The sequence below is a fragment of the Odontesthes bonariensis genome, chromosome 1, assembly GCF_027942865.1.
Source record: "Odontesthes bonariensis isolate fOdoBon6 chromosome 1, fOdoBon6.hap1, whole genome shotgun sequence".
Lineage (NCBI taxonomy): Eukaryota > Metazoa > Chordata > Actinopteri > Atheriniformes > Atherinopsidae > Odontesthes > Odontesthes bonariensis.
This window is the reverse complement of record NC_134506.1, coordinates 1,260,001-1,329,065: the sequence shown is the minus strand read 5'-3', so window position 1 is coordinate 1,329,065 and position 69,065 is coordinate 1,260,001. Positions and strand designations below refer to the sequence as shown.

General features: G+C 42.5%; 2 protein-coding genes across 2 annotated transcripts in view; one reads left to right on the top strand and one right to left on the bottom strand.

Moving 5' to 3' along the window:
- Positions 1–29,253: 29,253 nt before the first annotated feature.
- mthfs (5,10-methenyltetrahydrofolate synthetase (5-formyltetrahydrofolate cyclo-ligase)) lies at positions 29,254–48,431 on the bottom strand. The gene is made up of 3 exons (XM_075456501.1): positions 47,969–48,431; positions 41,307–41,571; positions 29,254–32,050 (listed from the first exon to the last, which is right to left on the bottom strand). Exons 1-3 carry the CDS (start codon positions 48,077–48,079, stop codon positions 31,824–31,826), a joined length of 603 nt encoding a protein of 200 aa, XP_075312616.1. The 5' UTR covers positions 48,080–48,431; the 3' UTR covers positions 29,254–31,823.
- A 20,558-nt stretch (positions 48,432–68,989) lies between these two features.
- The window catches only part of fah (fumarylacetoacetate hydrolase (fumarylacetoacetase)), a 26,519-nt gene continuing 26,443 nt past the window's right edge, over positions 68,990–69,065 (top strand). Inside the window, exon 1 of the mRNA XM_075469919.1 lies at positions 68,990–69,065. This exon is cut by the window's right edge and continues 53 nt beyond it. Coding sequence (XP_075326034.1) covers positions 68,996–69,065 — 70 coding nt within the window. The 5' untranslated portion in view covers positions 68,990–68,995.

Sequence of the window (69,065 nt, the reverse complement as noted above, 5' to 3'; positions counted from 1 at the left end):
ATTTGATACCACCAATTCCGACACTTTGATACCACCATTCCGACACTTTGATACCACCATACCGACACTTTGATACCACCATTCCGACACTTTGATACCACCATACCGACACTTTGATACCACCATTCCGACACTTTGATACCACCATTCCGACACTTTGATACCACCATACCGACACTTTGATACCACCATTCCGACACTTTGATACCACCATACCGACACTTTGATACCACCATTCCGACACTTTGATACCACCATACCGACACTTTGATACCACCATTCCGACACTTTGATACCACCATTCCGACACTTTGATACCACCATACCGACACTTTGATACCACCATTCCGACACTTTGATACCACCATACCGACACTTTGATACCACCATTCCGACACTTTGATACCACCATACCGACACTTTGATACCACCATTCCGACACTTTGATACCACCATACCGACACTTTGATACCACCATTCCGACACTTTGATACCACCATACCGACACTTTGATACCACCATTCCGACACTTTGATACCACCATTCCGACACTTTGATACCACCATACCGACACTTTGATACCACCATTCCGACACTTTGATACCACCATTCCGACACTTTGATACCACCATTCCGACACTTTGATACCACCATTCCGACACTTTGATACCACCATTCCGACACTTTGATACCACCATACCGACACTTTGATACCACCATTCCGACACTTTGATACCACCATTCCGACACTTTGATACCACCATTCCGACACTTTGATACCACCATACCGACACTTTGATACCACCATTCCGACACTTTGATACCACCATTCCGACACTTTGATACCACCATACCGACACTTTGATACCACCATTCGAAACTTTGATACCACCATACCGACACTTTGATACCACCATACCGACACTTTGATACCACCATTCCGACACTTAGATACCACCATTCCGACACTTTGATACCACCATTCCGACACTTTGATACCACCATACCGACACTTTGATACCACCATTCCGAAACTTTGATACCACCATACCGACACTTTGATACCACCATTCCGAAACTTTGATACCACCATTCCGACACTTTGATACCACAATACCGACACTTTGATACCACCATTCCGACACTTTGATACCACCATTCCGACACTTTGATACCACCATACCGACACTTTGATACCACCATACCGACACTTTGATACCACCATTCCGACACTTTGATACCACCATACCGACACTTTGATACCACCATTCCGACACTTTGATACCACCATACCGACACTTTGATACCACCATACCGACACTTTGATACCACCATACCGACACTTTGATACCACCATACCGACACTTTGATACCACCATTCCGACACTTTGATACCACCATTCCGAAACTTTGATACCACCATTCCGACACTTTGATACCACCATTCCGACACTTTGATACCACCATACCGACACTTTGATACCACCATTCCGACACTTTGATACCACCATTCCGAAACTTTGATACCACCATACCGACACTTTGATACCACCATTCCGACACTTTGATACCACCATTCCGACACTTTGATACCACCATTCCGACACTTTGATACCACCATTCCGACACTTTGATACCACCATTCTGACACTTTGATACCACCATACACAACTTTGATACCACCATTCCGACACTTTGATACCACCATACCGACACTTTGATACCACCATTCCGACACTTTGATACCACCATTCCGACACTTTGATACCACCATTCGACATTTTGATACCACCATTCCGACACTTTGATACCACCATACCGACACTTTGATACCACCATTCCGACACTTTGATACCACCATTCCGACATTTTGATACCACCATTCCGACACTTTGATACCACCATTCCGACACTTGATACCACCATACCGACACTTTGATACCACCATTCCGACACTTTGATACCACCATACCGACACTTTGATACCACCATTCCGATACTTTGATACCACCATTCCGACACTTTGATACCACCATTCCGACACTTTGATACCACCATTCCGACACTTTGATACCACCATTCCGACACTTTGATGCCACCATACCGACACTTTGATACCACCATTCCGACACTTTGATACCACCATTCCGACATTTTGATACCACCATTCCGACACTTTGATACCACCATTCTGACACTTAGATACCACCATACCGACACTTTGATACCACCATTCCGACACTTTGATACCACCATACCGACACTTTGATACCACCATACCGACACTTTGATACCACCATTCCGACACTTTGATACCACCATTCCGACACTTTGATACCACCATTCCGACACTTTGATACCACCATTCCGACACTTTGATACCACCATTCCGACACTTTGATACCACCATTCCGACACTTTGATACCACCATACCGACACTTTGATACCACCATTCCGACACTTTGATACCACCATTCCGACACTTTGATACCACCATACACAACTTTGATACCACCATTCCGACACTTTGATACCACCATACCGACACTTTGATACCACCATTCCGACACTTTGATACCACCATTCCGACACTTTGATACCACCATTCCGACACTTTGATACCACCATTCCGACACTTTGATACCACCATACCGACACTTAGATACCACCATTCCGACACTTTGATACCACCATTCCGACACTTTGATACCACCATTCCGACACTTTGATACCACCATTCCGACACTTTGATACCACCATTCCGACACTTTGATACCACCATACCGACACTTTGATACCACCATACCGACACTTGTTGGGAGCTGTCAGGGGTCGGACGGAATGGAGAACTCTCACTCTCACTTCTCAACTTAAAGCGCGTGAACAGACACACATGTTCCAGGTTCAGGTAGGCCTAGGTCTCTCTCTCTCTCTCTCTCTCTCTCTCGGGCGTTTCCAGCTGGTGGCCTATTATTTGACGCACGACGAGCTGTCCACGCATGTGGTTGTGAAATCACGGTGCGGCTGAAGTTTATCTGCCGGTGAACCCAAGTGTCCATTGTCCTGATAAAGATCTAGCCTACCAGCTGTTGTGAGGCTTCACTTTGACAGCATTCTCAGTGGTTTAAGGTAAAATAAATTGAGGCAATTGTCACAAAAACAAATAGCATCCGTTTTACACTGCCAAATGAAATATTGGCTACACAACAAGGCCCTCGTCAGCCCTCATCATCAGTAAATTTCTGAGTGGGTGCGATCAGTCTTGCTTGACTTGCGTGTTGGAATGTCTCTCTCTCGGGCATTTGTAGCTGGTGCAGCCCTATTATTGCATGGCGAGCTGTCCACGTGTGTGGTGCTGAAATCGCGTGTCGGAATGGTGGTATGTTGAAAAGAAAAAATCATACCGCCATTCCGACAAAAGAAAAAATGAAATTCGGAATGACGGGACGTTTCATTTCTTAAAAAATGTCACCATTCCGACAATTGAACGTCAATGTCGGAATGTCGGTATGGCAGCATGTACCCGTGAGGGAGCACAAGCTAGGTTGGTTAGCTAGCTTAGCCGTGGAATCGGAGTCAGCCGTATCTTTAGTCTTCTGTCTCGTTTCTGGCATATTACCAGACTCTCAAGTCTCTTCCAACTTTGGGGTAAATAAAACTTGGTAAAAGTTTGCATGCCACAAATAAAATGTGTTTCAGCAGGAGCTGCGAGGAGACCGTCTAGCACGCTCGCATGCTTACCGGAAGTCTCCGAAAGGAGTTTTCTGTCTTGTTTTCAGCTACTGTTTATTGAAGTACAAATCAAAATGTTTTGATTAAATGTGATATGTAGATGAGGCAGTATCTTTTTAGGCCGCTCTTCTCCTCCCCGGCCTGTACAGTAGGCATGCTTGGTAGGTTCAGAAGAGGCTGAATGGATGAGAAAGAATGTCCATAAACTTGCTACCATGCCCTGACAACTCACACACTAATCCCACCAGAGTACTCTGTTGCAGCAGCTGCAATCTGCCCTGATTCAATGTGCCTCCAATTTCTCCCAGTCCTTGCTTACATGTCAGTCAGCAAGGAATTAATTTTCTGGACAGTTGCTCCTTTTTTTATAGAGAGGTTTATGGTTCATGTGTTTCTTCAGAGTTCCAGTTTACATTTATTAGTAAATACAGAACATTTGTGGTAAGGCCCAGACCTCAATCAAACCTATCACACAATGCTTGTTGAAGGGGTTGTTTTAAAAATCAAATTGTTGTGAGAAGTGAAAAGACTAAACTCAGTCATAAACACACCTTGAGTAACAATGCAACTATCTGTTCTGAAATGAAAGAGGAATGAAAGGGTCTTGAACAAGCACCAGAATGGTCATCTCCATTTCTGGTAGAAAAAAATGTGTTGCCCTTTATATCTCAATGACTCTTTTCTTCCCTTTCACACTTAATAAAATGCAGTTAATCTTTACCAGCATGTTCCAGCGGACCAGGAAAATTATAGAATAGACTAGAAAAATACTTTATTCATACCCCAGTGGGGGAAATTAAAAAATGAGTAGAATTTATGACATATTTTATACCATAAATATTGTGACATATTTCATAACTTATTTGCTCAGTATATTTTAATACGCCCCATTTAGGTTAAACATGTCACTTTTTGGTACCCCCCACTGCTGATAGCCTAGATACAGATGCATAAAGTAGGCCATTGAGACCACTGAGAGAGAGTGAGAAGCCCAGTATTTGAGAGCTGTGAAAAATATGCCGTCTGTGGCATTTGCATAATAATTAGATAAATCAAGGCTATTAACATAAAACCTGAATAGGGAAACATGAAAGGAAATGATAGAACAGTAATTATTGTAATATAGTCCCACATGGATAAAAAAGATTTAAACATAGTCTGTTTTTAAATATGTATAAAAGGCTTCTAGGCAAGGCAATTTTATTTATAGAGCACAATTCATTCACAGGGCAATTCAAAGTGCTTCACAGCTACATAAAATCACAAGAAGGCAATAAAATCATTAAAAAGAAAAAATAATAATAATAATAAAAAAAAATTAAAAAATTAAAAAACCCATTAAAAATAATCATTAATTAATTAATTAAAAAGTGAAGAGTGCAGATAAAATACTTTCAGGTGTCATATGCACAGCTAAATAGAACTGTTTTCAGCCTGGATTTAAACATTGTCAGAGTTGAGGCCTGTCTCACATCTTCTGGAAGACTGTTCCAGATTTTAGGGGCATAAAACTGAAACGCAGCCTCACCTTGTTTAGTCCTGACTCTGGGCCCCAGCAGGAGACCCCTCCCTGAGGCAGGAGACCCCTCCCTGAGGTTCTCAGAGCCCGAGTTGGTTCATATGGCTCTAACATGTCAGAGATGTACTTTGGCGCTTGACCATGAAGAGACTTGTACACGAGCAGAGCTGTTTTAAAGTCTATTCTCTGAGCGACAGGAAGCCAGTGCAGAGACCTGAGCACTGGACTAATATGGTCGTATTTCCTGGTTCTAGTCAGGACTCGAGCAGCAGCGTTCTGGATGTACTGCAGCTGTCTTACAGCCCGTTTAGAGCCCAGTGAGCAGGCCGTTACAGCAGTCTAACCTGCTGGAGACAAACGCATGGATCAGTCTTTCTAAGTCTGGTTTAGACATTATTCCTTTGATTCTGGCAATGTTTTTTAGATGGTAAAAAGCTGCTGATTCTACAGCTGCCAGGAAAATTATAGTTATCATTAAAGAGAAACATTCATCATGCATTGCGGTTTAACTGACAGAACTTTTTAACCTTAAATAAACTAGGGCTGGGCGAGTTAACTCGTTATTATCGCGTTAACTCATTAATTATTTAACGCCGACAAATATTTTGTCGCGCAGGTTTTATTATTCATTTTATCCTGTAAAAGTCTGTTGCTGTCTGCTGCGGAACAGGAAAAGAAAGTAATCCGCAGATCCACCAAACATGGAGAAGGGTACGGAACTTTTACTCGGCCATTTTCCTTTTAAAGTTCTTCAGACGGCGGAGTCGACAGAACCAAAGTCATCTGTAAACACTGCCAAGTTGAATTGTCTTCTCAGCGTAGTAGTTCCAGTCTAAAATATCACTTAAAGGCAAAACAACTGATAGCAGCAAGTCATTCAAGGAAACAGACAGTGGAGCGAGGCCTCAGCAGACTGCGTTAGATGCAGCGTGTGGGAGAACAAGGATAGCGCTAGATAAACGAAGGCAAGAGAAGCTCACAAATGCCATTGCGAGTGGATATCAGATTGCAGGCCGATTAGTATTGTGGAAGACGTCCGTCTGACTAAAGGCTGGTTTATGGTCGCTTAAGGAGAGCCCTCTCCGTCGTCGGAGACCCTCCCGGAGACGCTCTCCGTAGCTTGCGTGCGTCGGACAAAATTCCTATCTATTCAATTCAATTAATTTTTATTTATATAGAACAAATACAACAAATGTCATCTCAAGGCACTTAGATAATAAAGTCCAATTCAAGCCAATTGGAATTCATCCATCCATCCATCCATCATCTTCCGCTTCTCCGGGAATCGGGTCGCGGGGGCAGCAGCTTGAGCAGAGAGACCCAGACGTCCCTGTCCCCGGCCACTTCCTCCAGCTCTTCTGGGGGGACCCCGAGGCGTTCCCAGGCCAGCCGAGAAACATAGTCTCTCCAACGTGTCCTGGGTCTTCCCCGGGGCCTCCTCCCAGTGGGACGGGCCCGGAACACCTCACCAGGGAGGCGTCCAGGAGGCATCCTAACCAGATGCCCGAGCCACCTCATCTGACTCCTCTCGATGCGGAGGAGCAGCGGTTCTACTCCGAGCCCCTCCCGGATGACCGAGCTTCTCACCCTATCTCTAAGGGAGAGCCCAGACACCCTGCGGAGGAAACTCATTTCGGCCGCTTGTATTCGCGATCTCGTTCTTTCGGTCACTACCCACAGCTCGTGACCATAGGTGAGGATAGGAACATAGATTGACCGGTAAATCGAGAGCTTCGCCTTCTGGCTCAGCTCCTTCTTCACCACGACGGGCCGGTGCAGAGCCCGCATCACTGCAGACGCCGCACCGATCCGTCTGTCAATCTCCTGCTCCATTCGTCCCTCACTCGTGAACAAGACCCAGAGATACTTGAACTCCTCCACTTGAGGAAGCATCTCATTCCCGACCCGGAGAGGGCATTCCACCCTTTTCCGGCCGAAGACCATGGTCTCAGATTTGGAGGTGCTGATGGTCATCCCAGCCGCTTCACACTCGGTTGCGAACCGCTCCAGTGAGAGCTGAAGGTCACGGCCTGAGGACGCCAACAGAACCAAATCGTCCGCAAAAAGCAGAGACCCGATTCTGAGGTCGCCAAAACGGACCCCCTCAACGCCCTGGCTGCACCTAGAAATTCTGTCCATAAAAATTATTAACAGAATCGGTGACAACCCTCACAGGAAACATGTCCGACTTACTGCCGGCAATGCGGACCAAACTCTGACACCGGTCATACAGAGACCGAACAGCCCATATCAAGGGGTCCGGCACTCCATACTCCCGGAGCACCCACCACAAGAGTCCCCGAGGGACACGGTCGAACGCCTTCTCCAAGTCCACAAAACACATGTAGACCGGTTGGGCGAACTCCCATGCTCCCTCCAGGATCCTGCCGAGGGTATAGAGCTGGTCCACTGTTCCACGGCCAGGACGAAAACCACACTGCACCTCCTGAATCCGAGATTCGACTATCCGGCGGATCCTCCTCTCCAGTACCCCCGAAAAGACCTTACCAAGGAGGCTGAGGAGTGTGATCCCCCTATAGTTGGAACACACCCTCCGGTCCCCCTTTTTAAAGAGGGGGACCACCACCCCGATCTGCCAGTCCAGAGGCACTGCCCCCGATGTCCACGCGATGCTGCAGAGGCGTGTCAACCAAGACAGCCCTACAACATCCAGAGCCTTGAGGAACTCAGGACGGACCTCATCCACCCCCGGGGCCCTGCCACCGAGGAGTTTTTTGACCACCTCGGCAACATCAGCCCCAGAAATGGGAGGCCCCAAGTCCGAGCCCCCCAACTCTGCTTCCTCATCGGAAGGCGTGTCGGTAGGATTGAGGAGGCCCTCGAAGTATTCCCCCCACCGACTCACGACGTCCCTTGTTGAAGTCAGCAGAGCCCCGCCCTCACCATACACGGTGTTGACGGTGCACCGCTTTCCCCCCCTTGAGCCGCCGGATGGTGGACCAGAATCTCCTCGAGGCCGTCCGGAAGTCGTTCTCCATGGCCTCCCCAAACTCCTCCCAAGCCCGAGTTTTTGCCTCAGCAACCGCCGAGGCCGCGTTCCGCTTGGCCTGTCGGTACCCATCAGCTGCTTCCAGAGTCCCACTGGCCAAAAAGGCCCGATAGGACTCTTTCTTCAGCTTGACGGCCTCCCTCACCACTGGGGTCCACCAGCGGGTTTGGGGATTGCCGCCACGACAGGCACCAACCACCTTGCGGCCACAGCTCCGGTCGGCCGCCTCAACAATGGAGGCACGGAACATGGCCCATTCGGGCTCAATGTCCCCCACCTCCCCCGGGACATGGCTGAAGCTCTGCCGGAGGTGGGAGTTGAAACTCCTCCTTACAGGGGATTCCGCCAGCCGTTCCCAACAGACCCTCACAATACGTTTGGGCCTGCCAGGTCTGACCGGCTTCCTACCCCACCAGCGGAGCCAACTCACCACCAGGTGGTGATCGGTTGACAGCTCCGCCCCTCTCTTCACCCGAGTGTCCAGGACATACGGCCGCAAGTCCGACGATACGACCACAAAGTCGATCATCGAGCTGCGGCCTTGGGTGTCCTGGTGCCAAGTGCACATATGGACACCCTTATGCCTGAACATGGTGTTCGTTATGGACAGTCCGTGACGAGCACAGAAGTCCAATAACAAAACACCACTCTGATTCAGATCGGGGGGGCCGTTCCTCCCAATCACGCCCCTCCAGGTCTCACTGTCATTGCCCACGTGAGCATTGAAGTCCCCCAGCAGGACGAGGGAGTCTCCCGAAGGAGCACTCTCCAGTGCCTCCTCCAGGGACTCCAAAAAGGGTGGGTACTCTGAACTGCTGTTCGGTGCATAAGCACAAACAACAGTCAGGACCCGTCCCACGTCCCAAGAGCCAGCTTCAGTAGCCGAGGATCAGACCGCCAAGGTCCCCGCCTTCGGCTGCCGCCCAGCTCACACTGCACCCGACCCCCATGGCCCCTCCCACGGGTGGTGAGCCTGTCAGAAGGAGGACCCGTGTAGTTTCTTCGGGCTGTGCCCGACCGAGCCCCACGGGCACAGACCCGGCCACCAGGCGCTCGCCGGCAGGCCCCACCCCTGGGCCTGGCTCCAGGTGGAGGCCCCGGTGACCCACAAGGGAACACGTGTCCAATTGGAATTCAATTAATTTTAATCATAATTATTCATAAAATAATCCAATTCGTTCATATAGAGCCAATTCAAAAACAATTTCCTAGCTAAGGAAACCAACAGATTGCACTGAAAACTTTTTGTTTTTCGGTCCAATCTCCCGGCCTGAGCGTGCCTGAGGCGACTGTGGAGAGAAACGACTCCCTTTTAACAGGAAGAAACCTCTGGCAGAACCAGACTCAGGAAGGGTGGCCATCCGCCTCCACCAGCTGGGGTTTGAGAAGACAGAAAGGGAGGGCTGCGGCACTGTAACACCATTCAAAGGATATCTGTTGGAACAGGGAAACACGAGTTAATGACCACAATAATGTCACATTTACATAAAGAGAGTAAAGTGAGGAAAGGTGTGACAGATGAGGCCCCCCAGCAGTCTGGGCCTATAGCAGCTTAACTATGGGATGTTTCAGGATCACCTGAGCCATCCCTAACTATAAGCTTTATCAAAAAGGAAAGTTTTAAGCCTGGTCTTAAAAGTGGAAAGGGTGTCTGCTTCCCGGAAATTTACTAGAAGCTCATTCCACAAGAGAGGGGCCTGATAACTGAAGGCTCTGCCTCCCAAACTGGCCGCTGGTTCCACAGAGAGGGGCCTGATAACTGAAGGCTCTGCCTCCCAAACTGGCAGCAGGTTCCTCAGAGAGGAGCCTGATAACTGAAGGCTCTGCCTCCCAAACTGGCAGCTTATTACACAGAGAGGGGCCTGATAACTGAAGGCTCTGCCTCCCAAACTGGCAGCTGGTTCCACAGAGAGGGGCCTGATAACTGAAGGCTCTGCCTCCCAAACTGGCAGCAGGTTCCACAGAGAGGGGTCTGATAACTGAAGGCTCTGCCTCCTAAACTGGCAGCTGGTTCCACAGAGAGGGGCCTGATAACTGAAGGCTCTGCCTCCCATTCTACTTTTAGAAACTCTGGGAACCTCAAGTAAACCTGCAGTTTGGGAACGAAGTGCTCTGTTAGGAAAATATCTTACAATGAGATCTTTAAGATATGATGGAGCTCGGTCATTAAGAGCTTTATATGTAAGGAGAAGAATCTTAAATTCTATTCTGAATTTAACAGGGAGCCAATGAAGAGAAGCTAAAACTGGAGAAATATGATCTCTGCTGTTAGTTCTCATCAAAACTCTGGCTGCAGCATTTTGGATCAGCTGGAGGCTTTTCAGAGAATATGTGGGACAGCCCAATAATAAAGAATTACAGTAATCCAATCCTGAAGTAACAAATGCATGTGTGGCAGGAAATGCCCATGAGTTTCTGGCTTGTTGAGATTATTGGCCAATCAGGTCTCACCATCCTGGTTATAAACGCTAGATGGTGATTCATGTTTTACGATTGAACTCTGGTGTTGAGTGCCATCCGCCCATGTACTGTTGTCACTCGGACAGATCGTCTCCCTCTGTGACCTCCTGTGTGTCTGGAACGTTCCCAGTAAGTTTGATTCTCACCTGTCATCAGTCTTGGTTGGATGTATATTAAGCAGGTGGTTTTGCCTTAGGTAGATGCGCTCGTTTCCAAAAGTGGATAAGCCTCACGCTGCCGCTTGCTTGGATCACCTGCCTCATCGGTATGTAACATCCGCATCCCAGAACGTCCAATTACTGCAATCGCTTAGTAACACGTTTTATTTATGCCCAGGATTCTAGGCTGGCTCCAAATTCGGAGTAATTGGGACATACTACTGCTTGCCTGACTGCCGCTGTGGCCTAAACTGCAGGAACGCTGCTGCTTTGCCTATAAGTTTCATTTCTGTGACCTGGATTTTACGCAGCCACTGGTTGCGCGGCACACATGGTGCCGATCGATTCGTATCATTGTTTGATAACAGAGGACGCCGCTGATGCTTAAGGGATTCATTGTTTATTTTATGTCTTGTGTTAAAACTGTAAATATATTGTTTAAATTTCCTTTTTTACATAAACTTCTTTTCTTAATTAATTCTTATTACAGGCGCTGGAGAGCTTCCAGCGGTGGGGATCAGGGTCCTTCTGGTGGCGGAGTCTCCCTAGTGTGGTTGCATGTGTCGCGCATTTGGGTTTGGGCTGCACCACCGCGTGATTGTGAGTGTGACGTGTGCTGTGGGGTGATTTTTGAGATGTCTTCCTCCTAACCTGCCTCCCCCACTGGTAAGCCTGAGCATTATTATTACAGCCATTTCCTCATTGTTTTTAACTTGTTTTAAAACCATATCTGTTTTAATAAAATATTTTTCATATTGGAACACGTCTACTGCTTTGGGTAAAACGGACCTGAGTGTCTTTGAGTTTGGGGTGAGTCTGGGTGAAATTCCCAGGGTGGCGTTGTCGGGTTTTAACTGTCAGCTTATATACCCATTGAGCTCGGCTCGCCACACATACATGGACTAGTTTTTCTGCATCACTCTGAGACGAGATGTTCCTGATTTTAACAATATTACGAAGATGAAAGAAGGCAGTCCTAGAAACCTGTTTTATATGCGAGTCAAATGATAAATTCTTGTCAAAAATAACTCCAAGGTTCCTCACTGTAGAACTAGAAGCCAAGGAAATGCCATCTAGAGTAACTATATAGCTAGACAGTTTCTCCCTGAAACGCTCAGGTCCAAAGATAACGACTTCAGTTTTGTCTGAATTTGGAAGCAGACAGTTCTGAGTCATCCAGGTCTTTATGTCTTTAAGACATGCTTGTAGTCTGACCAACCTATTGGGTTCATCTGGTTTTATAGATAAGTACAGCTGAGTATCATCAGCATCCATCCATCCATCCATTATCTATACCGCTGAATCCGTCGATCGGGTCGCGGGCGGGCTGGAGCCTATCCCAGCAGTCAATGGGCGAGAGGCGGGGTACACCCTGGACAGGCCGCCAGTCCATCGCAGGGCCACATAGAGACAAACGAGACAAACAACCATGCACGCTCACACTCACTCCTAAGGACAATTTAGAGATGCCAATCAACCTAACATGCATGATTTTTTGGACAGTGGGAGGAAGCCGGAGTACCCGGAGAGAACCCACGCATACACGGGGAGAACATGCAAACTCCACACAGAAAGGCCCCAGCTGGGTGTTGAACCTGGAACCTTCTTGCTGTGAGGCGACGGTGCTAACCACCACACCACCGTGCAGCCCTATCATCAGCATAACAATGGAAATTTATGCCATGCTGTCTAATAATGTTACCTAATGGAAGCATGTATAAAGTGAAAAGAATCGGTCCAAGCACAGAACCCTGAGGAACTCCATGACTTACTCTGGTGTGTGAGGAAGATTCTTCATTTACAAGAACAAACTGAAATCTATCAGATAAATATGACTTAAACCAGCCTAATGCAGTTCCTTTAATCCCAATAACATGTTCAAGTCTCTGTTATAAGATACTGTGATCGACCGTATCAAATGCAGCACTGAGATCCAACAGGACAAGCACAGACACAAGTCCGCTATCAGAGGCTAAGAGGAGATCATTGGTAACTTTCAGCAATGAAATTGCTATTGCTGTCGTTAGATCAGAGAGATCAACTGGGCAGAAGCCGTCTAAATATAAATCAGGTTCTAAAGATACTTCTAAAGCTGCTGTACTTGATGATACATCACTGATAATAGTGGGAAGGACTCCATCAATCTTCTCTCTGATAGAAACAATTTTATTAATAAAGAAGCTCATGAAATCATCACTGCTGAGAGTTAAAGGAATAACTGACTCAGCAGAGCTCGGACTCTTAGTCAGACTGGCTACAGTGCTGAAGAGAAACCTGGGATTATTCTTATTCTCTTCTATCAATGATGAATAATAAGCAGTTCTAGCTTTACGAAGGGCTTTCTTATACGTTATTAAACCATCTTTCCAGACTAATTGAGACTCTTCTAAATTAGAGGAACGCCACTGTCTCTCCAGCTTTCTTGCAGTCTGCTTTAAAGCACGCAGCTGTGAATTATACCAAGGAGCCAACCTCTTCTGACTGATTACCTTCCTTTTCAGAGGGGCAACAAATGACGACAGGTTTGAGATGCCCTCAAGACGCACCATCACACGGAGAGTACACGAGTTGTGTGAAAAGGAGAGTACTGCAAAAGCGACAACTTTACATCGTGCACCCGCTGTTGCTCTAACTGGGGACTACTGGACATCACTCGGTAACCACAGTTACCTCGGAGTTACAGTGTTACAGGATTTTGTGTCCAGTTTCCTTCTTTTACTTTTTCATAACGAACAGGATAACATTGATGCAGTGGCAATGAGCTCTAAATTTGTATTTGCTTTGATAACATTGTTTAAGTTGAGATTTACACTAAATTTTTTATTTAAATGCTAAATGTTGATGTTAAAAGTGTGTTTGCACAACAAACTTTCATTCAGATTGCAGTACCTTTAAAATAAAACTAAATGCTAAAAGCTATACAATAATTTTGAATTAATTTTTGGATTTTGCGTACAAATGCGATTAATCGTGATTAAAAAAAATCTATTTACTGTATGATCTACCTTTGCGGTATTTCTGTTGCATCCTTTTACTTGTTTTTTCATTCATAGGGGAGGTATATTATAGTATATATACATGAATATTTTGATGTGGAATTTGATGTGTGGAAAAATAAAAATATCAAAAAAAGTTTAAAAAAAACAAAAACCTTTGTTTACACTGGCAAGTCCACTGTAATTCCAAGGTAAGAAAAAATATGACTCTCTTAAGTACACTGGATAGCTAATTTATACTTTTTCTTATCTGGCCACTTTCAGGTTGAACTTTCTCACAAGGAATGATTATTTGGCCTGTTTTGATATAATCAGTGAGACTGGGGATCTTTTCCTGAGAGACCACCTCATACAGCTGCTTCAGGTGTGTTCAGCACAGCTTACATGTCATCTTGTAGAAATTTGTGTGGGATCTCATAAATTTCATAATCCTGAGGAAACCACTGGTGATCAAAATTTCAGTGGAAAACCCAGTTGTTGCCACCTGCAGCCATTTATCAGTCCAAACAGTTCAGTGGCCACATTCCGACATTGCCTTACCCTTCTCTCTTTTTGCTATTCCATTTATGTTGATCGTAGTTTTCAATTTGAATGCATTGTGCTGTGTGCACTACAAGCATTTCTATTCCAGTTCTTGTGGTGGTAGCCAGCAGATGACAATCCTCCATCTTTATTCATCTGTCCGCCCATTTGTTGACCCTCCTACAGCACTGCCACCCACACTCTCCTGTGACTGCTCCTCTCATTGCCTGGTCTGTGTCTGAATCAAAGGATTGTGACCTTTTCAGATAATTAAAATGTCTTGTGAGCCTGTTCCTGTGGCTGAGCAGTGTGATAAACAGATCAGTTTCCCTTCATACAATGGTTATGTTGCCATCTGGAGGTCCTTTTTAATACTGTACAATAAAAATGATATATCTATGAGAGTCTGCTTTCTGCTTTTTTCCTCCAGAGTTAATTAAAGCAGGATGCTGATATTAAAATTGTCAGAGTTGCTTTATTAAGGCTCTTCACTTGTAACCATTAAATAATTCTAATACCAAAGCAGTAAATATGTTTTATAATCTGTTAATGGGTTCCAGTTGTATGGCACTCTTTCATCTTCTAAGTTTACACATGATCTTACAGTTTTTCGTCTTTCGACTCTTTGACTTTTTTTCCATTTAATGCTCCCAACTTGCTGTGAGAGAAGGTGATTACGTCATTACAGGCAGAGCCATTGCAGTAAGCTTTGCACATGGCGCCCCCTCCCAGATTTTCTCTGGCTTTGTTGATGACCGAGAAGCCAGTTTTATGACATAAATTTAAGATGATAATCTATTTTCTGTTGTAGAACATGATGTGGCCCATGTGCATTTGTCTCTAAAAAATAAATGATGGCATCTTCAAATTTGATGTCTATTTTATTTATTGCAAGCTCACAGATTGCTAATCACTTGAAGATCTGCGGGCAACAATTTAAGGAAAGTTACAGAATGCTACTATTGGCTGCCTAAGACCACTGCTGAGTTTGGAAGACAAGAATTAGCTTGAAGATGATATTCTAATGTTCCAGATGATGCACAGATTGCAAGGGTCTTTTGTAAACAGTTATCAGTTTTTTTTCATCTTTACTGAATAAGTGAATCCCATTGAGACTGTCTTACAGTGGAAACGCTCAGCTACAAGTAGAAATCCCTCTAAAGAAACTGGTCTGAAGTGAAAGCACAAAATTATTAGCTGGAAAATGTTTTTAAGCCACGAGTTTAAATCATTTAAAAAAAAAATTAAATGTTTTACTTTATCTGTAATCGAGCTGACTTTTTCTGAATTATAGTTTTTGGATGATTTGAATGTCAAGTATGTGGGAAATATATACATGCACAATATAACTTGCCACGTGTGACAGGTTGGCCCCTTCCTGCCCACCTGCTGCACTGTCCTAACTTGATGTACACCCTAATTAAGGGGTGGTGCAGGTACCTGTGCCTATATATATATATATTCAATTCAATTCAATTAAATTCAATTCATTTTTATTTATAACGCGCCAAATACAACAAATGTCATCTCAATACACTTAGATAATAAAGTCCAATTCAAGCCATTTGGAATTCAATTCATTGTAATCATAATTATTTATAAAATAATCCAGTTCATTCATATAGAGCCAATTCAAAAACAATTTCCTAGCTAAGAAAACCAACAGATTGCACTGAAACTTTTTTCTTTTTCGGTCCAATGTCCCGTCCTGAGCGTGCCTGAGGCGACTGTAAAGATAAAAAAAGACTCCCTTTGAACAGGAAGAAACCTCTGGCAGAACCAGAACCAGGAAGGGTGGCCATCCGCCTCCACCAGCTGGGGTTTGAGAAGACAGAAAGGGGGGGGGGGGCACTGTAACACCATTCAAAGGATATCTGTTGGAACAGGGAAACACGAGTTAATGACCACAATAATGTCACATATACATAAAGAGAGTAAAGTGAGGAAAGGTGTGTCAGATGAGGCCCCCCAGCAGTCTGGGCCTATAGCAGCTTAACTATGGGATGTTTCAGGATCACCTGAGCCATCCCTAACTATAAGCTTTATCAAAAAGGAAAGTTTTAAGCCTGGTCTTAAAAGTGGAAAGGGTGTCTGTCTTTATGTATATGTGATATTATTGTGGTCATTAACTCGTGTTTCCCTGTTCCAACAGATATCCTTTGAATGGTGTTACAGTGCCGCCGCGGTCGCCCCCCCCCCCCCTTTCTGTCTTCTCAAACCCCAGCTGGTGGAGGCGGATGGCCACCCTTCCTGAGTCTGGTTCTGCCAGAGGTTTCTTCCTGTTCAAAGGGAGTCGTTTCTCTCCACAGTCGCCTCAGGCACGCTCAGGACGGGAGATTGGACTGAAGACAAGTTTCAGTGCAATCTGTTGGTTTCCTTAGCTAGGAAATAATTTTTATATTGGCTCTATATGAACGAATTGGATTATTTTGTGAATAATTATGATTACAATGAATTGAATTCCAATTGGCTTGAATTGGACTTTATTATCTAAGTGCCTTGAGATGATATTTGTTGTATTTGGCGCTATATAAATAAAAATTAATTGAATTGAATTGAATTGAAAAACTGGAGAAATATGATCTCTGCTGTTAGTTCTCATCAGAACTCTGGCTGCAGCATTTTGGATCAGCTGGAGGCTTTTCAGAGAATATGTGGGACAGCCCAATAATAAAGAATTACAGTAATCCAATCCTGAAGTAACAAATGCACCGACACCCTCTCACATCTAAAGACAATGTCGCTGAGTTTGAAGTCACAGAATAAAGATTTTAAAGACTCCAGATCTCAGGGTCACTGTGAGTTAGAACACATCTGGATTGTTCTAACATTATTTCCCATCATGCACCTGGTGGAAATTCTTAACATCAATTGAGTCGACTGATCAGCAGCTTTGAAGTATTTTTAAGTAGAATAAGGAGCTTTTAGCCCCAGCTGCATATTTAAGAGCTGTGTTGTGTGGTGAAGAAGGAAAACACGGCACTGCACATGGTACAAAAGAGAAACTGTAATGAAAACAATCGCATTATTTGATAAAACGCTCCTGTATTTGTACATCCAGCATAACTGGTTGTTCTTATTGTGTTTACAAAATAAAAGTGGACGTCTGATAAAACAGAAACTGGGTCACTTTCATAAAACAAGTGTAATGACCTACGATAATTTTAAACATGTCTGATGTTTATTGCAATTTAAGATGTGAGAAGACCTCAGTTTTTTTTTGTCTTTAGGAACCTTTAGCTGAAAGTAGTTTTTTAAAGTGTACTACGAGTATACTTATTTGATACTAAAACTGAGGCAGTATACTTGAAGTTTACTTTTTATATACTATATTTTATGTACATAAATATTTATTACCTTTGTCAAGGCAACCTCATTATGAAATGCAGGTAGGTGATGGCGCTATTCGGTTGCCGTTGCTTGATCGGCTGCCCTTGCTCTCACTGAAAACAGAGCTATAGAGTAATACACTGACTGGAAAGAAAGCTCATTCCCTTTAGATGAACAAGCCAGAGCTAACGTGCCATTCTTACAACAGGAATATGGCACAACACACATTTAAAACAAAATAAAATGTGATACTTACAGGCTGTACTGATTGCTGGGGTAGATTTTGTTCAGAATCAGAATCAGGCTGCAGTCGATCACGTTCTCAGCGGAGCGCACAGCTCGCTGCAGTCTTTGTCTGTCCCTGTTAGAACTGACCATCTACTGAGCAAAATTCCGACTGAAGCCTGCTCGGAATCGTGTAAGGTTTGTGAAACTGTACTCCGTGAAATGCGCAGAGCAAAGGAAAAGTCGGCGGTTGGGGATGCTGTTAAAAATAAATAAAAGCCATTGATCGTGAACATTGCTTTCCGGGGAAGAATATGTAACGATCGTAGTCCGCTTTCACAGCCTTGGAAGGCACACCTGTTCCTGTTTCTTGCCGGAGGGGCGTGTCTGAAACGGGGTGGCTGTGGATTTGGGTGTGGGGGGGGGGGGCGATTGCTGAAAAAGTGACATCACTTTTTCACAAAAACGGATTGGCACTTTTTCTGGGGGATATTCAAAAAAGGGGGAGTACTTGAAACAGAGGTTCAGACACTTGCTGGCACTTCGTGTGTACTCCCCACAGCGGGGAGACTCAGAACTAACACCAAAAACGGGAAAAAGACGATTTTGATTCTCTATCACCTTTAAATCTGTGCTGGACACAGCTTTATGCAACATGAAATCCTCCTTCGAGCTCACTACACTAAAGCTCGGCTTGCAAAAATATTTGATGCAGTGTCTCCCCTATGCGAACGATGTCAACAAGCCACAGCATAGTGCTCAAAAGTCACCAACTTTCTGCAGAGTCAGTCGCTATAGACCTCCAACCTTCATGTGGCCTTCAGATTAGCTCAAGAATTCAATTCAATTAATTTTTATTGATAAGGCGCCAAATACAACAAATATCATCTCAAGGCACTTAGATAATAAAGTCCAATTCAAGCCAATTGGAATTCAATTCATTGTAATCATAATTATTCATAAAATAATCCAATTCGTTCATATAGAGCCAATTCAAAAACAATTTCCTAGCTAAGAAAACCAACAGATTGCACTGAAAACTTTTTCTTTTTCGGTCCAATCTCCCGTCCTGAGCGTGCCTGAGGCGACTGTGGAGAGAAGCGACTCCCTTTTAACAGGAAGAAACCTCTGGCAGAACCAGACTCAGGAAGGGTGGCCATCCGCCTCCACCAGCTGGGGTTTGAGAGGACAGAAAGGGGGGGGGGGCCACTGTAACACCATTCAAAGGATATCTGTTGGAACAGGGAAACACGAGTTAATGACCACAATAATGTCACATATACATAAAGAGAGTAAAGTGAGGAAAGGTGTGACAGATGAGGCCCCCCAGCAGGCTGGGCCTATAGCAGCTTAACTATGGGATGTTTCAGGATCACCTGAGCCATCCCTAACTATAAGCTTTATCAGAAAGGAAAGTTTTAAGCCTGGTCTTAAAGGTGGAAAGGGTGTCTGCTTCCCGGACATTTACTGGCAGCTTATTCCACAAGAGAGGGGCCTGATAACTGAAGGCTCTGCCTCCCAAACTGGCAGCTGGTTCCACAGAGAGGGGCCTGATAACTGAAGACTCTGCCTCCCAAACTGGCAGCTGGTTCCACAGAGAGGGGCCTGATAACTGAAGGCTCTGCCTCCCAAACTGGCAGCTGGTTCCACAGAGAGGGGCCTGATAACTGAAGGCTCTGCCTCCCAAACTGGCAGCTGGTTCCACAGAGAGGGGCCTGATAACTGAAGGCTCTGCCTCCCAAACTGGCAGCAGGTTCCACAGAGAGGGGTCTGATAACTGAAGGCTCTGCCTCCCAAACTGGCAGCTGGTTCCACAGAGAGGGGCCTGATAACTGAAGGCTCTGCCTCCCAAACTGGCAGCTGGTTCCACAGAGAGGGGCCTGATAACTGAAGGCTCTGCCTCCCAAACTGGCAGCTGGTTCCACAGAGAGGGGCCTGATAACTGAAGGCTCTGCCTCCCATTCTACTTTTAGAAACTCTGGGAACCTCAAGTAAACCTGCGGTTTGGGAACGAAGTGCTCTGTTAGGAAAATATCTTACAATGAGATCTTTAAGATATGATGGAGCTCGGTCATTAAGAGCTTTATATGTAAGGAGAAGAATCTTAAATTCTATTCTGAATTTAACAGGGAGCCAATGAAGAGAAGCTAAAACTGGAGAAATATGATCTCTCCTGTTAGTTCTCATCAAAACTCTGGCTGCAGCATTTTGGATCAGCTGGAGGCTTTTCAGAGAATATGTGGGACAGCCCAATAATAAAGAATTACAGTAATCCAATCTTGAAGTAACAAATGCATGAATTAGTTTTTCTGCATCACTCTGAGACAAGATGTTCCTGATTTTAACAATATTACGAAGGTGAAAGAAGGCAGTCCTAGAAACCTGTTTTATATGAGCGTCAAATGATAAGTTCTGGTCAAAAATAACTCCAAGGTTCCTCACTGTAGAACTAGAAGCCAAGGAAATACCATCTAGAGTAACTATATAGCTAGACAATTTCTCCCTGAAGCGCTCAGGTCCAAAGATAACGACTTCAGTTTTGTCTGAATTTAGAAGCAGACAGTTCTGAGTCATCCAGGTCTTTATGTCTTTAAGACATGCTTGTAGTCTGACCAACCTATTGGGTTCATCTGGTTTTATAGATAAGTACAGCTGAGTATCATCAGCATAGCAATGGAAATTTATGCCATGCTGTCTAATAATGTTACCTAATGGAAGCATGTATAAAGTAAAAAGAATCGGTCCAAGCACAGAACCCTGAGGAACTCCATGACTTACTCTGGTGTGTGAGGAAGATTCTTCATTTACAAGAACAAACTGAAATCTATCAGATAAATATGACTTAAACCAGCCTAATGCAGTTCCTTTAATCCCAATAACATGTTCAAGTCTGTGTAATAAGAAGAAGATGAGATCCAACAGGACAAGCACAGACACAAGTCCGCTATCAGAGGCTAAGAGGAGATCATTGGTAACTTTCAGCAGTGCAGTTTCTGTGCTATGATGCACTCTGAATCCTGACTGAAACTCTTCAAACAGATTATTTCTGTGTAAGTGATCACAAAGCTGAGCTGCAACTATTTTTTCAAGAACTTTAGACATAAAAGGGAGATTGGATATAGGTCTATAATGAGCCAACACTTCTGAATCAAGAGTAGGTTTTTTAAGTAAAGGTTTAATTACAGCAACCTTAAAAGTCTGAGGTACATATCCTGTCAACAAAGACAGATTGATCAAATCCAATATGGAAGTGTCAATTAATGGGAAAACCTCCTTGAACAGTCTGGTTGGGATTGGGTCTAAAACACAAGTTGATGGTTTAGAAGAGACTATTGCTGTCGTTAGATCAGAGAGATCAACTGGGCAGAAGCCGTCTAAATATAAATCAGGTTCTAAAGATACTTCTAAAGCTGCTGTACTTGATGATACATCACTGATAATAGTGGGAAGGACTCCATCAATCTTCTCTCTGATAGAAACAATTTTATTAATAAAGAAGCTCATGAAATCATCACTGCTGAGAGTTAAAGGAATAACTGGCTCAGCAGAGCTCGGACTCTTAGTCAGACTGGCTACAGTGCTGAAGAGAAACCTGGGATTATTCTTATTCTCTTCTATCAATGATGAATAATAAGCAGTTCTAGCTTTACGAAGGGCTTTCTTATACGTTATTAAACTATCTTTCCAGACTAATTGAGACTCTTCTAAATTAGAGGAACGCCACTGTCTCTCCAGCTTTCTTGCAGTCTGCTTTAAAGCACGCAGCTGTGAATTATACCAAGGAGCCAACCTCTTCTGACTGATTACCTTCCTTTTCAGAGGGGCAACATTGTCCAGTGCTGTACGGATTGAAACTATAGTGCTGTCAACAAGAGAGTCAAGTGCTGCTGGAGTAAAGTTTAGGTAGTCGTCCTCTGTCATATCTGCACATGGCAGTGAAGAAAAGGATGATGGAATTAATTCTTTAAATCTGGTTACAGCATCCTCTGATAGACACCTTCTATATGTAAATTTCTTTTCAGAAACTGTATAGTCAAGTAATGTAAACTCAAAGGTAATCAAAAAATGGTCAGATAAGACAGGGTTATGAGGGAACACTGTTAACTGTTCACTCTCAATGCCATAAGTCAGCACAAGATCAAGGGTGTGATTAAGGCAGTGAGTCGGTCCGTGAACACTCTGAGAAAATCCAATAGAGTCTAATATAGAATTAAAGTTCATATTCAGGCTGTCATTTTCAACATCTACATGAATATTAAAGTCACCCACTACAATGACTTTATCTGTACTCAGCACTAACTGGGATAAAAACTCTGAGAATTCAGACAGAAACTCAGAATAAGGGCCAGGTGGACGATACACAACAACAAACACAAGAGGTTTCTGGGATTTCCACTTTGCGTGGGAAAAACTGAGAATCACAGATTCAAAAGAGCTCAAACTAATCTTGGGTCTGGGACTGATTAGTAACCCTGATCTGAAGATAGCTGCCACTCCTCAAAATGCTGGGCGTGTAAAACATTACAACAATACATGCCCAGTAATATTGTTGTAATGTTTTAAATACTTGAACGCAGTTTTTCTAGAGAAGATAATTGTTTTGTATATGGGATTATCGTCCATTGACTCTTTTGGGCTTTCACATGCGCGAGCCTGCAACCAGCCGGTGAGTTACATGCTGTTTATAAAGTTGTTTTGTAACGTCCCCATGCCAGTAATGTGAGAACCATGCATATGGTTTTGATGGTAAGGCTTGTGACTTTATTGTCAGATGGTTTATAAAGTGGTGTGACGTTTCTGCAGTGTGCAAGTTGTTGTTTTACGTGGAAAGGTTAGCAGTTGCCCCTTAGCCACCACGTATTAGCCTCGCATGACAGGCTGCGCAAACAGCGCAATCTCCACACAGGGAGCGCAGATTTGCACCTCTCTGTGTCCTACTATCAGTATTGGACAACCTTTAGCAATGGGATTGCGCTTCAAAAGCCCCGGAGTTCCCCTTTAATAGTTTGATGTTTTTGTTCAGTTAAAGTTTTTGTTTTAGGTTTTTTTCGCACAAGAGGATTTGCTCCTTTTGTGTTAATTGATTGGGTGGGTAGCAGCAGGTGGGAAGCTGCAGAGAAGTGTGTCAGACTACAACTCTGCATCCTGGTCTGAGCCCTGGGTTGTCATGTTTTAGGGTGGCAAATAAATTAGTCCATATTTCTAGAAATGAGAGCCGCTCCTTCCAAAGTGGGATGGATGCCGTCTCTCCTCATCAGACCAGGTTTTCTTCAGAAAGATTGCCAATTAGGCTATCTATGTAGCCCACGTTGTTTGCTGTACACCATCTAGACAACCAGCGATTGTAGGACGACATGCGACTAAACATGTCATCACTGGTCAGATTGGTTCACATATGTTTTGGGGCTGCTCTTCTCTGACTAGATTTTGGTCTGAGATCTTTAGCACTTACCCCATGCCTTAACTGCCCCGTTCGGTGTATGGCCTTTCCCACTTACTCTTTCCCCTGCTGATAAGGACTTGATAGCATTCACAACTCTGCTGGTCAGGAGGTTGATACTGCTAAAATGGAAATCCCCAGTCTCACCTACCTTTACAAAATGGGATAAGGAGGTGCTTTATTTTCTTAAATTAGAAAAAATTAGACTGACTCTGATTGGTAAGGCTGTCTCTTTTGAGAAGTCCTGGAATCCCTTCCTGTCTTATGTCAATAGCACAAGATGTCTGATCACTGTGAACTAAGCAATGCAATGCTAAACTTGTGTGTGTTTTTTTTGTTTTATGTTTACTTTTGTTTTTTTACTATCGATTCATTACTTTTTAATTATATATTCTTTATGCCCTTCCAATTTAGATATTTATCCTTTTTAATTGATCTTATTTATCTATTTATTAGTTTTTTCACTTATTTTTAGTGTTACTATTATTATTTATTTCAACTATTCTTATGTTAATTAATTTATTTGTTTATCCTTTTTCTCTCTTCCTCTATCAACCCATCTTTTTGGTTTTTGTTTTTCTTTATTCTTCAACAATATGTGCCCATCTTTTGGGGCTAGGTGCAGGAGGGAGGGGGGCTGGGGGGTTGGTATCTGTTCTGTGGTATGTTAAACTATTGTTTGTTTGTTTTCTAATTATGTCAAATTCAATAAACAGATTGTTAAAACAAAAAAGAGAAAGAGATGGCTTAGGATCTATATAAAGGCAACCGGGGCCAATTGGCCATTAAGCAGTACAATACATTACGTTTTCAAACAACTTTATTTGCACATTTTTCAATTCATTGCACACCAATTTCAAGGTATGTACATTTTCCACTTCAAATATTTGTTGGCTGATAAAAATCTACCTCATGTAACTCCTTATGAACATCTTTATAAGAAATCTATTCTTTAAAGATAGGTTCCATTGGCACTTGTTGGTGATGGTGTAATGTCTAAATAAGTATCTTGGAGATTTTACTCCAAGCTCTGAAGACTTTTCCTGTTTGAACTTGGCAGCTCTAAATTTATCATTATTCTGCAAAAATGACTTGAAACTTCTCCCATTTCAGCAAGCTCCTCTTAATTCACAATAAATAGCCAGACCCCAGAGTATCGTCTTGTTTTGTGTGATGGCTCTTTATAGGCCAGGAAATTCTCAGTGTGAACCCTCATCTGAGCATCACAAAGCTCTGACTTTTATGAAAGCAGTTTCAGGATTATTTGAATTATTAGGTCATACAGTATGCTGCCATAAAAGATGTCACAGCTGGAAGGTGGAATGACAAAAGAGAAAAAAGAAAATCACTCACAGTGGCTGTATATGAATATGGCACCATTACTCAAGATTGATGGGCTCATTCTCCTCTAACAAGTCAGAATAACAGCAAGGAAAGTAGATTATTGTTAGCATCATGTTAGCTTCATGTTAGCATCATGTTAGCATTAATGAATCAACTCCCTCTGACTCTTTAAATGTTCAAGTTCCTGGAACCACAGGCAGAGGAGGAGGAGTGGCACCTATCTTCAGGTCAGGGTTACTAATCAGTCCCAGACCCAAGATTAGTTTGAGCTCTTTTGAATCTCTAGCCCCTTTCACATTGACATCCGCTACCTTAGCGGGTCCAAATTGCCACTACGTCCCGCGTCGAGCAATGTGAATGCTTGGCGTGTTGGTGACCCGTGTCGCCTGAAGCCGAGTTCAGGGGGCGTGGCCTAGTGGCAGAGCGTCACACGAAACACATAAAATGCTGGGCGTGTACAATGACGTAGGCACAAGCCATGCGTCGGAGGTAGGGTTAAATACACCTGTCTGCTAGGGCTGTGCAATATATCGAATTTATATCGCGATAACGATATTGGTGTCAAACGATAGCAAAATTAATAATATCGAATATAAACGATATTGGCTTGGCAGCGAAAGGGTTAAGCAAATTGCGGCGCGTGGCACGTCATGACGTCAGAACTGCTCTGGAGTTTCGCGCTCTTCTCAGCCTCACCACTTGATGCCGCCATCGACACTGGATACCGCTGAAAAGAGATTAGCAACAACATTGGAATTTTGGAAGATATGGAACAGTTAATTGAGAAAAAAGGGAGAAAAAGTTCGGTGATCTGGGACCACTTTAGTGTTGAAGAAAAAGACGAAGAACAGAAGAGACCCATCTGCAGGATTTGCCGAAAAATGGTGTCTGCGCCTCTTGCCAACACATCCAACCTGTTTACACACCTCAAAGTCAACCACAAGGTAATCCACGACCAAACGATGAAGAAAAAACAAAAAATGGACCAAGCCAACGTCGCCTCAACCAGCAAGATCGCCCAGACATCAATTCAAGGCACTCTGTTCAACGCCACTCAGTATGCCACAACTTCGGAGAGGCATAAGGCGCTCACCAAATCCATCGGCTATTTTTTAGCCAAAGATATGCAGGCTATCAATACGGTAGAGGGTGAGGGGTTTAAGAAGATGATCAGGGAGTTTGATAAACGCTATGCTCTGCCCTCCCGACATTATTTTACCCGAAATATCCTGCCAGGGCTTTATGAAAATTGCCGAGAGGAAGTGTCAAAAGAAGTGCTAGCAGCGGATCACTTCGCAGCAACATCGGATCTTTGGTCAAGCCGTACAAGCGAACCATACATCAGCCTCACCGTGCACTTCATCGACAACGAGCTAAACCTGAAAGTGAAGTGTCTCCAGACGGCTTTCATGCCGGAAGATCATACCGGGCAAAACATCGCCGACATACTGAGGGAATCTCTGGCGCAGTGGGGATTAAACGAAGGCAAATTGGTCTGCATCACCACTGACAACGCCGCAAACGTTAACCTGGCTACACAACTAAATGGATGGACGAGGCTCCAATGTTTCGGGCATCGACTACACTTGGCCATAGGTGAGTGCTGTTATTCCTGTGTGAAATGACATAATAGTGAATGTCTGAACTGAACTGGCCAACTGCTTTGTCATGGCTGCGTTTTTTTGACCGCATCATTGCTAACTTTGTTGACAACTTGAAGGTAGCTAGCGCGAGGCTGAAACCTGCCGTTCTTTCCAAAACAAGCAAGCAAACAAAAAACACCGACAAGATAAAACATGCAGTCGGTGAATTGGCTTCAATGTTCATAATGAAGTAAATGTGGCCTTGATTTGAAGACGAAGCTTTTTTTGAATGAGCTAGAGAAAGTGTTGATTACCAAGTTGCTAACTGATTAGCAACTATGCTTTTGAGAAACGATGTCCAGAGCAGGGAGAGAGTTGCAGGCGCGCGATTTTTACGTTATTTTCTGACCTTAACCAGAGAAGTAAAGCGCAGCTGCTTGTGAAGAGGACAGAAAAAGGAGAAAAATCCCGAGTTACACTGAAAGAAAGTCAGAGCACATACCGATTGGAAGTCCGGAGACAAGTACGTCGGTAAGACGAGTCAGTAATCAAAATAAAGGCTTGTTAACGCTTACCGTCGTCCATGCTAATGCTAGCTCTGTGTCTAACAGGCTAACACTCACCTGTCACCTGCAGAGCCGCTGCAAGCTCCGATATCGGCGTAATTTGAAATACAGAGAGCAACGGTGAGAAACTTGTCTTTTTAGCTGCTCTGAGGCTATTTTTCTGTTGTTTCTCGGTGTGCTAAAGAAAGTTGTGGTGATATAAAAGTCTATGAGAGTGAACTGAGGTTGTTAATGGTGTGATATTTTGGAACTTGAGTGTATTGAGTCATATTCAAAATGTCATACTTTTTCAAAAAAAGGGGACATACCAAATGTTTCCAGCGTTGTCTCAGTATTCTTTACTTTTAAGAATTTCCAAGGAACTGGGACAGTGTATTTTCATATAAAGAACATTTTTGTGTGAATAGGGTGAGCCCTGGATGGCAGAGGTGGTGGCAAAATGTAATTATATGATAATTCCTGCGGGGGCGTGGGCTTCGATAATCTCACTCCTTTTTGACCATACCTCTGTTTGCACCCCTGCCAGAGGGACTAGCACACTAAATGTATTGTGCTTTAATTTTTTATCTTTGTCCTAATCTGAATAAGCTTTGAAGCAGTCAGCTCAATGTGGTATAATTAATTGTTATTACTCTTAGTTTTCCTCCAATTGCTGAGTCATCAGTTGTGTGTAGCCTTACTAGGAAAATAATGTGAAAAACAAACAATTTTACACCTTTGTGTTTTTTCTATTATCTTAGAAAATGCGATGAAGAAATCGGATGACAAGATCAGCCGTGCCATGGGAGTCTGTAAGAAGGTGGTCAGTAGCTTCAGCTACAGCTGGAAGAAGAAGAGGGAACTTGAAGAAGCCCAGAAGCAACTGAATCTGCCTCAGCACGCCCTCAAGACCGAATGCCCGACCAGATGGGGATCTAGACAGGCCATGATCGCCAGAATCCTTGAGCAACAGAAGGCCATTGTCCAGGTCCTTGCCAGTGACCGGAAACAACGACATCTATACCTCTCCTGGCAAGACATCGATGTACTGGAAGCTGTCAATAAGTCACTGACCCCTCTGGTTGAGTTCACAGACGCGCTGTCAGGAGAGAAATACGTGAGCATCTCTCTTGTGAAGCCAACACTGCATCTCTTCAACAACTCAGTCTTGAAAGACCAGGAGGATGACACGCTACTTGCCAAAACCATCAAGCATGACATACTGGACTATCTCAATGAGAAATACAGTGGCAGTGAAACACAAGAGCTACTTGACATGGCGGCTGCCCTAGACTCAAGATTCAAGCTGAAGTATGTGGATGAAGACAAGAAGGAATCCATTGTGAGTCGAGTGAAGCTGGAGCTGAGGGATGCCAGAACTGCCAGTGCTATGGTAATAATAATGTAATTTATAACAATGCACTAACACAACAATATTGTTCAATTGTGTGGTATTATTATATGGTAGTATTATTATTATTATTATTATTATCATCATTATTACCATTATTATTGTTGTTGTTGTTGTTGTTATGTTGTATATATTATATTAACACACATCTGTTGAATGTGTTTTTCCATTTGTGTTTCTGACTCTAAGGTGGAAGCCCCTTCAGTCACAACTGTGGCCCCTGCTGGTACTGAGGATGGAGATGGTGTTCCTTGCAAGAAGAGGAAGCTCCTGGGCAGCTTCTTCAAGACCACTACAAACCAGGCTGCAGGGTCTCATCTACAAGAAGACCAAGTCATTTCTCTTGAGGTCCATTCTTACTTCCAGTCTGAAGCAATAGATCCTGAGAAGGACCCTCTGATATGGTGGAGAGATGCGAAAGCCATCTACCCACGTCTTTCAAATCTTGCCAGGAAATACTTATGTATCCCTGCCACAAGTTCCTCTTCAGAGAGAGTATTCAGCACTAGTGGAAACATTGTCACTTGCTTGCGTGCATCTTTGAAACCTGACCATGTTAACAGGCTGGTGTTTCTAGCAAAAAACCTTTAACAAACCTTAGCAGCATTTGCTAGTTCAGGTTCAAGTTCATTTCAAGTTTCTATATCCAAGTTCATGTTCATTTAAGACAGTTGCTTCACCCTTTCAATGGTTGGTGTTGTTTACAAAAAAAATGTTACAAAAGTGGAAGAAATAAATTCATAGAAATAAATATACATATTTAAAATATAGAGATTGAGGAACACTGGATAGTGTACATTTGTTTTTCCACTGTTATATCAAAATAATATTTTTCTTGTTGTATACATTGAAAACGTTACAAAAGTGGAACAAAGTCTTCTTTTATTTTCTTCATATAAATAAGAACAATTATTTTTTTTAAATATAGAGATTGTGGATCACTGGCGTGTACATTTGTCTTTTTTTCCAGTGTCATATCAATTCAATTCAATTCAATTCAATTCAATTCAATTCAATTTTATTTATATAGCGCCAAATACAACAAATGTCATCTCAAGGCACTTAATCTATCAAAAGAATATTTTTATGTTGTTGTATACATTGAAAACCTTACATTATTTCCTACTATTTATTTGTTCCGTTTTAGCAAGAAATGCTGAATAAAGTCCTTCATAATCCTTTTAAATTCCAGGTGATTAACATGTTCTTTTATTTCAAATTTGATATAAGTGTGTGTTTCAAAATGTGAGCTTATACACCCTTTTCTGTATGGATATGTCTAGGTGTTTTAGTAGGGGTCGTTTGGAAAAGAATAAAATATAGTCATAACTAGAAATGCACTCAGAGTGCAGATCTCCGCCAAGGAAGCTTTGTCGCCACCTTGTGGCAGGTCGCAAGATTGCAGCACGGACAGACAAACTCGGGCGATCACATCCGCTGGCAAAAAAAAAACATATTTAAAAAAAAAATGACCATATATATATCGTTTAAAATATCGTGATATCAATATTGACTGAAAATATCGTGATATTGATTTTTCCCATTATCGAGCAGCCCTACTGTCTGCATCAAATTTTTCAAACCAACGATGGCGGGACACCTTGAGGAATTGATTTTGCAATTGTATATGCAGTTCATGGAGATGTTATTTCACGGGGTGTGGATGGTTACAACGTGGGATGCCGCTGAAGAACATATGTGGAGAATACAAGAGCACTATAGTCCCCGACATGTGGCGGTAAATAACGTCCTCTGCTCGGAGGCTGAGGAGCTCGCGGACCTCGTCTCCCCAGTTGGCCATCTTCAAAAATGTCTCGAACTTGAAGTAAAACAGAGTGAAACTTGTCCTCACCTGTCGCTGTTGTTCTGAATCAGCTGTCCATTCTGTCTTTTAAACTCCTCACGTCACGCCACGCCCACGTCCGACCCGCGTCAATTGCTTTCACACCAAACTCGGCAAAAAGACTAGGGTCCGACGCGGGTCGAAAGGCGAGTCGAGTTGACGCGGCAGCCCGGGTCGGCAGTGTGAACGCAACAGCGGACACGCTAAATTCGCGGATTAAACGCGGGTTATTCCTCAGTGTGAAAGGGGCTTTTGATTCTCAGTTTTTCCCTCGCAAAGTGGAAATCCCAGAAACCTCTTGTGTTTGTTGTTGTGTATCGTCCACCTGGCCCTTATTCTGAGTTTCTGTCTGAATTCTCAGAGTTTTTATCCCAGTTAGTGCTGAGTACAGATAAAGTCATTGTAGTGGGTGACTTTAATATTCATGTAGATGTTGAAAATGACAGCCTGAATATGAACTTTAATTCTATATTGGACTCTATTGGATTTTCTCAGAGTGTTCACAGACCAGTCGGCCTTAATCACACCCTTGATCTTGTGCTGACTTATGGCATTGAGAGTGAACAGTTAACAGTGTTTCCTCATAACTCTGTCTTATCTGACCATTTTCTGATAACCTTTGAGTTTACATTACTTGACTATACAGTTTCTGAGAAGAAATTTACGTATAGAAGGTGTCTATCAGAGGATGCTGTAACCAGATTTAAAGAATTAATTCCATCATCCTTTTCTTCACTGCCATGTGCAGATATGACAGAGGACGACTACCTAAACTTTACTCCAGCAGCACTTGACTCTCTTGTTGACAGCACTATAGTTTCAATGCGTACAGCACTGGACAATGTTGCCCCTCTGAAAAGGAAGGTAATCAGTCAGAAGAGGTTGGCTCCTTGGTATAATTCACAGCTGCGTGCTTTAAAGCAGACTGCAAGAAAGCTGGAGAGACAGTGGCGTTCCTCTAATTTAGAAGAGTCTCAGTTAGTCTGGAAAGATAGTTTAACAATGTATAAGAAAGCCCTTCGTAAAGCTAGAACTGCTTATTATTCATCATTGATAGAAGAGAATAAGAATAATCCCAGGTTTCTCTTCAGCGCTGTAGCCAGGCTGACTAAGAGTCCGAGCTCTGTTGAGCCAGGTATTCCTTTAACTCTCAGCAGTGATGATTTCATGAGCTTCTTTATTAATAAAATTGTTTCTATCAGAGAGAAGATTGATGGAGTCCTTCCCACTATTATCAGTGATGTATCATCAAGTACAGCAGCTTTAGAAGTATCTTTAGAACCTGATTTATATTTAGACTGCTTCTGCCCAGTTGATCTCTCTGAACTAACAACAGCAATAGTCTCTTCTAAAACATCAACTTGTGTTTTAGACCCAATCCCAACCAGACTGTTCAAGGAGGTTTTCCCATTAATTGACACTTCCATATTGGATTTGATCAATCTGTCTTTGTTGACAGGATATGTACCTCAGCCTTTTAAGGTTGCTGTAATTAAACCTTTCAATTCACTGGATTTGATTGGATTATGATTTCACTTAATTGGACTCACACTGGCTTGAATCGGACTGTATCATTGAAGTTCCTTGAGATAACATTTGTTGTAATTTGGCGCTATATAAATAAAAATGAATTGAATTTAAATGTTACTTGGCTTTGACTTGTAATGTCATGTTTAAGTTAATGTGCCATAAGTAATTGACTGGCTACTGATGACTCTCATACAGGACTTCATCGATGAGCACATCGTTGGCGTCGACAGGGATTTCCTGACACAGCTGCTCTTTGAAGGCCAAGGCGATGGTATAGGGCTTTCCTTTGGGGTGTTTGCTGCAGCGCTCCAAGTAGGTGTCATAGAAGCCCTTCCCTCGTCCAATACGTTTCCCAAACCGGTCAAAACCCAGGCCTGGCATTAATATCAGGTCCAGACCTCCTGGATAGGGAGAGCAGACGGTGTAATTAAATAGTCATTATCACATTATCTTCCATAGTGGAGAGATTGACACCCATCCCATACAACATTTTTTGCTGTCCTTTCACTTTTCTATTTTGCCCTCTAACAATCTTGTATACATGTAACTTATACTTATACTTGTAATACATGATGAGGGGCATTGGTGCGCTTTATGGAAAGCACCGCAAAGTCACTCTGTCACTTTATCCCAGATAACAGTTGTGACAAAAAAGAAATGGAATAATAACAATAATAATAAAAATTATATATACAAAAAATAAATAAAATAGATAGATAAATGAGAACGTTCTTTATATAGAACCTTTTGAAAACAGTTTATAAAGTGCTTCCACAGACCAGATAGAGGAAACTATGAGCCAAAAAAATTAAGTTAAGGATAAGACAAGGAACAAAGACCAGAAACAAACAAGGAATAAAAGTACTACATTAATGGGAATAAAAGTTTGAAATATTAAAAAAATCTAAAGAAATTAAGAAAGTGCAAGGCCACATAAATGACAATTTATAAAAATGGGTTTTAAGAGGAGATTAAAAAAAAGTCACTGATCCTGCAAGTCTCAGTTGAGCCTCAACTTTGGAATTGCCAGGAAGCAGCCACACAAAGATGTAAGGCTGCGAGGTGGTCATGTGAGGGTCTACGTTTCTAATATATAGCTAGGGGTCAGACCCAGATGAGCTTTAAAAGTGATATAAAATCTTAAAATCAATTAAAAATAACAGAGGGAGCCAGTACAGGGTAGCCAAAATTGGGGAGATGTGACATTTTCTGTTAGAACCAGGAGGAGCCTTACTGCTGCATTCTGGACCTGTTTGATCATACAGCAGCTAGGCTTCTTAGGTCATCAGGTTTCAGCAGAAGGTATACCTGTGTGTCGTCTGCTTACCAATGAAACGTAATGTTGTACTGCATGACGACTCTGCTGAAGGGAAGCATATAAACCAAAAATAAAATTAGACCTAAAATAGAGCCCTGCAGTACACCACAGGTAAAATGAGTTGTAGAGGATGTATAATTACCAATAGTGACCGCATGGGTTCTGTCAAAGGTACACTGAAAATAGGGCTATAGTGAGGCTGTGCAATTTTAATGGACAGTATGTATTTAATGAGTACATAGTTTAGGACACTGTGGTAGTGCAAAGGTTGCTATGTTGCACTTCATGGTAGATTGGAATTACTAAACCATTGTAAACATTCTAAACAGCCACAATTTGAGTACACACATGGATAACTGTAGGTGCACTCAGACTGTCCATGCACATTTAGGACACAGAGTGCATCCCACACAAGCAAGTCAAATACCAAAAGAGTTATCTATATTCAGTTGTCACATATTTTCCTGTGAAAAACATGGCAAATGAAAGCGTATTTTGTTCATGTTAACTCTTATCTGAAGAAAAATGTTGTTCAACTTTTGTTGTACGTTTGTTGGTTATATTTTTTTTAACTTGTATTTATGGAACCTTTAAGTCTAATAAGAGTCACATACAGTACATACAGCTCATACTTTTACCGATTTTAAACCAGGTCTTGTGAAAACAACTACTGTAACATACACTATATTGCCAAAAGTATTCGTTCTTCTGCCTTTACACGCATATGAACTTAAGTAACATCCCATTCTTAATCCCAGGGCTTAAAGTTCAAAAAGATCTTTGCTACAGTGCAACCGTCCATCCATCCATCCATCATCTTCCGCTGGTCCGGGGATCGGGTCGCGGGGGCAGCAGCTTGAGCAAAGAGACCCAGACGTCCCTGTCCCCGGCCACTTCCTCCAGCTCTTCTGGGGGGACCCCGAGGCATTCCCAGGCCAGCCGAGAAACATAGTCTCTCCAACGTGTCCTGGGTCTTCCCCGGGGCCTCCTCCCAGTGGGACGGGCCCGGTACACCTCACCAGGGAGGCGTCCAGGAGGCAGTCTCACCAGATGCCCGAGCCACCTCATCTGACTCCTCTCGATGCGGAGGAGCAGCGGTTCTACTCCGAGCCCCTCCCGGATGACCGAGCTTCTCACCCTATCTCTAAGGGAGAGCCCAGACACCCTGCGGAGGAAACTCATTTCGGCCGCATGTATTCGCGATCTCGTTCTTTCGGTCACTACCCACAGCTCGTGACCATAGGTGAGGGTAGGCACATAGATTGACCGGTAAATCGAGAGCTTGGCCTTCTGGCTCAGCTCCTTCTTCACCACGACGGGCCGGTGCAGAGCCCGCATCACTGCAGACGCCGCACCGATCCGCCTGTCAATCTCCTGCTCCATTCGTCCCCCACTCGTGAACAAGACCCCGAGATACTTGAACTCCTCCACTTGGGGAAGGATCTCATTCCCGACCCGAGAGCATTCCACCCTTTTCCGGCCGAAGACCATGGTCTCAGATTTGGAGGTGCTGATGGTCATCCCAGCCGCTTCACAATCGGCTGCGAACCGCTCCAGTGAGAGCTGAAGGTCACGGTCCGACGACGCCAACAGAACCAAATCGTCCGCAAAAAGCAGAGACCCGATTCTGAGGTCGCCAAACCGGACCCCCTCAACGCCCTGGCTGCGCCTAGAAATTCTGTCCATAAAAATTATTAACAGAATCAGTGACAAAGGGCAGCCCTGACGGAGTCCAACCCTCACAGGAAACATGTCCGACTTACTGCCGGCAATGCGGACCAAACTCTGACACCGGTCATACAGAGACCGAACAGCCCATATCAAGGAGTCCGGCACTCCATACTCCCGGAGCACCCCCCACAAGAGTCCCAGAGGGAAACGGTCGAACGCCTTCTCCAAGTCCACAAAACACATGTAGACCGGTTGGGCGAACTCCCATGCTCCCTCCAGGATCCTGCCGAGGGTATAGAGCTGGTCCACTGTTCCACGGCCAGGACGAAAACCCCACTGCACCTCCTGAATCCGAGATTCGACTATCCGGCGGATCCTCCTCTCCAGTACCCCCGAAAAGACCTTACCAGGGAGGCTGAGGAGTGTGATCCCCCTATAGTTGGAACACACCCTCCGGTCCCCCTTTTTAAAGAGGGGGACCACCACCCCGATCTGCCAGTCCAGAGGCACTGCCCCCGATGTCCACGCGATGCTGCAGAGGCGTGTCAACCAAGACAGCCCCACAACATCCAGAGCCTTGAGGAACTCAGGACGGACCTCATCCACCCCCGGGGCCTTGCCACCGAGGAGTTTTTTGACCACCTCGGCAACCTCAGCCCCAGAAATGGGAGGTCCCACGTCCGAGCTCCCCAACTCTGCTTCCTCATCGGAAGGCGTGTCGGTAGGATTGAGGAGGCCCTCGAAGTATTCCCCCCACCGACTCACGACGTCCCTAGTTGAAGTCAGCAGAGCCCCGCCCTCACCATACACGGTGTTGACGGTGCACCGCTTCCCCCCCCTGAGCCGCCGGATGGTGGACCAGAATCTCCTCGAGGCCGTCCGGAAATCGTTCTCCATGGCCTCCCCGAACTCCTCCCAAGCCCGAGTTTTTGCCTCAACAACCGCTGAGGCTGCGTTCCGCTTGGCCTGTCGGTACCCGTCAGCTGCTTCCAGAGTCCCACTGGCCAAAAAGGCCCGATAGGACTCTTTCTTCAGCTTGACGGCCTCCCTCACCACTGGGGTCCACCAGCGGGTTTGGGGATTGCCGCCACGACAGGCACCAACCACCTTGCGGCCACAGCTCCGGTCAGCCGCCTCAACAATGGAGGCACGGAACATGGCCCATTCGGGCTCAATGTCCCCCACCTCCCCCGGGACATGGTTGAAGCTCTGCTGGAGGTGGGAGTTGAAACTCCTCCTTACAGGGGATTCCGCAAGCCGTTCCCAGCAGACCCTCACAATACGTTTGGGCCTGCCAGGTCTGACCGGCTTCCTCCCCCACCAGCGGAGCCAACTCACCACCAGGTGGTGATCAGTTGACAGCTCCGCCCCTCTCTTCACCCGAGTGTCCAGGACATACGGCCGCAAGTCCGATGATACGACCACAAAGTCAATCATCGAGCTGCGGCCTAGGGTGTCCTGGTGCCAAGTGCACATATGGACACCCTTATGCCTGAACATGGTGTTCGTTATGGACAGTCCGTGACGAGAACAGAAGTCCAACAACAAAACACCACTCTGATTCAGATCGGGGGGGCCTTTCCTCCCAATCACGCCCCTCCAGGTCTCACTGTCATTGGCCACGTGAGCATTGAAGTCCCCCAGCAGGACGAGGGAGTCTCCCGGAGGAGCACTCTCTAGTGCCTCCTCCAGGGACTCCAAAAAGGGTGGGTACTCTGAACTGCCGTTCGGTGCATAAGCACAAACAACAGTCAGGACCCGTCCCCCCACCCTAAGGCGGAGGGAGGCTACCCTCTCGTCTACCGGGGTGAACCCCAATGTACAGGCACACAGCCGGGGGGCGATAAGTATGCCCACACCTGCTCTACGCCTCTCACCGCGGGCAACTCCAGAGTGGAAGAGAGTCCAACCCCTCTCGAGGAGGCTGGTTCCGGAGCCCAAGCCATGCGTCGAGGTGAGTCCGACTACCGTAAATCCTCTAATATAGGCCGGGGCCTTTATTCACTCACGTGCATCTTGGTCCCGGTCATTATTGGAAGGAGGCCAGAATTAGAGACAGGCCTCTATTTCTATTTGAGCAAAACAGACTACCAGTGGAATGAATAAAAACGAGATTTTGCATCTATTTGAACCTATAAAATAGACAAATACCGGCAATTCAGGCTAAATTCCAGTGTAGTACCGGTAATATGGTAACAGAAACGTAGCAAACATACCGGTACCAGTAGACTGCGGTCAAGTGAGCCGCCACTCGTTCATCCGCGGCTCACTTGACCGAAGTTACCAGTAGTGCATTGTCACTTAACCATGGTGATAATTAGGCTACCGGTATTTCATCTCCTCTTCATCTCTCCCCGTAATCTCCTCATCACTCGCGCCAGTCTCTACAACAAGTTCATTATTGTACAGTTCTTCTTCGTCCTCCTCATGTTCTGCTGCCTGTCTGTTCTCTTCCTCGCGCAGACGGGCAGCAGCGCAGGGCTGTAAAAAACGATATCGGTAGTTTGGCCGTTATTGCAAGTCACAGTGGACAGGCTCACTCACGATCGTGATCGCATTCGAATGCGATAGTGATAGAAGTGAATGCTAATTTCAACATACCATATATCCTACTTATTTATTTTTTATTTTACTTAATTTTGCTTTAACTTTGTTGTTACCGGTAATCTGACTGTAAAGCGCATTGAGCTGCAAGTCTTGTATGTTACGATCACAAGTACCGGTATAATGTTGAGGCTGCCCAGAGAAATCGTTGGTTCTAATTATAGACCCGGCCTGTATAAGAGTCCGGCCAGTATTTACCTCCTCCGACAGCGAGACCGGCCAATATTAGAATCCCGGCCAGTAATGGAATACAGGCCAATATTAGAGGATTTACGGTATATCTAGCCGGAACCGCTCAGCCTCGCGCACCAGCTCAGGCTCCTTCCCCAGCAGAGAGGTGACGTTCCACGTCCCAAGAGCCAGCTTCAGTAGCCGAGGATCAGACCGCCAAGGTCCCTGCCTTTGGCTGCCGCCCAGCTCACATTGCACCCGACCCCCATGGCCCCTCCCACGGGTGGTGAGCCCGTAGGAAGGTGCAACAGTGCAACCGTGTCATTGTAAAAATAATTGCAACATTTCCAACTGTTTTTTGTTCAAAACAACAAAAACAGTAAAGTGCTCCAAGAACTAGTAAACTGAATAACATGAAACAAATAGAAATTTGGACGGAGTTTCCAGAGACGTCGAGGAGGTAAGGGTTTTCCTTCCTAGCTTGTGTCTCAAGTCCAGTCTTCTTCCCTCTCATAACGGCACAATTGTCTAATAGAATACTGGTTACTTGATTCCACCTGAGATCGTAACACTGCAGGACATCTTTTATTTCTTATTTCATTTCTCAGGCACGCTCAGGACGGGAGATTGGACTGAAGACGAGTTTCGGTGCAATCTGTTGGTTTCCTTAGCTAGGAAATTGTTTTTGAATTGGCTCTGTATGAATGAATTGGAATATTTTATAAATAATTATGTTTACGATGAATTGAATTCCAATTGGCTTGAATTGGACTTTATTATTTAAGTGCCTTGAGATGACATTTGTTGTATTTGGCGCTATATAAATAAAAATTAATTGAATTGAATTCTTGAGCTAATCTGAAGGCCACATGAAGGTTGGAGGTCTATAGCGACTGACTCTGCAGAAAGTTGGTGACCTTTGAGCACTATGAGCCTCAGCATCCGCTGACCCCGCTCTGTCATTTTACCTGGCCCACCACTTCCTGGCTGAGATGCTGTCCTTCCCAATCACTTCCACCCTGTTATAACACCACTGACAGCTGACTGTGGAATATTTAGCAGAGAGGAAGTTTCACCACTGGACTTGTTGCACAGGTGGCATCCTATCATGGTACTACGCAGGAATACACTGAGCTCCTGAGAGAGAAACATTCTTTCACAGATGTTTGGAGAAGCAGTCTGCATGCTGAGATGCTGGAATTTATACACCTGAATCCATGGAAGTGACTGGAACACCTGAACGTAATGATTTGGATGGGTGAGTGAATACTTTTGGCAATATAGTGTAGTACTGCAGTGAGGAACCTTGGAATTATTTTTGACCAGACTCTGTCCTTTGACGCCCATATAAAACAGGTTTCTATGATGCAGAAAAACTGGTCCATGCATTTGTTACTTCAAGATTGGACTACTGTAATTCTTTATTATTGGGCTGTCCCACACATTCTCTGAAAAGCCTCCAGCTGATCCAAAATGCTGCAGCCAGAGTTCTGATGAGAACTAACAGGAGAGATCATATTTCTCCAGTTTTAGCTTGTCTTCATTGGCTCCCTGTTAAATTCAGAATAGAATTTAAGATTCTTCTCCTCACATATAAAGCTCTTAATGACCGAGCTCCATCATATCTTAAAGATCTCATTGTAAGATATTTTCCTAACAGAGCACTTCGTTCCCAAACTGCAGGTTTACTTGAGGTTCCCAGAGTTTCTAAAAGTAGAATGGGAGGCAGAGCCTTCAGTTATCAGGCCCCTCTCTGTGGAACCAGCTGCCAGTTTGGGAGGCAGAGCCTTCAGTTATCAGGCCCCTCTCTGTGGAACCTGCTGCCAGTTTGGGAGGCAGAGCCTTCAGTTATCAGGCCCCTCTCTGTGGAACCGGCTGCTAGTTTGGGAGGCAGAGCCTTCAGTTATCAGGCCCCTCTCTGTGGAACCAGCTGCCAGTTTGGGAGGCAGAGCCTTCAGTCATCAGGCCCCTCTCTGTGGAACCAGCTGCCAGTTTGGGAGGCAGAGCCTTCAGTCATCAGGCCCCTCTCTGTGGAACCAGCTGCCAGTATATGTCCGGGAACCAGACACCCTTTCTCTTATCCGACTCAAACTGAGCCCCATGTGTCATGGTCATTGCTGGGTCCTGATCTCTTTGCATCCTTGCTTTGCGCCCTTGACAGTGTTCCTGACTACAGGTGTTGCTATGGGATTAGTTAAATTCAGATAAGTTGTGAGGAGCTCATGGTGGTCTCAGTGGCACTGAAACATTTTCTGCCCTCCCTGAGTATGATGAACCGTGGTTTGCCGTCTATAAGCAGCCCTAAACTACAAGGATAGGAAACTCCAGAGAGGTGATGAGGCAAATATGAAGCAGGTACGGTCAAATGAAGATTGACCTCTCTGCACTGGCTGAGAATGCTCAGTGAACAAAGTTTTTCTCCCTGACTGATCAGAGCACCCCACTGGGTCTGGATGCTCTGGCATACGAGTGTTCACAGGTCCTACTCAACGCTTGCCTCCATTAGAGCTGACAACTCTTGCTCTTGACAGAGTATAGGAGAAGAACTACTCTCTGGCATGCAAATAATTCTAAAAATGTCAAAAGATAGCCAGACAGGCAATGTCACCCACTGGTTTGTGAATTCGTGGTTTGCCTTTGGAAAAAAGGAGGTAAGTAGTATGGGACTGATTGAATGAAAAATGCACAAACTAACTTGCCTCCATTGTTATATTTTTCAAAACCAGACAATGATTCAGAAAATGAGCAGTGTTTCCCACACATAGACTAATTCGTGGCGGTGCGCCACAGATTAAACACCGGCCGCCACATATTGCGTTTCGTTATTATTATTTTTTTTAACGCCATTTAGAAAATACTCGTATTCGTTAAGCTGCATTTCCTTTCCCTGCTCTACCTCCGTCTCTCTGTCCCTCGCGTCTCTCTCGCATAGCCTACTCACACACACAGCCCCTCCCCTCCGTGCTTCCCTGGAAGCGTGGAAGCTTGCTAGCTTCAGCGTCGCTTTAGATTAGCTCAACGAAAGAATTCACGAAAGGTTGGTATCACGTGCACCTTTATAAAATCACACATTAAAAAGTCCTATAAAAATATTTTATATTTTGAATACAATGTTGTCCCGTCCCGACCCATAGCAAGCGATTACGCCTTCTTTATAAAGTTAACTAGTCGCAAGTTTGCCGTAAAAAAAAAAAAAAAAAATGTAGTTGGGTTGTCGAGGTCTAAACACTAGCAGCTGCGAATCAAATAAAGTAGTTTTTTAAACTCTTACACTGAATGTTTACTGCTTCAATCCAGATGAGTATTGAAAAATATTTTCCGCAATTGAAAGAGAGACGTGCGTGTTGAGGATGAGGAGCAGCCTGAACCGGAGGTATCAGTCTGAAACAGCTGAACAGTCCCACCAGTGTAATTAGCTATGCTATTAATTTGTTTACAATGAAGATGTGAATATCTGCAGATAAGCCGCACCTGTGTCACCCACCGTGACACAGGTGTCACACATCCTTACGTCCCCCATAATTTTCCTTGATGGAGAAATTATCCAGGTTCTTAACTCCCAATGTGACATATATGTCACATTACAGATCTCTGACAATGGGGGGGTGGTATTTTGGAAAAAAATTCTGAAATGGGTCCTATGTGGTCTATTTAGTCTGTGTTATAACCCCCTTAATTTTCATTTAAGTAGAAATGGGTCTGGGTTCTTAAGGATTAATACAATAAAGTTTTGTGTGACCAATTATTAAAGAAGGAATTATTTTGAAGAATTTTTATTTTTTACCCCCCCCCCACCCCACCCCACCCCACCACCACCCCACCACCACACATTGCCTTCACATCTGTGGGAAACACCGATGAGCATCATTTTGTGTGTGTCTCTTCATGATTACCTGAGGTCAGTGCTTCCTCTCTGCTGTTGTCATCTTCAGCAGGCTGTCTGATGTTCCAGGATGTCAGAGGCAGGCTCTCCATGTCCTGCAGGCTGTTGAGCTTCAACATGTCCATATTGGAGCTGCTCCTCTCATATCTGGGGATGAAGCAGCTTTTGCCCCATTTGAACATGTCTTTGATGATTTCCTGAGTGCACACTTCATCATTCATGCTGAGAAACACTGCGACCCTTTGAGAGGACACATACTTAGGGTGTCTGAATAGCTAGAAGAAATAGAAAGAAATATGTAGAAGGAAAAGGTCAGAAGCAGTTAAACGGTTTGAGCCAAGGAGATCTGATATAATGTATAAATGTAAATTAATTAATCTGCTTCAGTCAACATTTTCTATTCTTGAAAAAATACAAACATACAAAAACAAACCACCATTTTGCTGGTTTTGGGTATACAGTAAAGTTAAATCATCATAATCAATGTAGATTAATCATCACGCATTTTTTAACATGATTTATAACCATTAATGATATCTAGTATAAAATCAATGTGTCAGTTTTGGCAGTGTTTCAGTAAAGACCTGCGGTGATATATCGGGAATCAGTCTGATCCTCTTTCACCTTCGAGCCTGTGATCTTTTTCATCCCTGATCACACATCTCTCATGTTCTTCTGCTTGAGTTTGCTTTCTACCATTTTTCTGAACTTCTCTTTGTTCCCTGTTATTTTCTCTTTCCAACTGTTTTTGAACAGTCCTCAATAACTCCCCACCTCCCTCCCTGAAAGCTTTCTTTTTGATGTTTTTCAGCTTTTTCAGGTTGCCGGTGTTACAGGGTTTGGTATTTGTTATTATCGCTGAGCAATAGGTGTATTATTGGAGGTGAGCAGAGCCAGGTAGTGGTCGGATTTTCCTAATGGAGGAGCTATATGCATATTTTTATGCAACATTTATTTTTTCTGGTGGAGCAGCTGACAAACTGTTAAATGTTGTAATTGAAGCTGAGAGGGAGACTTCGTTAGCAACTGAACAAAGGACAGAGAAACTAGCATTAAAGTGATACTCCGTAGTAGATTCACCCTAGGGTCATTTGAACCGTGATATCCAGCCAAGTAGCCCACCCGCAGTTTTTTCGATATTGGCTGAACATCAGCCGAGTTACTGAGTTATCCCGAATAGCTTCGTACAAGGGTTAATGGATCCTGGTCCGTATCTCCAAAATTACCACACTAAAATCACATGCCATGACACCAAACTTCTACAGTTGTACAAATATGGTCTGTACTCACCAAACGATGCATTTGGAAGTTTGAAAATAGTCCAGGAGTTTATTATTATCATCAACACAAGCCTAATAGCTTCTCTGCAGCTAAAGCTGCGTCGACGTCACTTCAGGGAGCTGGGAGCTTCAAAGTAAGATGAGGGTTGATCTACTACTGTAGACAACAAAGTATATGCTATATTCTACATGTTTTTTTATGAATTTTTATGTTGTAGAGTTGTGAAATTATTTTATCAATGGAGAAATTGAGCAGCCTTGCTTTGTTGTCTACGTTTTGGAGAAGAGGTGGTCTACGCTGGAGACTCAAGAATACAAGTTGGATGACTGCCGCAAATTTCCTCCACTTGGATGTGCAGTCAATCAGATATAAGATAGATGAGCTGGATATATGGGCCAAACTCAAAAACATCAAATGAAGGAAACTTGTCTTCACATGGCTCAATGACTTCGACTGATGAAGATCTGACCATGAGGAGGTTTGGAAGCCCAATTTGTTTGGATGAGTTACTGGAGATTACCAGAAAAAGACAAAGAGCAAGGGGGTGTTTCCATTTCAACCAAACCTACTTTAAATCTGTAGTGTCCAGCCGGTCGAGGCAGATGAGAATCAGAATGTTCCACCTTCTAATGGAGGTTTCTTCCTGTTAAAAGGGAGTTTTTTCTTTCTACTGTCGCCTCAAGCACGTAAATGACGGTGGATTGGATCAAAGATAATCTATTGGTTTCTTTCGCTAGGCAGCATCTTTTAATTGGCTCTACATGAAGTGGACTAATTTGGAATTTGTTTATTCGGAATGGAATCTGATTTTTTTTTTTAGAATAAATTGACTTCAGTTGGACTGTATCTCTGGAGTCCCTTGACATGACATTGTTGTGATTTGGTGCTATTTAAATAAAATTTAACTGACTGCTGATCAATGTTCCCTCTAATTTTTCATGAGTCTGGGCATACACACAAGCTCTCTGAGCACACTGAGGACCACTGTGGGCAACATCAGATGTGCACGCTGTGGCCACACACCAGTTTCATACCTGTTCAAAACCTTGGATCATACAAGTTACATGGCTTATGAAAAGAATCAAATCACAGCAGCAATTTTCATTAGTTTACTTTTCTTATAAGCGATTCGGCCCACTGAAGATGAAAAAGACAAAAATCTTGTTGTTCATGAGATGTGTAGTATGTTATCTGTTATATGTGAGAGTCATGCTTGCAGCCTGCATGTTTTGCAGAGTAGACCTTGTCACTCGAAAAAGAAAAAAATCTCCCCCAGTTTCACCGCTTGTTCTTCTGTTTGCACATACTCAGACAGCCATTCCATTACATTACATTATTGGTCTAATTAATTAGATTAGATCTAGTATTAGATATGAATTAATACGTTTATGGTGAATTTTATTTTATGCGCTGCATAGATTTTCTTGTGCGCTGAGAATGTGCGAGCATCTTAGAGGGAACATTGTTGCTGATGTAATACACAGATTATATTTAATTTGCCCTGAGGCACCCAAATTCATATTGGGGGATTTTAATTACTGTAACTTAAACAAGACTTTAAGGACATACGAACAGTATGTGACTAGTGCCACAACACGAAAAAGTAAAACAGTCGACCCTTGTGACGGTTCGGTAAATGGAGCTTACAAATGTCTACCTATGCCTTTTTTTGGTATTTCCTATCACAACAGTGTATACCTCATGCCAAACATTTAAGATTTGGTTAAAGGATAGTATCTCCTCTCTTCAAGCATGTTTCGGCTGTATGGACTGGCAGTGTTTCTATGATGCTTGTAATGATATTGATGAGTTATCAGACATTGTCACATCAGACATTAAATTCTTTGTGGATTCAGTCATCCCAACTAGGAAAGTCATAAACTACCCAAATAAAAAACCTTGGATAACTTAAGAGCTTAAGGCTATGTACACACGTAGCCGGGTATTTTTAAAACCGAATGTTTCCCCCCCTCCGTTTATAAAATAATTTGTATCCACATTACCTCGTTTTCGAAAAAAACACCTTCCACACATAACCGAACATCTGCGTTTTCACCTGTCTTGACAACCCAAATGCTTTTGCTGTTTTGCGCAATCTGCCCTCGTCAGCTAAATAATAAAGTGTGCACGCAACTTTTTTGAGCACACTGACAGGTGATCGCATGACAGTGGACTGCCCCTCGATATGAGGACGTAATAATTCCGACAGCGAGAGGACTGAGGACCGGGACATGAGAAATTGTCACGTCATTCCTCTGGGAGTACAACTTGGGCGTGTAAAATCAAGGCTGTAAACAATAATAACCACCACAGTTCTCAAGACATCCATGCTTCTTCAGTAAACAAAGGTCGCACTTTAGACTTTAAAGCAGATTTGTTGATGTTTTGGCGCATATTGTGACGTTCGAAAACGCAAAACTCCGGTTATCTCTGTCTACACGCAGCTGCATAAACGGAGTTTTCAAAAATCTTCACTTTGCCCGGAGTTTTTAAAAACATTCGTTTACGATGCGTTTTTATGCGTTTTCATGTGGATGACAGGTCCAAACGTAGAAAAATATATTCGTTTTAGCAGATACCCGGCTACGTGTGGATGGGGCCTAAATTAGTCACTAACAGGAATTAAAGGATTTTTTATACTGGTGACTCTCCAAGAGAAAAAAAAATGTCTCTCGAGAAGTGATACGAAAATAGGAGGACCAAAATGAAGTAGCCTATAGAAAAAAACTGAAAAGCAATACAATAGTGGGAACCTCAGAGCATCTTGGCAAAAAATTAAATCTATGGCATTCCAAAAAAAAAAATCCTAAAACCAACTGTGACTGATGTAGACTTTCTATTGTTTTGTATGTTCTAATTTAACTAAGTAATATTTCAAAGCTAAGAGAGTTATACTTCAGTCCTTATCACCTCTGAACTGTCTACCTGCCTGAAAGGGAGAGTTCTGGTCACAGGATCCAAGGTGTGAATGGTTATACCCGAGACCACCTCCTCTGTTCAAAGATGCTTTTTCCAGGTTTCTGACTCCTCTCTCAAAGCATCTGTCTTTTCTGCCCAGAATGTGGACATTACAGTCCTCAGTGTAACTTTTCCTTCAGATGTAGGTGCACAGCTGGCTCTGGACCTGAATAAGGTGTTGTTTGATCTCTTCAAAATAGTGGTCCGCACACTCTTGGCTGCACAGCGCTGCAGACACGACACCACTGAGTTTTTGTTTGGCTGTTTTGTCCTCTGGGTGAACCAGTCTCTGTGGAATGTCATGTTTAGAAAAGATGCTTTCGAGTTTCTCAGAAACTCCGGCCACATCTGGAATTACAATATGGTTGCACCTGTTCTTCTTAGCTTGAGTACGGAAAAATATCTGGGAACAGTTTTTGACAACCAGCTTAAGTTTGATGCAACACAGTCAATTACCAAGTGAGAATAAGAAATAATTAACTTGATGAGGAATATTTATTCTAAATATTGAATATGGAGGCCAGTCAGAGGTCACTAACATTAATGTTGAAAGCTGGAGAGGCAGTGGCGTTCCTCTAATTTAGAAGTCTCAATTAGCCTGGAAAGACAGTTTAATAACGTATAAGAAAGCCCTTCGTAAAGCTAGAACTGCTTATTATTCATCATTGATAGAAGAGAATAAGAACAATCCCAGGTTTCTCTTCAGCACTGTAGCCAGTCTGACTTAAGCCCTATTCGGACGGGACTAGTTCAATGGGGGGACGTATGGTAATGTTGGTTAACCAGACGACGCCAGGGAGAAGAAATGACCAATTCTGACGGGACAAGAAATCCCTGTACTATTCATCTAACATGGGAGGAGTTGTTGGTTACGCACAACCGTCACATCCTGGATGCTATGCACGTCTTCATTTCACTTCCGTAAACCCCATCTGTAAACAGACATGGCGCCGACCAGGTCGAAGCAAGCCAAAGTCCGAAATTGGACGAGAGAGAACCTCCATGTTTGCAAACAGACACACCTAATTGTTTCTCTCTTTAAAAGGATGTGACGACATATTCCGTACTTATTACCGAAGGTCGCATTCGCACGGGATTAGTATTACCTATGGTAGATACTCCGGACCGTTTCACAGGAGGTAGAATTCTCGGCAAAGTTTACCGACATACTCCGCTATCTTTACTGACATGGCGCGTTCGGACGGGACTAGATTTCCCGGTTATTATTACTTTACCCCAGGTCCCCCCATTAAACTAGTCCCGTCCGAATAGGGCTTAAGAGTCCGAGCTCTGCTGAGCCAGGTATTACTTTAACTCTCAGCAGTGATGATTTCATGAGCTGGTAATCCTTATCAAATTTCGTTGCGAAAAGTTGCTTCTGTCGTGTTTTATTTGACATTTTGTAAATCCCATTGAGTTCTATTGAAGACTGGATGTACGTTGATATTACTCCATCACCGAATCCATCAAGTGGTGTGGAGTATAGCAAGTCAGATTCAATTGCTGAGCGGAAGTTTATCCACGGCTGTGAGGTGGCTAAGAAAATAGTTCGAGTATGAACGAGCTGCCAAATAAAACACGACAGAAGCAACTTTTCGCAATGAAATTTGATCTGGATTACCAGTGCACACCAGTAACCACTCCGGTGAGTTGATGATTTTGAAAACGGACGTTTATGGTGCTTTTACGGACCTTTCTGGACATGCGCATGACTTGCCGTTCTGAAGCAGGTTGAGAAGAATCAAAATTAGGCAAATACCGGAGACAGCAGTAAACATCAAAAAAGCGGTGAGGGGGGTTCTAAAACATTGCAGACGACTCATAAATGAGGCTTAATGTTGAAAATACCGCAGTTATCCTTTAATCAATTTGATCAATCTGTCTTTGTGGACAGGATACCCTTCAGTTAACTGGGGCACACAGATGTGAGCACATTTCCCTGACTCTGTCCTCGCTGTCCAATGCAGAATTGATTTTAAAATGGTTGCCTCCAGCCTTCTTCGCTGACCTGATTCAGCCTCATGTTCCTTCTGCCCTGAGGTCTGCTGATCAGCTGACCTCAGCTGACCTGGTAGTGAGGAAGGTTTTTTTAATTGAAGGTCTAATTACAGCCAGCTTGAAAGTCTGAGGTCCAGTAGCAGCATGTTGGCCAAGCTGTTGCTTTGTGAAACTCTGGAAACATTCCACTGAAACCAGCTCCTCTCTCTGGGACTGACTGATAGAGCAGCCTCAGGGCCTCAGCACTATTCAACAAATCCAGTAAGTTGATGATTAAACAGAGACTGGGTGGTCTGCATCAGCCACCAACAACCATTCGACCACAAACTTCTGATCAGATTGTTAGATCACTGGAAAAGCAGCTGTTCAGACACACGAAGTAAACCCTCAGCCTTTGACTTAAGGGAGAAGAATGTTGTGTTAGCCTGCTCTCACCTCCTGTGCCACCAGCAGGGACTGCCGTCGCTTCTCCTCCGCGCTCAGCGCTGCCACGCGGACTTTAATGGCTCTCCTCAGAGCTTGTTTGGCGGCTCTCACGGGGGCCATCCTGCCTACGCTCGTCGCTCCGCACACGGGTGCCTGGGCAGGTCAGTGGGCTGTGGACCCCGCATATGTTCCAGGCTGGCTCTCTCTGTGTGTGTGTGTGTGTGTGTGTGTGTGTGTGTGTGTGTGTGTGTGTGCGTGTGTGTGTATGTGTGTATGAGGGGGAGTTACTGCTCTGTTTGTCTCACTTTCCTTGGTTTAAATATTAACCAGCAGGTAAACACTGAGCGGGAAAAGTCCAACCTGCTGTCCGGAACGTGGTGAAAACAGCGCCCCGACGACCAATCACAGCACAGCTCCTCGCGTCGCGTCTCTTCTCTTCTTTCTTCTTCTTCTTCTTCTTCTCTTGCTCCTCTTCTTCTTCTCTTCATCCCTGAGGCCCTGTAGGCGCAGCTAGGCGTGCTGCTGCCCCCTACAGGTGTGTCGTCTGGAAACGGAAATGTCAGTCTTCATGTTGACCGAACATAGCTTTAACAGAAAAAACACCTAACATCTGAGAGTCTTTGGAATAAAATACTTCTTTCTGTATGATATTTTCTGCTGGATTTTCTCCTGCTACATGGATTGAAGCTCCTTGAACCCACATGGACGTTAGCTCAGTAGCTCACTTTGTGTCAGAACCTGACTTCCCTGATATCTTTTTTTATCCACTCTCAAGCCAACTCTTATGCAACAGAACAGAACAAATATTGCTGACCAGTAAAGTTTGTCTCTGGATTCTTTCGTATGTCATTGTGGACTTGGACAGAGCCTTTACCCTCTATCTAATTCATTTGAGTTATTTTGTTTGTTATTTTATGTTTTTAAATCAAATCTTGCAAGTACTGTTTTTTATGCAAATTTGTCTCTTTTAGATTCTGCCTGTCCCTCCCCTGCTAATGGAAAATCAGGTAGTCTCTACGTAGTGTCTTCGTTGACACTTCTCTCTGTCTGTATTTGCCACAGTCAAGCAGTGAGGGCACTCTCCAGTATGAGCTTCACATATTTCACTCAGCAGACCTGTAGTGTCTGCATCACAGCAGACACTTCATCTGCTCACCTTATCCCCCTCTCAAAGTGAGTAATCCATCCCGTTCCAGCTAACAACCATGGCCTTAAATACCCACTTAACAACCCATAGGACCAAAAATATGCCAACGTCCTAGTCCAAAATATCACTAGGCACCAGAGGTCCATGTCCTGAAACATCAATTCAATTCAATTTAGTTTATTTATTTAGCGCCACATTACAACAAATGTCATCTCAAGGCACTTCAGTAATAAAGTCCAATTCAAGCCAATTGGAGTTCAATTCATTGTAATCATAATTCATTTCAAAATAATCCAATTCATTCATATAAAGCCAATTCAAAAACTATTTCCTAGCTAAGGAAACCAACAGATTGCACCGAAACTCGTCTTCAGTCCAATCTCCCGTCCTGAGCGTGCATCCGAGTTTTTTTTTAACAACATGAGTCCTGCACAGGAAGAGATGGTCTGAATGTTGGAGCTCATCGGTGCATATGGTGACTGATCAGCAATATCAGGTATGTCCTCAGTGTGTGTGAAAATAAATTCATGAATAAATTAATAAAAGATGGGACAGCAGAAAACATCAAATGACATAAACAAACTGGGAAAACTCCTGCACTCAGTTTTGTGAGTCTAGAAATGATTCTATTTAATTATTTAGGGTCCATGTAATGCTTTGCAGTCCTTAGTTTAATTTACATTGTCCAGACGAAAAAAAAACAACAGAAAGTTGATTAAGCTTCTCAGTCATCTTGATCATGGTAATCATAAGAGCTTGAATAAGGACAACTGGATTTCTTCTTGGATCTTTAAGACGTTTCACCTCTCATCTGAAAGGCTTCTTCAGTTCTGCTAGATGGTGGGGAGTATCAGCTGATAAGCAGAGGGAACTGCATTAGGCTGGTTTAAGTCATATTTATCTGATAGATTTCAGTTTGTTCTTGTAAATGAAGAATCTTCCTCACACACCAGAGTAAGTCATGGAGTTCCTCAGGGTTCTGTGCTTGGACCGATTCTTTTCACTTTATACATGCTTCCATTAGGTAACATTATTAGACAGCATGGCATAAATTTCCATTGCTATGCTGATGATACTCAGCTGTACTTATCTATAAAACCAGATGAACCCAATAGGTTGGTCAGACTACAAGCATGTCTTAAAGACATAAAGACCTGGATGACTCAGAACTGTCTGCTGCTAAATTCAGACAAAACTGAAGTCGTTATCTTTGGACCTGAGCGCTTCAGGGAGAAACTGTCTAGCTATATAGTTACTCTAGATGGTATTTCCTTGGCTTCTAGTTCTACAGTGAGGAACCTTGGAGTTATTTTTGACCAGAACTTCTCATTTTTTTTAATGTTTTTTTAATGTCACCAGTTTTATCCAACAGGAGGCCCCGGTGAGAACCGTGAGGAAGCGGTGGATTACTTCTGAAGTGGCTGCAGATTTTATTGACATTTTACATCATACCCCTGCACAGTTTTTACCTGCATCGTGTGATTTTATTGTTGATTATTTTAACAGCAAACTGAAGTCAGCCATTGATGCTGCAGCTCCACTTAAAACAAAATCCGTAAAAGTTAAAACCATACCACCGTGGAGAAATGAGCGAATCAAACAAATGAAAAGGAACTGCAGGAGAGCAGAAAGAAAATGGAGGAAAACAAAATTAACCATTCACTTACAGATTTTTCAGGAACAACAAAAAAATTACAATAGTGCAGTAAAACAGGCAAGAACCCTCCATTTTTCAAATCTTATTACACAGAACAAAAATAATCCTAAATTCCTTTTCAAAACATTCGATCTTTTAATAAACACAGATTTTAACAAGTCCTCCATCCCAGCATCAGACACTGCATGTGAGGACTTTGCAGACCACTTCAGAAGTAAGATCAATGCTATTAGATCCAGCCTTTTATCTCAACAAAATGTTGATTTTAACATTTCTGAAGCATTGTTTTTACCCGAGGAAACACTGGATAGTTTTGTCCTGGTTGATGCCAAGATGCTTGGTCGAGTTTTCTCCCAACTAAACCCAACAACCTGCCTTTTAGATCCCATTCCCACATCTCTTTTAAAGACATTTTATGGTTTCTTCGAGTGTGAGCTTTTAAATATTGTAAATTGCTCTCTTCAGACGGGTGTTTTCCCATCTGCCTGTAAAACTGCAGTGGTGAGGCCCCTTCTGAAGAAGAGCAATTTAGATCACAAGATTCTTGATAATTACCGACCTGTATCCAACTTACCGTTTTTAAGTAAAATTATAGAAAAAGTTGTTTTTATCCAATTAAATGAGTTTTTAAACAAACACAATATTTTTGAGAAACATCAGTCTGGTTTTAGGAAGAACCACAGTACAGAGACAGCCCTTTTAAAGATTGTAAATGATCTCAGATGTAACATGGACTCACAGAAGCTTTCAGTCCTGGTGCTGCTGGATCTTAGTGCAGCTTTTGATACAGTAGATCACCACATTTTATTAAACAGACTTAGAAGCCTGGTGGGTGTCTCTGGCACTGTTCTTAAATGGTTTTATTCCTATCTCACGGATCGACAGTTTTTTATAAGTATGGATACATGCTCCTCAAGAATCCATAAAATCAAGTGTGGGGTTCCCCAAGGATCAATTTTAGGCCCATTGCTTTTTAATCTGTACATGTTGCCACTTGGGGATGTCGTCAGGAGACATGGCATTAGTTTTCACAGCTATGCTGATGATACACAGCTTTACATTGCCGTGTCTCCTGATGACCTAGAACCAGTTAACGTTCTTTTAAACTGTATTTTAGATATAAAGTCATGGATGGCAGAGAATTTCTTACAGCTCAACCAGGGCAAGACTGAAGTTTTAATTATTGGTCCTGAAGACAAGAGAGAGATAATTTTACCCAAACTACAAAATTTTAAATCTTCTCAACATGTAAAAAATCTGGGTGTTCTTTTTGACTCTGAGCTGGATTTTATCCAACATATTAGAAATGTAACAAAGACAGGATTTTATCATCTTAAAAATATTGCCAGAGTCCGCCCATTTCTCTCTTTTGCCAGCACGGAGGTGCTGATGCATGCTTTTATTTCTAGTAGAATAGATTATTGTAATGCCCTGCTCTCTGGTCTTCCCAAAAAAAGTATTCATTACCTACAATTAATACAGAATTCAGCTGCACGTGTGCTGACCAAGACCAGAGGGCGGGAACACATTACACCAGTTTTAAAAACGCTGCATTGGCTCCCCGTGCATTTCAGGATTGATTTTAAGGTTCTTTTAGTTGTTTATAAATGTCTTAATGGTCTTGGGCCTTCTTATCTATCTGATCTGCTTTTAAATTATGAGCCCTCGCGGACCCTGAGGTCCTCTGGTACCGGCCTTTTAGTTGTTCCTAAGGTTCGAACAAAAACTTATGGTGAGACGTCGTTCCACTATTATGGACCTCATTTGTGGAACAGCCTGCCAGAGAACCTCAGGGCTGCAGAGACTGTTGAAGTTTTTAAAAAGAGGCTCAAGACCCACCTTTTTAGTTTAGCTTACAGCTGAATTTTATTTCATTTATTTATTTATTTATTATTTTTATATATTATTATTTTTTGTTAAATTATTTTACTATATACTTATTTATCCAGTGTTTTTCCTCATGGGGATCTTCCACACCGGAGACTATGCCCGCTCGGTCTGTGGGGTCATTATTGTGGGGACCGCCCTGGTTCGAGGTGGCTGGGGGATCCTGCACTGCAGCTCTGGCTGTGGTGTGGATGCCGGCCTGCCCTGATCAGGGCGGTTCCCCGTGGTGGTGGCCTCTGTGGTCATTGGTGGGCTGGCTCCCGGTGTGGACAGATCCCCAAGATACCGTTTCCTCGCTTCAGCGTCAAGCCAGATTTTAATGTTGATTTTAATGTTGATTGTTGTTGATTGTTGTTGATATTGCTCATGTTGGGGGTGGTGGGGGGGTAGTATGTGTGCAGTGTGGTTGTCGGTGTGATGTTGTGTGTGAGTTTATGAATTGAATTGATTTTATTACTGATTTTATTATGTAAAGCACTTTGTGTTGCTTTTTTCTTTAGTATGAAAGGTGCTATATAAATAAAGTTTGATTTGATTTGATTTGATTTGATTTGACTCGCATATAAAACAGGTTTCTAGGACTGCCTTCTTTCATCTTCGTAATATTGTTAAAATCAGGAACATCCTGTCTCAGAGTGATGCAGAAAAACTAATTCATGCATTTGTTACTTCAGGATTGGATTACTGTAATTCTTTATTATTGGGCTGTCCCACATATTCTCTGAAAAGCCTCCAGCTGATCCAAAATGCTGCAGCCAGAGTTCTGATGAGAACTAACAGGAGAGATCATATTTCTCCAGTTTTAGCTTCTCTTCATTGGCTCCCTGTTAAATTCAGAATAGAATTTAAGATTCTTCTCCTCACATATAAAGCTCTTAATGACCGAGCTCCATCATATCTTAAAGATCTCATTGTAAGATATTTTCCTAACAGAGCACTTCGTTCCCAAACTGCAGGTTTACTTGAGGTTCCCAGAGTTTCTAAAAGTAGAATGGGAGGCAGAGCCTTCAGTTATCAGGCCCCTCTCTTGTGGAATAAGCTGCCAGTAAATGTCCGGGAAGCAGACACCCTTTCCACTTTTAAGACCAGGCTTAAAGGATAAGACCGTTTTTTTTACATTGGGCCCTTGATTTCACATTATAACATGATGTTCTACTCACCCCTGCTTGTTGTTGGTCATTTGGAGCTGTTCCGAAGATATTCGCGAGGCGTCCGGCTGCTCTCTTGAGATATTCGGCCATGAAACGGTTTCCTATGGGCAAGCTTATACAGGCACAAACTATGCTGTTTATAATTTATTAATTACTGTACACTAGCACTGATAACGTGGAGGTGCGTCGCTTACTTAAAAAAATCCGGGTTACTAATTTTGAATTTTAGCCGAATGAATAAATAGGCAGCAGGTCTGTGGGCTGTCTGTGGCAGTAGCACGACGATGACGTCAGTAACACCCACTTTACGACAAAAAAATCAAAATTACAATAACCCGGATTTTTTTAAGTAAGCGACGCACCTCCACGTTATCAGTGCTAGTGTACAGTAATTAATAAATTATAAACAGCATAGTTTGTGCCTGTTTAAGCTTGCCCATAGGAAACCGTTTCATGGCCGAATATCTCAAGAGAGCAGCCAGACGCCTCTCGAATATCTTCGGAACAGCTCCAAATGTTCAACAACAAGCAGGGGTGAGTAGAACATCATGTTATAATGTGAAATCAAGGGCCCAATGTCAAAAAAACGGTCTTATCCTTTAAAACTTTCCTTTTTGATAAAGCTTATAGTTAGGGATGGCTCAGGTGATCCTGAAACATCCCATAGTTAAGCTGCTATAGGCCCAGCCTGCTGGGGGGCCTCATCTGTCACACCTTTCCTCACTTTACTCTCTTTATGTATATGTGATATTATTGTGGTCATTAACTCGTGTTTCCCTGTTCCAACAGATACCCTTTGAATGGTGTTACACTGTTTGTTGTCCCCCCCTTTCTGTCTTCTCAAACCCCAGCTGGTCGAGGCGGATGGCCACCCTTCCTGGTTCTGGTTCTGCCAGAGGTTTCTTCCTGTTCAAAGGGAGTCGTTTCTCTCCACAGTCGCCTCAGGCACGCTCAGGACGGGAGATTGGACTGAAGACAAGTTTCAGTGCAATCTGTTGGTTTCCTTAGCTAGGAAATTGTTTTTGAATTGGCTCTATATGAATGAATTGGATTATTTTGAATTTAATTAATTGGAATTCATTGGATTATGATTACAATGTATTGGACTCTAATTGGCTTGAATTGAACTGTGTTATTCAGTGGGGTCACATGGCACTGTAAAGAATCAAACTAATGGCTAAATTACAATCAGACTGAGTTATTAAGTGCATGTAGACACCTTAATCTGACTAAGAATTGGATGGGATTCAGACCCCGAGATAACTGGGTTGAAAGTCACTCTAATCCTGCTTGTAGACGCTGAAGCACGTGGTGAATCAGACTTTGCGTTCTGCGCATGCTCCAGATGTTTTCCCGGGGTCGTGACCCGGAAGTCAAAGGAGACGATATTCCTGTTGTTGTCGCCGTCAGAAAGAAACAAACAACGCGATGGAGAATGCTCCGTTGGGCATCGAGTTTGTGCAACAAGCAGCTCATCACAGACCAAATGTAGAGGGACGTAGCTTCATCTGGCTCTGCGTTCTCCATCTTTCTCCAATTTCTGAGTTTGTTGTTGTTGTTGGTGGTGAAGAGGTCAACAGGAAGTGGCTCTATTAGCAACAGTTGGAATGGGTACAGCGCCACCTATCATACCGGGGTATGACACGCTTTGTGCCTCTGATCCCATTCATTCACCGCCAGATATCCAAGGAGAATTACCCTTGCTCAGATAAGGAGCAGAACCCAACTATAGCTGTAATCTCATCATGTAGACCCACTGAGTGTGCCTCAACTGCCTTAAGATGACATTTGTTGTGATTCGGCGCTATATAAATAAAACTGAAATGAATTTAACTGAATTGTTCAGTTTTCAGACATTAAATCTAAAACCACTGCTTTGGCTTAAATAAAGAATAGCTTAATAACATGAAAGAACAGTAAATATTCACTTGAAGAATCAGTAACAGGGGTTTCTGAAGTTTGGAAGGAATCTCATATTTAGTGTGCTGATGATTATCTAACTTCATCTGATTTCTTTATCAGAAAGTTTTCTGCAAATAATTCTTCCACACACTGTTGCTCTGTTAAAATCATCCGATGAAGGAAGACATCAGATTAGGACGTAGAAGCTGACTCTTTTCAGAAATCTTTTTATGATATGTGAATCATCTTTGTTGACTGCAGTCTTTCAAAGAATGTCTGAAGCTGTTTTGATACCTGTGGGATATTCAGACTTGGCTGTTATGTTGACCCCATACACATCGTACTTGGAGTGCCTTGTTTTCTGACAAAACACTACCAATTGTGATGAAAAGGAGGCAGAGATCTTTTTTGTTCCTTGAAGAAGTACCTGCCATTAGAGATGCTTAACTCGAATCTTTTGGGCGATCCGGGCTGATCGGATCATTTCGAGGAGGGGATTCGAGTTATACGGATCACTTGAATCACTTGAGTCACTTATTAAAAAAAAAAAAAAAAAAAAAAAAAACCTTTCTGCCGTTTAGTGGCTATGCGCCTCGCCTTTTTTTGTCCCATTTATCAATTCATTTTGATAAATCAAAGAGCAGCCTACGGCTACAATTTCATTCATTTATTTTTGTCAAGTAATTTTTCAATACCATTTTATCTGAAAGCCAGACACAACAGCTAGTGTGTGCATTTACACAGCGACAAATGTGGTAGCATTAGGTGAGGCAATGCTGAGTTTAGACCTACAAGTAAACAACATGGAATGATCTTGCCCTCCCTATATCACTAAATGATTATTTTTCAATGACTGTACAAGATGCATGAAGCCACGCTAACCGAGCCTGTAGCTATGGAAGCAAATCGTAATCAAAATTCAAATTCAAATGCATTATCAGAAATGCTTTTTCATTTTAAGAATGTGGCTGCATTATTTGACTCATAAATAAAATTACTAATCAATCATCCTATTGCATTTCAATTTTCTTCTTCAAGACTGCACATTCTATGCCATAATCAAAAAGAAAACAAAGCGGACATTGCTTTTTCGTTTTTTTTGTGGTCTGCATGCAAAATACTGCATGCCCACAATTCGATAACGAAAAAGCAATCTGAGCGGCGCAGGAGAGTGACGTCACGCCTGCTGACCGTGCTACCCATCATGTAGGCTACGGTAGGGGGCGGTGTGCACATTTGCTGTACAGTTTAGCTGCCCAGGTGGAGTCAAACAATATATCCGATTCTGATGCCCGTGACCGGGTTGAACGGGTCACAGAGAGCTTGGCTGCATACTCTGCCGTCACAGATTCAGAGGTTAGTGCAGCAAGGGCTTGCGCGCCGAGGCCGCGGCCACGACCGGCCACGACTTTCTGGCCACGGCCATTACTGAGGGAGCAGCCATTAATGAGGCTGAGACAGACGTTGCAAACAGGAGTCGGGGGATTACCTTTCACAGGTAGGATTCAACATTATTATTGGTTGTATTTTGTCAGTAGAATATTATTGTACTGTATTTGTGTCTGCCGGCGAAATCGTAGCCAGCAAACGTTAAACTAGGACATGTTTATAGCCGGTGTTATGCCGAGAAGTGCCCCCCCTGCTGGTCGTACTTTAAGGAGAGTCTGTGATGGAATGATATGATATAACTACATCATAATTTGTTTACCTAATTGAATTAACGGATGCAAATCTCAATAAGTCCAAATTTGTATATAAAATTAAAATAACAAAATTTCATTTTTATATCATTTCATCTGGGCTATAATGAGTTGAGATTGTTAATGGAAAATGTATCCAACCGTCTTTCGTGTTGACTACAAAAGTGTTAGTCACGGCCCTTACTTTTGAATATATGTCCAATAATATAAAAATAGTTAGGAATAGGAATACTCTAAACTCTACAATTGTCGGATTATCATAATTGTACACGTATTATTAATTTACATGAAGAGATGTGAAAAAAAGATGCACGAATGAAACACCATTGTCAGCTCAATATTATTTTTTTTGGATAAATGTAATAATCCACACCTGAAACGGTTTACGCGCGCTCCGTGAATGGGAATGCACTTCTCGGCATAACACCTCTGTTCACACGGCTATTAGGCCAACGGAGACTTCATAAATCATATATTCCATAACACAGGCTTAGATTACAACTAACACAAGAATGCTACTTTTGAAATAATGCAAATATTACTGTTATAACATTGACCATCAGATTTTACTCAGGTTTATTAATGACGTTTATTATGCCTGTATTATTCACATGTAATTCTTTCATCCTAACAAAAGTATTTACCTCATGTCTCATACCCACCCCTCAGATTGTCCGACCGAGAGTTGGTGTTATTCCCTCCATCTTGGGCTTACAGCTTCACCTAATAAGAGTAGGTGTATCATCATAAGGCTATTAGCATTCATAAATTGAAATATTATCAATAACAGGGCGGGGTGAAATATTTATCCCTGCGTGTGTGTGTGTATTTTTATATATTTTAATATTATGCTTCTTCATTTTAGCCAGAAAAGGGCAGGACTACATGTTCTTCCAGAAAAGCTGAAGAGAGCCTGTCTGTGGCCACTCAGGATGACCCAGAAGCTTCAACCTCAAACTCATTAACTCAGCCTAATGATTTGAGTATTTCTTTTTTAAACATCATATCAAAATTACCGTTCTAAATATGTTAAATAGCTACTTCTCAATATTTATACTGGTGGATGTTGTGGACAATGCTTTGTACTACATCGCAGGGTTTGTAGTCCTCCAGATTCTGCAAAAGCTGTCCTGTGGTGTGTGCCATGCAAGCTTGGTCAGAGATGCTGTACCTTCATCATTTCATGATAGCTACCACTTTCTAGTCCTGAAAAACAACGGTGTACTAGTGATTCCATCATGTGGCACAGTGAAGGTGCTGAGAGCTGCAGAGTGGGTGATTCGCCAAGCTTCAGCAAAGCTGTAAAGACGGCGACAGTCACGTACATCATCCGGGAGGAGAACGGAGGATGTTTTTCAGCTTGGGGAACACATTGAGGAGACAAAGTTTGGCATCAACAACCATTATTCCAACTTGTTGTCATTGTTTGTGTCTGTGTTTCTGAAAATAAGGCTCCACCACATTGGCAAACTGACCTCTCTTGACCTGCATAAAAGGGAGCATGAGACAAAAACAAGCTCTGCAAAACACTCCTCTTTCAGGGTGTTAGACCCGATTCTTTATATTGGAAGCCCAAGAACCAGTTGGAGCAGTCTTAAGTTAAACAAAGTATTTATTGGAGGTCACAGGTCAAGTATCAGCGCTGGACTTGGAGAGACAGAGTTCTCGCATGAAATCCGTCCGACCAAGTCCCGAGATCTGGAAACATTTCATATTTATGTTCACCCTTATCTCAGAGGTTGTACCTACATTTGACGAAGCATCATTGAACACTTACTCATGCTGTGAGCAGGCCATCCACCGTCTTCGTCATGTTCTTTGGATGTGATAAGCGATGTGTGTGTGTGAGTGTTGTTTCAGGCGTGCATCTACTGCACCAGACCTATCTGTCCTAAGAGACGCTTTATCTGACCCAGTTATTTTATCCCGCTACGTCATCTTAAAGTGTTGGACATACATTTGCGTTGTATGAGCAGAGTGTAACGTACAAACTAGGAACATAGATTATCTAGAGAACTACAGAATATGAATACATAAAGTCTAAGAATAAAGCCAATTTATAACAAGGGCTTTTAGCTCATTTTGTTTTGCTTTAGGTTGATACCATTCAAAATATTAAAACTTGTGTATATACAACTATCTTCTTGTACAGTGTTTTTTATATTCTTTATATTTTATTATAGTAGTTCTATATTTCTAGACTAACTCAGAGAGATCCCTGAACAAGTAGTGCATGTGTCTTGACTGCGGTTCATGCACAATTGGCAATTTAAAAAACATTGCACCTTGAACCTTGATGCTATGGTCATAACAAAGTTATGCTGTGAAGCCAAAAAAGCAAAAATCAAAGATATTTTCTTACATTGTTTTGGCCTTGTGAAATACTTTATTACAGATTTGATAAAGATGTTACATAAAAATCATAACAGCTGTATAGTGTCTTTATTCCTCTTCAATGATACAAAGCTTGTAGTACATGATTGGAAAATTCGTTAGGTCAACAGCTTGAATGATCTTCAAGCAGTGTGTATACATACGTACTCATTCATTCGTAGGGCACCATAGGCAATCGTCAAATAAATACACATACAAAACAAACATCCTCTACCTTACACTAGAAATATATATATACACATACATATGTATATAACAAAGCTGGATTCTCATTCCATCCGTTCCAAAGTACAAAATTACGACAAGGCTCGAGCTGCCAAAACAGCGGCAGCTGACAACGGGCATCGGTGTCTTATAAATATAGCCTACTGACCAGTCTATCACACACTGTCATTCTGCTGTTAATGTACGGTACCTGTAGGTGGTGTTCTGGCCCTAGTGTCCCCCCCCCCCCCCCCCCCCCCCCCCACCAGAAAATGTGCGAGCCCTTGCTGTCATCCTGAGTGGCCACAGACAGGCTCTCTTCAGCTTTTCTGGAAGAACATGTAGTCCTGCCCTTTTCTGGCTAAAATGAAGAAGCATAATATTAAAATATATAAAAATACACACACACACAGGGATAAATATTTCACCCCGCCCTGTTATTGATAATATTTCAATTTATGAATGCTAATAGCCTTATGATGATACACCTACTCTTATTAGGTGAAGCTGTAAGCCCAAGATGGAGGGAATAACACCAACTCTCGGTCGGACAATCTGAGGGGTGGGTATGAGACATGAGGTAAATACTTTTGTTAGGATGAAAGAATTACATGTGAATAATACAGGCATAATAAACGTCATTAATAAACCTGAGTAAAGTCTGATGGTCAGTGTTATAACAGTAATATTTGCATTATTTCAAAAGTAGCATTCTTGTGTTAGTTGTAATCTAAGCCTGTGTTATGGAATATATGATTTATGAAGTCTCCGTTGGCCTAATAGCCGTGTGAACAGAGGTGTTATGCCGAGAAGTGCATTCCCATTCACGGAGCGCGCGTAAACCGTTTCAGGTGTGGATTATTACATTTATCCAAAAAAAATAATATTGAGCTGACAATGGTGTTTCATTCGTGCATCTTTTTTTCACATCTCTTCATGTAAATTAATAATACGTGTACAATTATGATAATCCGACAATTGTAGAGTTTAGAGTATTCCTATTCCTAACTATTTTTATATTATTGGACATATATTCAAAAGTAAGGGCCGTGACTAATACTTTTGTAGTCAACACGAAAGACGGTTGGATACATTTTCCATTAACAATCTCAACTCATTATAGCCCAGATGAAATGATATAAAAATGAACCTGAAACTATGAAATTTGGTTATTTTAATTTTATATACAAATTTGGACTTATTGAGATTTGCATCCGTTAATTCAATTAGGTAAACAAATTATGATGTAGTTATATCATATCATTCCATCACAGACTCTACGACCAGCAGGGGGGGCACTTCTCGGCATAACACCGGCTATAAACATATCCTAGTTTAACGTTTGCTGGCTACGATTTCGCCGGCAGACACAAATACAGTACAATAATATTCTATTGACAAAATACAACCAATAATAATGTTGAATCCTACCTGTGAAAGGTAATCCCCCGACTCCTGTTTGCAACGTCTGTCTCAGCCTCATTAATGGCTGCTCCCTCAGTAATGGCCGCGGCCAGAAAGTCGTGGCCGGTCGTGGCCGCGGCCTCGGCGCGCAAGCCCTTGCTGCACTAACCTCTGAATCTGTGACGGCAGAGTATGCAGCCAAGCTCTCTGTGACCCGTTCAACCCGGTCACGGGCATCAGAATCGGATATATTGTTTGACTCCACCTGGGCAGCTAACTGTACAGCAAATGTGCACACCGCCCCCTACCGTAGCCTACATGATGGGTAGCACGGTCAGCAGGCGTGACGTCACTCTCCTGCGCCGCTCAGATTGCTTTTTCGTTATCGAATTGTGGGCATGCAGTATTTTGCATGCAGACCACGAAAACGAAAAAGCAATGTCCGCTTTGTTTTCTTTTTGATTATGGCATAGAATGTGCAGTCTTGAAGAAGAAAATTGAAATGCAATAGGATGATTGATTAGTAATTTTATTTATGAGTCAAATAATGCAGCCACATTCTTAAAATGAAAAAGCATTTCTGATAATGCATTTGAATTTGAATTTTGATTACGATTTGCTTCCATATGTAGCGAGGTACAGAGGCTTCAGCAGTCAGATGGGTTGACGACAATCCTTGCTGCCGACTGGGCGCTCGCTCGTCAAGTCACAGACAGAATCGAAACTTAAAAAGATCCGAGTTGGCATGGATCCGCTACTTGCCCGTCTGACCGCTGAATCGCTGGCTCTGGGTGACTCAGCGATCAGACGGGCAAGTAGCGAATCCCTGCCAACTCGGATCTTTTTAAGTTTCGATTCTGCCGCGTGACTCGACTGGCCGTGAGTCACCCAGAGCCGGCATGATTCGCCAGACTCAGGCACCCGCTTCCACACAGAAACAACTCAATATACGATCTGACCGAGCAAGGATCCGTCATAAAGTGGCGCTGGCTTAACTAGAGAGAAAATTGCAACGGTATGAAGTTGGAACATAAGTGGTGGTGTGGCTCATAGTCATTTATACAACTAAGAATTGCGAGCGAGCAGAGAGATAGAGCCGAGCGCGCCGCGAGCAGAGTGAGCCGTTCGAGCAGTTACGAGTCAGTGGGGATTCGTCCCGTCCGGACGGATCAGTAGGGCGCATGGCTCACTTAACCGGCTCGTGACAAACGGGGCGGGAGTTAGGTTTCGTTTCACTCAGTGTGTGACTGTGTGTTCGTGACTGAACACCATGCTAGAGAAAGACTGTAGCCTAGTAGGCAACTAAAGAGGGATATATATATATATATTCCGGTTTAATCTTTTTTTTTTTTTTTAAATTTAAGGCGGATCAAATGCATGCCACCATCCGGTCTGCCCGGGTGACATATTTATCCGGGTTGAAAACCGGATAACCCGGATTTTGTTACAGCTCTACCTGCCATTGATCATATTGAAATCACAAAGTTGTCTCATCTCTTAAAATGCCATGAGCCATCTGTTCCTCATGCGTTTGTTAAACACTGTTATACAGCAGCAGATCCTCTTTGTCCTTTTCTACTTGTTAGTTTTGTATAGCCACTTTCTCCCTCAAACCAATTCTCAAATATTAATCTCTTATTGATCTCTATCCTCACTCTCCTGCCTCTCTCCTCACTTCATGGGACTGTTCTCATTTTCTCTGTCCTTCCATAACATGAAGATGATCTCCATCACTCCAGTTTTTTTTTTTTTTTTATTATTTAAATATGCACAATGATAAAACAATAAAATACATTTATTAATACAAAGGCCAAAATAATGTGCAGAAGAGGAAAGGAAGCCCAAGGGCTTATATAAATCCCCCCCCCCCCCCCCCCCCCCCCCCCCACACACACAAAACACTAAATTAAATCAACCAAGAAAAGAAAAGAAAAGAAAAGGCAGAAAAAAAATGAGGAGGAGACAAGGAAAAAATCACAATTTCATTTCAATTGAAATTTTGCCTGGACAGAAGATACCTCACCAAACTAGACTTAAACATTTTGTAGGAGGATAAAAGCTTCAGACTTCTGTCTAGGGAGTTCCAGAGCTGGGGACCATGGAATTTGATAAAACATTTATGTCTGGAAGTTCTACAAAGAGGTAAAAGAAAATTGTTCTGACCTCTTACTGAATATGAGTGAATATCTGATGATAACAAAAAGAACGTATGAAAAGTGCCTGGAATGTCTTGTTTACAATGAATGAAATTAAACATAAACAGAGATGTTTGAAGCATATTTATAGAAAAAATTGACAAGAGTCTGAATTTACTGAATAAAGGTGCAGATGGCGCCTGATTTGTAGAGTTTGAAATCATTCTTAAGAATCTTTTCTGAATTAGGAGTATCTGGTTAAGGTAAGAAGAATATGAGGCACCCCAAGCAATATTACAATATGTTAAATATGGATAAATTAAACTGTAATATAATGTCATGAACTAAGGGAGCGACTCTTCTGATGATACCATAAGACTTCATAATTTTTTTGCATACATACTCAATATGGTTTCTCCAGGACAATCTTTCATCGACTAATATCCCAAGAAATTTCATACATGAGACTTGTTTAATTTCCAGGTTATTAATTTGCAGCTTTAAGTCCTGATTAGGAAAAGTTTTATTTTTGTTTCTGAGGCGTATTCCAGTGTGGTATTAGCATTTCTGATTAGACATCCAAAGTCAGAGTGAGATATGACAATGTTGGTATCATCCGCAAATAAAATGGACAAAGAAGAGTCAGACATTACAGCAAAATCATTGATGAAAATTAAAAACAAAAGGGGGCCAAGAATTGGCCCTTGGGGCACACCATAGGATAGTTTTGCTTTCATAGATTCATGACCATTAAAGCAAACATACTGTTCTCTGTTACTAAGGTAATCAGTAAACCATTTGAACACAACATCTTGAAGACCATATCTGTGAAGTTTTGACAAAAGAATATCATGGTCAACTGTGTCAAATGCTTTTGAGAGATCTAAGAAAATACCAATAGCAAACGTATTTTTATCCAGAGCAGTAGAAATTTGATCTATTAGTTGCAAAACAGCCATATATGCTGAATGCTTTTTTCGAAACCCATATTGGTGTTTAAACAGAATATTATTATCATTAAGGTGTTTAATAACTCTGGAGAAAACTAACTTTTCCAAAACTTTGGAAAAACACGGTAACATAGAAATCGGTCTATAATTGTTAAAAACACTGGGTTCACCTTCTTTAAAGAGAGGTAATACCTTTGCCACTTTAAGATCATTAGGAACTACCACAGTCTTTAGTGACACAGTTAAGACATGTGTTAAAGGTTTACTAATGTAGAGAACTACTTCCTTCAGCAGCTTGGCCTTGATTTCGTCGTGACCTGCTGCTGAATTTTTAAGATTTACAATAATGTCGATCACTTCCTTAACTGTGGGAGGTTCAAAGTTTTGCAGGGTAGGAAAGTGACCAATGATATTATCTATAGGGCATTTATTAGATGGAGAGATTCTCTTGGCAAAAGTGCTACCAACATTTACAAAGAAGTAATTAAATTCATTTGCTATGTCAGAGATATTGGAGAATGTGGACTTGCCATCTGTAAATTGAGATGGGAATTTTGCAGGTGCCTTTTTCTTGTTTAATAGTTCGCTAATAATATTCCATGTATTTTTTATGTTTTTTGTAGATTCTTTCAATTTATCAGAGTAGTATTTCTTCTTTGCCATACGGAGTAAATAAGTAAACTTGTTTCTATATTTTTTATATGTACTAGAGTTCATTGGAGTTGGATTAGAAATAAACTTTTTATATAATCTGTTTTTCTTTCTTGAGGATTTTAAGAATCCAGTAGTGAACCAAGGTTTATTAAAACCATGTCTTTTATTAATTTTAAGGCTCACAAGTGGAAAGCACTCATTAAATGCAGACTTGAACAGATGAATAAAAGATTGATAGGTTTTGTTGGCGTCCTGTTGACCATAAACATCATCCCAATTTACTTTTTCAAGCAATCCTCTGAAGCGTTTGACGTTATCTTCATTAAACTTGCGGAAATTTGTTCTGACATTTAGAACCCTATGATTAAAACTATGGTTTGAAATGATATGGAATACAGGAAGATGGTCAGAAATGTCAGAGTATAATATACCTGAGTCTGCTGGATAATCAAGTGTGTTAGTTATAATGTTATCAATAAGAGTGGCTGTATTACAGGTCACTCTAGTTGGTTTGTCAATAAGAGGAAAAAAATAGGATGAATATAACACATTTAGAAAATTAACAGTCGAATGATTCTCAGTATTGATAAGATTGATGTTAAAGTCACCAAACAAATAGCAAAGTTTACCTTCCTTATTAACAACTATTTTCAGATCAGGGTTACTCATCAGTCCCAGACCCAAGATTAGTTTGAGCTCTTTTGAATCTCTGATTCTCAGTTTTTCCCACGCAAAGTGGAAATCCCAGAAACCTCTTGTGTTTGTTGTTGTGTATCGTCCACCTGGCCCTTATTCTGAGTTCCTGTCTGAATTCTCAGTTTTTATCCCAGTTAGTGCTGAGTACAGATAAAGTCATTGTAGTGGGTGACTTTAATATTCATGTAGATGTTGAAAATGACAGCCTGAATATGAACTTTAATTCTATATTGGACTCTATTGGATTTTCACAGACCGACTCACTGCCTTAATCACACCCTTGATCTTGTTCTGACTTATGGCATTGAGAGTGAACAGTTAACAGTGTTCCCTCATAACTCTGTCTTATCTGACCATTTTCTGATAACCTTTGAGTTTTCATTACTTGACTATACAGTTTCTGAGAAGAAATTTACGTATAGAAGGTGTCTATCAGAGGATGCTGTAACCAGATTTAAAGAATTAATTCCATCATCCTTTTCTTCACTGCCATGTGCAGATATGACAGAGGACGACTACCTAAACTTTACTCCAGCAGCACTTGACTCTCTTGTTGACAGCACTATAGTTTCAATGCGTACAGCACTGAACAATGTTGCCCCTCTGAAAAGGAAGGTAATCAGTCAGAAGAGGCTGGCTCCTTGGTATAATTCACAGCTGCGTGCTTTAAAGCAGACTGCAAGAAAGCTGGAGAGACAGTGGCGTTCCTCTAATTTAGAAGAGTCTCAGTTAGTCTGGAAAGATAGTTTAACAATGTATAAGAAAGCCCTTCGTAAAGCTAGAACTGCTTATTATTCATCAGTGATAGAAGAGAATAAGAATAATCCCAGGTTTCTTTTCAGCACTGTAGCCAGTCTGACTAAGAGTCCGAGCTCTGCTGAGCCAGTTATTCCTTTAACTCTCAGCAGTGATGATTTCATGAGCTTCTTTATTAATAAAATTGTTTCTATCAGAGAGAAGATTGATGGAGTCCTTCCCACTATTATCAGTGATGTATCATCAAGTACAGCAGTTTTAGAAGTATCTTTAGAACCTGATTTGTATTTAGACGGCTTCTGCCCAGTTGATCTCTCTGAACTAACAACAGCAATAGTCTCTTCTAAACCATCAACTTGTGTTTTAGACCCAATCCCAACCAGACTGTTCAAGGAGGTTTTCCCATTAATTGACACTTCCATATTGGATTTGATCAATCTGTCTTTGTTGACAGGATATGTACCTCAGACTTTTAAGGTTGCTGTAATTAAACCTTTACTTAAAAAACCTACTCTTGATTCAGAAGTGTTGGCTCATTATAGACCTATATCCAATCTCCCTTTTATGTCTAAAGTTCTTGAAAAAATAGTTGCAGCTCAGCTTTGTGATCATTTCCACAGAAATAATCTGTTTGAAGAGTTTCAGTCAGGATTCAGAGTGCATCATAGCACAGAAACTGCACTGCTGAAAGTTACCAATGATCTCCTCTTAGCCTCTGATAGCGGACTTGTGTCTGTGCTTGTCCTGTTGGATCTCAGTGCTGCATTTGATACGGTCGATCACAGTATCTTATTACACAGACTTGAACATGTTATTGGGATTAAAGGAATTGCATTAGGCTGGTTTAAATCATATTTATCTGATAGATTTCAGTTTGTTCTTGTAAATGAAGAATCTTCCTCACACACCAGAGTAAGTCATGGAGTTCCCCAGGGTTCTGTGCTTGGACCGATTCTTTTTACTTTATACATGCTTCCATTAGGTAACATTATTAGACAGCATGGCATACATTTCCATTGCTATGCTGATGATACTCAGCTGTACTTATCTATAAAACCAGATGAACCCAATAGGTTGGTCAGACTACAAGCATGTCTTAAAGACATAAAGACCTGGATGACTCAGAACTGTCTGCTGCTAAATTCAGACAAAACTGAAGTCGTTATCTTTGGACCTGAGCGTTTCAGGGAGAAATTGTCTAGCTATATAGTTACTCTAGATGGTATTTCCTTGGTTTCTAGTTCTACAGTGAGGAACCTTGGAGTTATTTTTGACCAGAACTTATCATTTGACTCGCATATAAAACAGGTTTCTAGGACTGCCTTCTTTCATCTTCGTAATATTGTTAAAATCAGGAACATCTTGTCTCAGAGTGATGCAGAAAAACTAATTCATGCATTTGTTACTTCAAGATTGGACTACTGTAATTCTTTATTATTGGGCTGTCCCACATATTCTCTGAAAAGCCTTCAGTTGATCCAAAATGCTGCAGCCAGAGTTTTGACGAGAACTAACAGCAGAGATCATATTTCTCCAGTTTTAGCTTCTCTTCATTGGCTCCCTGTTAAATTCAGAATAGAATTTAAGATTCTTCTCCTAACATATAAAGCTCTTAATGACCGAGCTCCATCATATCTTAAAGATCTCATTGTAAGATATTTTCCTAACAGAGCACTTCGTTCTCAAACTGCAGGTTTACTTGAGGTTCCCAGAGTTTCTAAAAGTAGAATGGGAGGCAGAGCCTTCAGTTATCAGGCCCCTCTATTGTGGAATAAGCTGCCAGTAAATGTCCGGGAAGCAGACACCCTTTCCACTTTTAAGACCAGGCTTAAAACTTTCCTTTTTGATAAAGCTTATAGTTAGGGATGGCTCAGGTGATCCTGAAACATCCCATAGTTAAGCTGCTATAGGCCTAGACTGCTGGGGGGCCTCATCTGTCACACCTTTCCTCACTTTACTCTCTTTATGTATATGTGACATTATTGTGGTCATTAACTTGTGTTTCCCTGTTCCAACAGATATCCTTTGAATGGTGTTACAGTGCCGCCGTCGCGATGAACGAATTGGATTATTTTATGAATTATGATTATTATTAATTAATTGAATTCCAATTGGCTTGAATTGGACTTACTATCTAAGTGCCTTGAGATGACATTTGTTGTTTTTGGCGCTATATAAATAAAAATGAATTGAATTGAATTGAATTGAACAACATCAAGTGAAGCTGTGAGTATCTCATTGAAGTTTTGCTGAGTCATGTTCAGGGCTGCTGTGCATGAACTCACATAAGTCTGGAGCTGGGCGTATGCTGCAGGCAGCATGTGATTGGCTGTGCTGCGGGAGGCGGGCCTGTCCAAAGTTACACATCTGGAAGCCCTTAACCATGCTTAGTCTTCTGTATGCTTAGGCAAGTCGGGTGGAACACTGCAGACAAAAAGAAGATGTCCTTTATAAAAGTAGATGCGAATT

Excerpts from the sequence above, each read along its gene's own strand:
- mthfs (XM_075456501.1), bottom strand. The coding sequence starts at position 48,079 with ATGGCCCCCGTGAGAGCCGCCAAACAAGCTCTGAGGAGAGCCATTAAA. Across the intron at positions 41,572-47,968 it reads CCCTGCTGGTGGCACAGGAG|CTATTCAGACACCCTAAGTA; the intron begins GTGAGAGCAGGC and ends TATTTCTTCTAG. Across the intron at positions 32,051-41,306 it reads AGAGGAAGCACTGACCTCAG|GAGGTCTGGACCTGATATTA; the intron begins GTAATCATGAAG and ends CTCCCTATCCAG.